At 37.4% G+C, this 70418-nt stretch overlaps 8 protein-coding genes and 1 long non-coding RNA gene across 18 annotated transcripts in view; 3 read left to right on the top strand and 6 right to left on the bottom strand.

Moving 5' to 3' along the window:
• The first annotated feature begins 12368 nt into the window (after positions 1-12368).
• LOC6583641 (nuclear hormone receptor FTZ-F1) lies at positions 12369-23987 on the top strand. Of its 2 annotated transcripts, none has more exons than XM_044009493.1 (8): positions 12369-13516; positions 19791-20008; positions 20081-20433; positions 21394-21450; positions 21534-21732; positions 22651-22909; positions 22959-23074; positions 23193-23987. In XM_044009493.1, the coding sequence occupies exons 1-8, from the start codon at positions 12568-12570 to the stop codon at positions 23340-23342; spliced, it is 2301 nt and encodes a 766-aa protein (XP_043865428.1). In that variant the 5' UTR covers positions 12369-12567; the 3' UTR covers positions 23343-23987. The 2 variants fall into 2 exon arrangements, with proteins under 2 accessions (XP_043865428.1, XP_032586784.1); XM_032730893.2 differs by having other exon boundaries at positions 12540-13516; positions 22974-23074.
• Positions 23988-25691: 1704 nt separating this feature from the next.
• Positions 25692-27190, bottom strand: LOC6583642 (ubiquitin-like-conjugating enzyme ATG3). Its single transcript, XM_002009271.4, has 4 exons — positions 26999-27190; positions 26703-26838; positions 26451-26641; positions 25692-26398 (listed from the first exon to the last, which is right to left on the bottom strand). The coding sequence occupies exons 1-4, from the start codon at positions 27068-27070 to the stop codon at positions 25793-25795; spliced, it is 1005 nt and encodes a 334-aa protein (XP_002009307.1). The 5' UTR covers positions 27071-27190; the 3' UTR covers positions 25692-25792.
• Positions 27191-30449: 3259 nt separating this feature from the next.
• LOC6583643 (nuclear fragile X mental retardation-interacting protein 1) lies at positions 30450-32178 on the top strand. 2 transcript variants are annotated; one of them, XM_044009986.1, is made up of 4 exons: positions 30450-30644; positions 30812-30880; positions 30940-31211; positions 31263-32178. In XM_044009986.1, exons 2-4 carry the CDS (start codon positions 30821-30823, stop codon positions 32122-32124), a joined length of 1194 nt encoding a protein of 397 aa, XP_043865921.1. In that variant the 5' UTR covers positions 30450-30644; positions 30812-30820; the 3' UTR covers positions 32125-32178. The 2 variants fall into 2 exon arrangements, with proteins under 2 accessions (XP_043865921.1, XP_002009308.2); XM_002009272.4 differs by having other exon boundaries at positions 30642-30880.
• Positions 32179-32184: 6 nt separating this feature from the next.
• Positions 32185-33006, bottom strand: LOC6583644 (mediator of RNA polymerase II transcription subunit 11). The gene is made up of 2 exons (XM_002009273.4): positions 32775-33006; positions 32185-32718 (listed from the first exon to the last, which is right to left on the bottom strand). The coding sequence occupies exons 1-2, from the start codon at positions 32845-32847 to the stop codon at positions 32246-32248; spliced, it is 546 nt and encodes a 181-aa protein (XP_002009309.1). The 5' UTR covers positions 32848-33006; the 3' UTR covers positions 32185-32245.
• Positions 33007-33111: 105 nt separating this feature from the next.
• On the bottom strand, positions 33112-34803 carry LOC6583645 (protein terminus). The gene has a single exon (XM_002009274.4). It carries the CDS (start codon positions 34254-34256, stop codon positions 33147-33149), a length of 1110 nt encoding a protein of 369 aa, XP_002009310.1. The 5' UTR covers positions 34257-34803; the 3' UTR covers positions 33112-33146.
• Positions 34804-41234: 6431 nt separating this feature from the next.
• LOC122757555 lies at positions 41235-42013 on the bottom strand. Its single transcript, XR_006357625.1, has 2 exons — positions 41622-42013; positions 41235-41527 (listed from the first exon to the last, which is right to left on the bottom strand). It is a non-coding gene; the product is annotated as an uncharacterized LOC122757555 (long non-coding RNA).
• A 2417-nt stretch (positions 42014-44430) lies between these two features.
• On the bottom strand, positions 44431-45776 carry LOC6583646 (mitochondrial dicarboxylate carrier). Of its 4 annotated transcripts, XM_015162998.3 has the most exons (5): positions 45451-45776; positions 45137-45383; positions 44930-45062; positions 44852-44858; positions 44431-44756 (listed from the first exon to the last, which is right to left on the bottom strand). In XM_015162998.3, exons 1-5 carry the CDS (start codon positions 45512-45514, stop codon positions 44749-44751), a joined length of 459 nt encoding a protein of 152 aa, XP_015018484.1. In that variant the 5' UTR covers positions 45515-45776; the 3' UTR covers positions 44431-44748. The 4 variants fall into 4 exon arrangements, with proteins under 4 accessions (XP_015018484.1, XP_015018483.1, XP_002009311.1 ...); XM_015162997.3 differs by lacking the exon at positions 44852-44858; XM_002009275.4 differs by having other exon boundaries at positions 44431-44858.
• Positions 45777-46213: 437 nt separating this feature from the next.
• Positions 46214-48376, top strand: LOC26527377 (mitochondrial dicarboxylate carrier). Of its 3 annotated transcripts, XM_044009987.1 has the most exons (5): positions 46214-46527; positions 46611-46708; positions 46753-46922; positions 47581-47951; positions 48003-48376. In XM_044009987.1, the coding sequence occupies exons 2-5, from the start codon at positions 46641-46643 to the stop codon at positions 48312-48314; spliced, it is 921 nt and encodes a 306-aa protein (XP_043865922.1). In that variant the 5' UTR covers positions 46214-46527; positions 46611-46640; the 3' UTR covers positions 48315-48376. The 3 variants fall into 3 exon arrangements, with proteins under 3 accessions (XP_043865922.1, XP_043865923.1, XP_032587391.1); XM_044009988.1 differs by having other exon boundaries at positions 46221-46708; positions 47581-47941; positions 48003-48096; XM_032731500.2 differs by having other exon boundaries at positions 46226-46708; positions 46774-46922.
• Positions 48377-66941: 18565 nt separating this feature from the next.
• The window catches only part of LOC6583647 (gram-negative bacteria-binding protein 2), a 19728-nt gene continuing 16251 nt past the window's right edge, over positions 66942-70418 (bottom strand). For all 3 annotated transcript variants that reach the window (XM_032731497.2, XM_032731498.2, XM_015163002.3), the window contains 3 exons: positions 67618-70020; positions 67386-67544; positions 66942-67328 (listed from right to left, as the gene is read on the bottom strand). In XM_032731497.2, coding sequence (XP_032587388.1) covers positions 67125-67328; positions 67386-67544; positions 67618-70020 — 2766 coding nt within the window. In that variant the 3' untranslated portion in view covers positions 66942-67124. The remainder of the gene's footprint in view (positions 67329-67385; positions 67545-67617; positions 70021-70418) is intronic.

Genomic DNA, 70418 nt, shown 5'->3' on the forward strand with positions numbered 1-70418 from the left:
TCGAAATGGGTTTTAATCGATAAAAAATAACGGGATGAGTTATTCATTTTTATACCCTGAACCCATTGAAAATGGGAAATCAGGGTATAATAGCTTTGTTACAATGTATGTAACAGGCAGAAGGAGGCGTGGAAGACCCCACAAAGTATATATATTCTTGATCAGGGCGACGAGCTAAGTTGATTTGGCCCTGCTGTCTGTCTGTCCGTCAGTCCGTAGAGACTTGACCGTATATACAGCGCGGATGTTGAGTTTGCTTTTAAAATTCGATAAATCATCCCGTTATGTTTTTATCGAATAAAGAAAGACATTCAAGTTCAAGTCAGATGCCAGTGTAGCTAATTGTGAATGAATTTTCATTTTAAATTTGTCAAATATTCATATTCAGAATATGTAGATAATTTTCTGAAAGTTTCATTAAATTCCGTTAGGTCAATCGACGTTAAAAAATAATAAAATATTTGGCCAATTAACAAACGCACGTGCAGCAGCTACAAAAGTCTTCGTATACTTCTTCTAAAACATTCTTAGAATCTGCTAGATGGCGCTGCAGCAGAAAACCTATTTCAGTGCTGCCAATGGATCTTCGAAAAGTGAGGGGGCATAGTGAGTAATTAATTTTTTCATTGTTTCAAAATATTTATATATTTAATTATATAAGTTTTTTATTTCATTTATAATATTTTTAAATACACCGAAATTGAAATTTTAGCCATACTAAATGTAAATTTTTATTAGTTTGGTTCAGGGTGGTATCTAGTTGAGAACTCTCGACTAGAGTTTTCATACTTGTTGGTTATAAGTTCGATATCCGCGATATATATACAGACAATTACAAAAAAAGTTTCTAGCTCTTATATCTTCTGAAATCGACGCGTTCATACATACGGACCGACGGACAGACAGACGGCAGGGCCAAATCGACTCAGCTCGTCGCCCTGATCTAGAATATATACATTGTGGGGTCTTCCACGCCTCCTTCTGTTATACATACATTTCAACAAAACCATTATTCCCTGATTTCCCATTTTCAATGGGTTCAGGGTATAACAAACTATCTGCAGGTACGATCGTAACGAGCTGATAATACCAATCGAATATTTGTTGCGATAATATGTAGATGTGGACAGGTACTTGGTATCTTGAAGTCGGGCACTCACGACTTATTGTCGTTGTCGTTGCTTCTGAACGCAGCGCAGAATATTGAAATACGCGTGCGCTTTTGATAGATGGTGACCTACTTTGCCGTTTGCATGGCCCACTGAACTTGGCCAAGTTTTTGTCTCACTCTAGCAGCTGTCAGGCTCGAACGAAACAGTAAAGCGAGCACTAAAACAAAACAGATAAAAGCCAAAATTTATAATAATTTTAAGACGTTTCATTTTGTTTGCATAGTCGATAGGCGATGTCTAACTCATACTCTGAAATGAATTATTTGCACAACATGTAATTAGTTTGAAAATTTAGATCATGGTTGCCATTAAACTATTGTAATAAACTTAAGCATAATCACATAAATACGCGCATCAGCTCACACAAACATATACATGTATGTTTCCCGATTTGTCACGCCCCTAGTGGGCTGACCGGGAAATACTTTATAAATCCAAATTTCAAGTCTCTATCTTCAAAAGCGGCGAAAAAATTGCGTTAATACGGACGAACAAACATACGGACGGACAGCGAGACGTCCGTATTGCACAATACCAATCTACTCATTTCGCTTTCGTGAACGAGTATATTTAGAAATGCGAATGTTAATAATGTGGACTTTGCCTTTTCACCTTTTGCAGATTCTCAATAAAGTTTTAATATCATTGTATGGCTCTGCTTGTATAGGTTATAACAACTTAATAGAAAATATACATATCAAATGAGGAGAAAGGATTAAAATAGGTTATGGATATACGACATTTAAATGTTCTTATGGGAGACAAATATTGTATAACTATATCATCGCATTCCCGCGAAATGATCGTATGTCGAAAAATGTTCACTTGTTATTTTTTACAAGCTGTGAGGCAGACGTTTTCTAACCGGTCTGCATTAAAATCTCAATTTCGCAAAAAATCAACATACTATCATTTCACGGGAATGCGACGATATATGTATATTAGAATGCTATTATTATTATTATTATTATTAATTTGTGTATGTGGAAGTGAAAATTTCCATAAATTTTCACAACTATTAAAAAAATCTAATTTCAACTAAAGAGACTAGGCTGGCTTTTATAAGTACATATAACAGTACTTTATTAGTTTATTGAAAAATAACATCCAAAAATATTACGCACAATGAGGCGTTCGAGCTAAAGGCAGATAGAGTGCGGTAGGTTGGAAGCAAAGCACTGTAAAGCGACATAACAATGTGCGAGAGCTTTTGTCAAGATGGTGTACATAAAAGCATTTTCTGTGTATTTTGTTGGGTTAGGTTCATAAAATTTGTGTGTATATCTATTTTTATACCCTGAACCCATTGAAAATGGGACTATATGGTATAATGGTTTTGTCATATTCTATGTAACAGACAACAACAATAAAATTATTTTAAATGGGAGGAGTTTTCAAAATTACATAGTGTACAGGCCGCTTCGTTCATACGAATATTATTATATTATATATATATATTAGCCGTGTTTGGAATCGCTTGCTGTGGTTTGCGTGTTTCTCAAGGCAAAGCCACTAAACAACTAGAAAAGATATCTTGGTTATGTCGTAGTTGAAATACCCTTATATTAAATATTTGTTTATAAATATCAGTTCAATGTATATGAAATTGATAACTAATGGAAATGATCGATAATAGGAATCATATAACTTCTATTATAACAATAGGAATCATATAACTTCTATTATAACAATTATTTAAAGCACTATCTATAATAGAAAATTAAATTAAAAATATTTCGCATGCTTCCTAAATTTGGATACACTTTGCTTTAAGAGTATCAAAAGCTTTTTTTACCTGTACAAACACATATATGTACAGACATACATATGTATATACATATGAAGAGCTCACGAGTGAAAGAGGTAGAGAGACATTTGTAAGTCTGTAGCTTTTTCGTTTTTGTTTTCATTATTTCGTTGTGTTTTTTTTCTGTGTCGATTGCGTTGTTGAATATTTCCACTTTGTTTATATAATTTAAAAAAAAAAAAATAAAGAAACCCAGAGCAATTTATATATATATATATACATTTGTATATTTATTTGCGTGTATGTGTGTGTGTGTCTGTACGAAAAAAAGCTTTAACGTTTTGAAAAAAGTGGGTTAGTGGGTCACCATATCTAACAACGAGGTAGCAACAACAACTATGCCAACGTCGGCAGCGACGTGAGCGTCAACGTCAGCGTTGTCGGCGACAAGACGAAGCAAATTTGTTATTTATTGGTTTATTTGTTTATTTTTATTTTACTTACATCATATTTGTTATTTATTTTTTCTGGAGATTTTTCTGAGTTGATTTAGCTATATTTTCTTATCTGGAGAATGTATCTTAAGTATGTCTTTGTCTAATATTACACCCATATGTAAGTCAAAATTATAGACTTTATATACTCATTTAAAATATTATATGGAATATATTGGTTTTGATCGTCTGTCTGCTCGTCATTTCTGCTTTAATAAAACTCGTGTACCGAGTAAACATTATGTGGATATCCTATACTAATTTTGCCATCTGCGAACTCGGGCCATGTCGGATGGGAAAATTCACGTTTTAATTTTTTACGTATACATGTCAATCATGCTTACCCAATGGGAACATTGATTATTGACATGACATTATAATGAACGATTAAGTTAAACCTGAAATTCAAAGTAATTTAACTGTGTCACTTAACTCCAAATAAGAAGTATCAAATTTATTGGGGAGATTCACAGAAATCAATCCGTAAAAATTTTTAATTTGTATCTGTAAAACTATAGAAAGTTCTTTATCTCGATTAGTCATGCCCCGCATATATTATGTGCCCATATATAATATTAATTTAAGTACTAGTGATTGACAATTGACAAATCCTTATACATATATTCACATACTTTTAAAACAGTTTATTTCAGTTATTTCCATATTTCTTTCAATATATAAACTAACTAAACTCAAAATCAATATTATTAGCAATATTATTAATATAATTAATAGTCGCAGTTGGAAGTGACCTCATGTTCATCTAACTAACTTCTCTTCTCGCGATCCCTCAAACCCTCCCAAGTTTGCTAGCTTGCTTGCTTGACACAAACACACTGGTCCACCCTCGTAGCTACCCATCTACCCAAACCCCACATTGTAAGTCTCCCCGCGTGCTCTTCTCACTAAAGCGCGCATTGCATTTTAAGCAGCCAGTGTCGCGGCGGCCCCCTGAAGCCGCCTCTTCCTCTCTCGCAATACAGCCACAACGCCAACGCTGCTGCAATTGTTTTTGTGGCCTCGTGACCTAGTTTTCTGCCTCGTCAACTGCAGCGATGCCGCGTCACAGCGCAGCTGACGCTGACGTAGCAGCGCTTTTCCTCCGTCTCTGCTAGCAAACGCAACACCGCTTAAATGGATTGCAGCACAAAAGTTGTGTGAGTGATTCGCAAAAGTAGAGCTAATTTTTGATTAATTGAGATTCAGATTAGACTCATGAATATAAGAATACATTGAGCCCTAAACAGGATACAATTGATTGGGATTCAATTCGTAATTATGTTCCACACAATGTCGTATTTGGTGTTTTCCCTTACTCTCAAGGCTGTATTACCAAAATTACAGGACGTCAGAAGCAAAAAAATGTGTACAGTTATAATAGAAATTCTATGTAATTCTTATTTTTTATTTGCGCTAAAGAATCCAATTTTGGACTAATCCATAATAATATATATGTACAATGGATAAAAAGGAATGTGATATATATGTAGCAGTGTTGTCAAATCAGCTTTTTTCCTGTCAAATCAGGCTTTTTTGAAAATACAATTGAGAGAAAAATTCCAAAGCAGCGGGCAGCAGGAATATATATACTTTATGGGGTCTGCCGCGCCTCCTTTTGCCTGTTACATACATTTAACAAAACCATTATACCCTGATTTCCCATTTTCAATGGGTTCAGGGTATAAAAATAGGTATGCAAAGGATTTGATTGCATATAGTACAAAATTTTATATTTTAACGAAATATGAATGTTGAACGCCAATATAAAAATATGTATCTAATAGTGGAATATACTGAAGACTACACCTGTTGTTATTATGGCGAAGATTGTGATATCGAACTATTGATATATATATGAATATGCATGTAGATATTTGATTATTAAATGAGTTGTGTCCATTTACGATTTTCTTATTATATTATATATATATATTATGGGTGACCCCAATATACAAATATAAATATATTTGTGCATGATGTGTATAGAAATGTAAATATTGTATAATTTATTATAATTAATTTAATTAGCTACAACAAAATAAATTCGCGTGGGACTTTAGACAAACGAGGAGAGGGAAAGACCAAATGCACTTTTTACGCATCACTCAGAATTCCACTCTGTATGCACACATACACGCTCACACTCGTACGCAATTACACAAACATACTTGTTAAACTGACCTCCTAGCAAAGGCAACAACAACGAAGGCGACAGCGAATTGCGGTCGAAACCGTCCCTGGGCGAGTATCTCTCGCTGTATACATGCATGCATGTATGTGTGCGCGCGCGAACAAAAGTGTGTCAAGGTTTTTTGAATAATATGTTGTGCAGCGTTAACGTTTACGAACAGAAGCGACGCCAGCGTCGACAGCGCAAGCACCAGCACAGTTCCCACCTCCCCCCGCCTACAGGCAGTATATATCAAGCTTTTGATTTGTTGCTGTTGTAATCACATAGCGCTGTTTGGTACGCTCTCTTTTGTCCGAAGCTTCAGCGCTCTTTGTGTTTGTGCGTGCCGTACAACTCATTTAAAGTCGTGTCATCGCTTAATAAAATAAAATATGCCTTATTTATACGAATGTATAAAATACCCTGCAAGAGAGCAGCTATAAATAATCAATATGCCTCAATCACACATTTCAAATCGAATTTTATTTATTGAAATGTTTTGGTGTAGCCATCCCATTTTTCATTCTTCATTACATTGCCGCCGTAAGCAGGGTATTGCTTAGTCGTGTACAGCTGATAACAGTGTTTCTTTTCGCTTATGTTTTGTTTTTTACTTAGACATAAAAAAAATCAAAGCACTCAGCACTAATTTTCTTATTTTTAAAAATAGTTGTAAGACTTGATTTTGAATTTAATTTTGTCATTGGTTTAATTATTAAGTGAGATAGAGTGAGGTCGGTCCGAATCGTATCAAATTGTGGATGTTTAATCCATAAATATTTGTAAGATTCATATACCTAGGATTAAAATCATATAGACACGACATCCTTAACCTTTCCAAAAGATCTATTAGCAAAAGCAGAGGCAACAGAACACTCAACCAAACGGCTTACATAATATTATAGGAACGTTTGCAGGCCATATAAATACAGTGGAAATCAATCCTATCCTAATTATTTTTCTGTTGGCCCGCCAGCCAGCTCATAACTTGAATATTTGATTGTATTCAATTGCTGTGAGTCCAGCTTGTATATATATATATAGCATAAACCACTATATTTACCCTCTCTTCCGAGCTAAGCATAAAAACGTAATAAAACGAAATCGAAATTAATCTCTCTAACATAGACCTGAATAATATCTATATATTTACTTGTACAACAAAAATGTAGGTCAATTGAGATAGCGAGCGCTAGCATGAGGCAGCGATGCCACAAGCTCACTCACATGCATATAAGCACACATTCACGCTCATACACGCACATAGACACACATATATTTATACTGACGCACACACGCAGCGCTACACTTTCACTTATTACATTATTAAATGCTGCAGAGCAGTAAGAGCCGAGCAACGAACAACTGCAGCAGCGTGAGCGAGAGCGTTTGGCATGTTGTTATGCTGTCTCTTGCCGCGCTCCATTTCCGACAACGGGCGACGCCGAAGCATGTGGGCGAAAACTGGTTCGTGCGCTCTCATTTATTTCGCCACTGCGCTGCCACTGCGCTGCCACTGCTGCTGTTCCTGTCCATATCGTCGTCGTTGACGTCGTCGACGTCTGCGTCGTTGTTGGCGTCGACTGCTCTGTCGATTATTTCATATTGAAAGCAAAAGTGATCAACGTTCAACGTTGAGAGAGCATCCAAACCAACCAACGATTTGGCGGTCTCTGCTATGGCTTGTATTTGTGTTAGTTTGTATTGCTCACGATTGCAATCGTTGCCATTGCAGTGTCGCGCCAGTACATACATACATAAATGTATTTATACATACTTATGTACGCGCCCCGCTTCGTTGCTAACCAATGTATGTAAACCGGCACGTCAATTAAGCTTGAGAAGCAGCGCAGCAGCACCGTCGCCAAGCTAGGAAAAATGTTACAAGGTTTCGTTTCAGGTTAAGACGAGTTTTTGGTTTTTTAATGTTTTTGGGTTTTTTGTAGTCATTTGTTGCTTGTTGTTGCTGTTTGTTTTGTGGTCGGAGTTTTTAGCTCATTTGTACATGTATACGTACGTATACTGTTTCCACATGTATATGTGACTCTGTATGCATGAAACAGTTTGTGTTTTCTAAATTTAGCTGCCGCTTGTAATTTTACGTATTGCTGTCGGTGTAGCTGTGTGAGAACTTGGTTTGTATACCCACATTGAAATGGGGTAAATGGGGTGGCATGGATATATTTACACATATATACGTATGTGAGACAGAAGGCAATAGGAGGATTGTATCCTAAAAGATATACTTGTATATCATCAAACCGGAGGTGTAGTCCCCAACGTGTGTCCGATTTCACCATCTGCTTAAAATTAATCAAAACCGATTTTAAAATGTACCTTATGACTTTAAAAGCATATTCATTTCGTATACCTAGCTTCTGAATAATTATGTGTTGCTGAGATTTCCTCCCCAATCGTCTGCCGATGGAAATGGCTAACATCTCATTGTTTAAGGAGATCTGCACACGATGTCATATAAGTGACCTGCCTCAAAGCAGGGGAGAACGTTACTATACGTGTGTGTTTGCATTGGCACACGGACGAATAGAAAGACGGACATTGGACAAAATCGAGAATCTGTAAAGGGAAGCAAATAAAATCGTCGATCTCATCGTACTCAGGCCACTGATAATCATTATGCACTAACTGAATTTATTTATTAACGGGGATTAGATGTTTGATGTCTGTAATTGATAATGGAGGTTTAATTATTTTGCCACCTTAATTATTTTCGATTCGTTATCAATCGCTAGAAATATGATGACTTTTGGGCGATTGATAAGGTCTTAGGCGTGTGGTTCAGAACATATATTTATAAATATCCATTCAAGTCTTGTAAAGAATGTAATGAGAAAATCACAAAACAAACAAGAAATTTCTCTTTGCATTACGAACTGCACGAGTTTTTGGAACAATGTATTATTCATTGCAATGTGTAAATTTATAATAAGCGAAATATTGATTGGAATTATTGTGAATAAGATCAGATATTTGACTTAGCAATGTTCGAATTGTACCGATTTCGCAGTCGAGTAATTTTTATTTGTTACATAGAGAGGGCAAATGGAAAGAGATAGGGGGAACGAACAGAACTGGAAACCTAAAGAGCCTGCAGGCTTCAAGGGGTAGCCAAAGTTTCTTACAGCCGAAACTGGAAAACTGGTTTTTGATTTCTTAAAGCTAGCTCTATTGAGCACTATTATGCGCTCAGCCTTGGATATACCCGTTCATGAAGTAGGAGGTAAGGAAGTCTTAGTTAGGAGTGACCAACCATAGTTTGCATCTATGCAAATCACACGGGGCTACTATCTGTAGTTCAATTTAAGAACTTTTCTGAAATTTTGAGCTGGGCCTAATAGTCGATTAATACATACATTCTGTAAAACCCATTGAAACAGGCTACAAACTTCTTAAAAGTTTTTAAATTCCGACCGTCCGTCCGTACATTAGCATCATTGCATTGATTTCCGAACCTACAAGAACTATAGGCTTAAAAGAGCAAGTATATATATATATATATATATATATTTAGTTGTAGGTGGAGCATATTATTCGTGACGTTCAAGCCTGGTCTGGGTCTCTTCATCTTCGTTTTCGCCTTTGTCGTCCCTTAGTTTTATTTCGTTGGTTAAGGAATTGAGAAAACGAGTGAAAGTTTTTTTAATGCGGCTTTCAATATCTGTGCTAAATTATGAAGTTAACATTTTTGTAAACCCAGTAAAACCAATTTAAATCAAGGGAAAGGAATCCAAAGCATATGTTTTATATAAATTGTACATTATAATTATTGAAGCTATGTATCTGTCCAGTTTATTGAAATCGCCACATGATCTTGAAGTATTTATACTTTGGAGAGCACTTAGTGAATGTAGTCGCGTTGACCGTATGCAGCACAATTTAATCATGTCTATATTTTTATATGTCATTAGGTCTTATTTATATAGACATTACGAGTTTTGAATAAAGATAAAAGATCTTGGAACTACTAACCTATAAATTAATCTTAAAGTTTTTTAACCTTTTAAATATATATTCTAAATGGATTTCTTTGATCATAATATAATTTGTTCATATTCATAAATCAGTATTATATCCTTATGCGTAAGAATAGTGAAAAAAAAAACTTGTGTAAAGGGAAGTTTAATAATCTAAGAGGTCTAAGAGATTGATTAAGATTGATACTTGTATGTATATCTCTTATTATTTTGGTTCGACAGGTTTTTGGCATATCGAATTTCTAACTCAAGCATATGTATTTTCCACATTTTAACTTTCTAGCCTCTTAAGGCTCTTAACCCTATTGGGTTTCCCATATGCCGGAAATACCATTCCCGATTTGCCATGTAATCTGAAAACAGTATTAGACAAGGGTACACACGAGTACATATTTCAAATTTCATGTCTCTTAAATGGCTTCTGATCACATAGAAAGATGCATAGAAGGACATTGCTCAATGCGAATATACATATATATTTCGCTCTATGAATGAGCTTAAAAATAAAACAAGTAAGAAGGCTCTAGTCGAGACTGCTCTAGGAGATACCCTGAACCCTCTAAGGTGATATTCTACTCATTCTGCACTTCTTTTATGCACACATGCATACACACGCAACCACACGCACGCGCTGTGCTGACTGAGCAGTTAGCAGCGACTGCGCTGCAGTGTGGGCTATATTATGAGAATTTAATTGTTGATTAGTTTCTTTTGTAGATGGACTATCTTATGGTAAATTACAAAATCTTCGTATCGATCAACTGTATATACACAGTAAATCTGAAGTCTCTAAGTCAAAATGTGTTCAAATTAGGCTGAAAAAAACAAAATCAAAATCAAAATCAATAAAAGTTGTCGGATGAGTTATCAAAAAAATATGATAAGCTTGTACTGCGTATGGTACATACGAGTATGCATGCTAAATTTCAGCTCTCTAGCTCTTGTAACTTCTGAGATCGACGCACTCATACAGACGGACGGACGGACTGCGATGATTCCTTCTGCCCGTTACATACTTTTTCACAAAACCATTATACCCAAAGTCAGCGTGCCGATATAAAGATCTATCTATATTAAAATTCGCAATTGTGTCCAGTTAGAAAAATTAAGTAAAAAGTCGGCAACAATTACAAAAGTGAAGCACTTTTAAGCAAAGCTTTGCGGTTTTATAATATGTGCAGCTTTAGCATTGCTGTATGTCAAAGAATGATTCGACGTTGTCCACAGTGGCCTAAAAGCTATGTTAAATAGTTTCACTTTCGCTTTCAGAGCAGTTTGAATTTTAACGCAGTAGTATTAACAACAACATCCATAGCAACAATAGCAGTAACAGCAACAACAATAAAAAACAAAAACACAAAACGCAAAAAAAAAAAAGCAGCAAAAAGGGGGGCACTAAGTCAAACCAAGCGAAGCAAAGTAAGAGAGCGAGCACAGAAATGAGAACGTGAGCGAGCGTATTGAAAGTGAAACTGGCTCCCACATGTTCACATATACATTTATATACACAAGACATACACAAGTGGCGCATACGTAATACCACAATGTGGATGATGAGAGCGAGAGTAAAGCGCTGTCTGCGCCAACTACGCTGTCGCTGTTGGCGTCAACTGAGCGGCAGCAGTGGCAACAGTGGCAGTAGCAGCAGCAACTCTCTAGTGTATGGCGAGTATCCTCGCCGTATGCTTGGGTTTAGTCAATCGAGATACGTTGTTGATGTTGGTCGTGTTTTTCGCATAGCAAAATAACCTTCATACAAACAAAATAATATACATAGATACACAAATATATATACAGTATATATATACAATATATATAATATAGTATAGGTTACATATGCCATACAACAACAAGAAATGTGAAACAAATATGTGTGTGTATTCGCGCCCGTGTGTGTGTGTCGACTGAAAGCTAGAAAATTATTGCGCTTCTATTTGACCTAGATGACAGCACAACATTGAATCCATCAATTTTCAACCCATCAATATATCAACACAATAATAATAATAATAATAAATAAATATAATAATTTATAATAAAACGAAACACGAAAATATTGCATACTCTCCTTTACCACTTTCTATGACATTTTACTACACCGACAGTGGGAACAGCCCAAGGATTATGTTCTCTCTGCTCTGGTGTGTTGTGTCCTGTTCGCTAAGAAAGTAAAGTAGCTGTGAGAGCAATGCAAAAATTTTTCTTTCTAACAAATGGAATGCAAAAGTGTAGAAAAAAAGTACAGAAATGGGTATAACGGCGTTGCCCAAACAACTTAGTGTTCCCTGAAAAGCTGGAAAAAATACTGCAAAATACACAACAACAAAAAAATAAAATAAAAAATCAGCACATCAACAAATTACTATATGAGAAAGCCCTACCTCCAAACTTGGCAAATAAAAATTATATATGCATGCAATTTTATGGATCTGTGCTTAAGTGCATATATGTGTATATATCTATATATATGCATACTCGCCTCGTGACAGTACCTTTATGTGTTAAAACACGTTAATTAAAATTAATTATTAGGAGCCCCACAAAATATACAGACCTCGAGATCTATTTAAAAATTTGAATAATCATCGATTACACCAAAAGAAAATAAAAAATGTACCACTTGATTCAAAATTGTTAAAAATTAAAAAAAAAAAAAAAAAAAAAAAAGTTTAAAGTGAAAATAAAATTTAGTGAAATATAAATTTTAAAAGGATACAATAATAATAAAAATAAATATTTAAAATATAAAAATGAATCACGTGTTAAATGCAAGGCCTAGACCACCGAATGTTAGCTGCAATAACAAAAACAATATTATCAATATACAAATTAAATATAAATAATACAAATCCAACTTAATGTCTTTTCTGATAATGTGAGAAAAGAGATCGTTAATCCAGAGATCGTAACATAGCAAAATACTTTTGTTTGTTATAGCCGTCCAAACGAGTTTGAGCAACAGCTCGGTTCAAAACTGAAAATTAATGAAATGTTATTAGAAATGGATCCCCAACAGGCGACAGTACAGTTCATATCATCGCTGAATCTGTCCCCGTTTAGCATGCAGCTTGATCAGCAGCCGGCGAGTCCCGTGCAGAGCAACACTAACAACAATAACAGCAGCAGCAGCGGCAACAATAATAATATTAATAATAGAAACAACGATAACGATACAAATCCGTTAAGCAATTCCGATAACGATTACAGCGCCTATACGCTGCAGTTGGGCAATCATCAGCAGCAGCATCCACAGCAGCAGCAACAGCAGCACCTTAATGCGCATCATCAGCAACAGCAACAACAACAGTATCAACAGCAACAACAGAATATTGCCAGCAACAATGCGAATAGTGCAGCGAACCAATTCAATGCCTCCTCTTATTCGTATATATACAATTTCGATTCACAGTATATATTTCCGACAGGCTATCAGGAAACCAATTCGTCTCATTCGCAGCAAAGCGGTAACGGCACCGGCGGAACATCTGGCAACTCTGGCCAGCTGTTGAACGGTGGCAGCAACAGCTCTGCCGCCAATGGCTATATGTTGCTGCCACCTGGTGGCACCTCAGCTGTACACATGACCGGCAATGTCGGTGGCACCGGAGCAGCAGGTGGAGGTGGTAGTGCCGCCTCCACAGGTGGTGTTGGCGGTGGCCATCATGGAGGAACTAGCGCCACCTCTGGCGGAGGAGAAGCCATCGACTTCAAGCACTTGTTCGAGGAACTATGCCCTGTCTGCGGCGATAAGGTGAGCGGCTATCACTATGGCCTGCTCACCTGCGAGTCCTGCAAGGGCTTCTTCAAGCGGACCGTGCAAAATAAAAAGGTGTACACATGCGTCGCGGAACGCTCCTGTCACATCGACAAAACACAACGCAAGCGCTGTCCATACTGTCGATTCCAAAAGTGTCTCGAAGTGGGCATGAAACTTGAAGGTAAGCGAATACAATACAATTCAATTTTATTTCGGAGAATCCCTTATCACACCATCGTAAATTTAATATTGTAGCTATATAACTATGGTAGTTAGGTTAGTTACAAATGTTTCACAATCCGAATCCATGGAGCTATAAAGGCCAATTCGAAATTTTTTGAATTGCAGAATACAGATTGCTTGTACCCTATCCTATCCTTGCATGTACCCTTAAATGATTATCAAATAAATTTCATAATCTACGAAGTCTGATTAGAAAACAGGATTGAAATTAATAAATAAGTATGGCAAAGTATTATATCCTTCGGAATAATAAATATTTTATGAAAATAAATTGTAATATTTTCGACAATCTTTACGATCAAAAAGTATCTACATTTCTGAAATAATTGAATAGTTGTTTTGAAAATCAACAGTTGAATTAATATAATATTTTTGTTTAATTTATTTAGCTGAGCTCATCATTTTATTGGGCCTCATTTATAATTATTACACAATTGGAATTACAAATATTATGATGCAACAGTATTGACAACAGTATTTTATATCGTTTCAAAGTCTTCGTGTTGTTTTTAGTTCCTTGAATACAAATATTAAACATTTAAGCAATCAATAAAATGGCCAAGCGAATAGCAGTTGGACATACGACAAGTTGAAAAGAAAAACAATTTACAGTTGCCAACAAATGTTATATAAAGCATAACATAGTATTGTGTGGAAAACTATATGTGAGCTTAATAAAATGGCATAGGCATAGAGAGGCACTGAATTGTTTTAATTAATTTTATTATTTATATCAATCTATTTTTAAATCTATCGGCTTATAGTAATTTTATTGTACTGAAGCATTGTGCATGCTTACATAGTATTGTACAAATGAAGTAAAAACCACTTTTCATTATAATAGTCAATAATAGTCAATTAGGTTGCGCAGAGAAGACTATGCATAAAAATAATATATATATATATATTATATAAAATAATATATTATTATATATTATTTTTATGTATTGTAACAAATTTATATATATAGACTCATTCATTTATTTTATTTTTATTATTATTTTCTTAAGTTAAAAGTTGGTTTTGTTTTCAGATTGCCCTCTCTGCTTGAAATAACAAAGAGTCTGAGAGGCAGAGAAAAAGGCGCGCTCGCTCTCACACATACATATAGCTAATAAGTTTATTTGTAAAGTGTATATGTATGTAGTTAGTCATATCGCCATCTCATTCGCGCGCTGGTGCTTTTGGGTTATAGTGCCATCTCTTGCGCTCATGACCTAGATTCCGGAGCGAGTATGTGTGCGTGCACGTGATATATATAAACTTGTATTTGTGTTTGTGCAATCAATGCAACATGTAGAGAGCGCTGCGCTGCAGTGCGCTGCTCCACATTGTATTTCGCGCTGGCGTCGCTGCCAACGCTGCGCATGTTTCATGTTTTTATATTCATTCAGGATGTGTTGGCTTTGTGCAAAGTCCGTCTTGTTCATTTCGCCGCTATTAAACTAGAGAGTGCAAATTCGTAATATATATAGTCGAGGATATACTTGTAATATTTGTGTTTAGATTCTTACGATACACTTGACATTTAGAATAAATACTTGTGTTGACAAGCCGAAATCAAACGGATATAGGAGATACATTTAACCTGATTATATATAACAATGTATTGCAGTTATAACGGCTTTTTCACTGCGGAGTACTCGCTGACACCTTCCACACCGTAAATGAGTACTTTGCTGTGATTATAATTTTCATATGGCTCGTACGGTCCCCTGAACACGTCTAGACGCTGGTATCGACGCTGTCTTCGTAATGACGAATCTGTCGTAATCTAGTGACACTTTTGTCAACAGCTGTAGTGGTATTGAGTACCTTCGCTTTGCTCTACGTCAAGCTCAACGCTTTTATAATTACGGCACTTTTGACCGCATTTGATATCTGCTAGCTTGGTTTGATTTTTAGCCTCGACACCAGCAGTGCGTACCTTTTGCCAAAAATCGTCATGAATGTGCTACTGCTGTAAGCGAATGGGTATGACTCACATGCCCACGTCTTTTACTGTTTTTTTTTTTATACCCTGAACCCATTGAAAATGGGAAATCAGGGTATAATGGTTTTGTTAAAAGTATGTAACAGGCAGAAGGAGGCGTGGCAGACCCCACAAAGTATATATATTCTTGATCAGGGCGACGAGCTAAGTCGATTTGGCCCTGTCCGTCTGTCTGTCCGTCCGTCCGTCCGTCCGTCCGTATGTATGAACGCGTCGATTTCAGAAGATATAAGAGCTAGAGACTTGAAATTTTTTTTCCTAGGTCCGTGTATATCACGCGCATATCAAGTTTTTCTTTAAATATCGATAACTACTCCCGATATTTTATTATCGATCAAAAACCTTATCGAATGCTAGTTATTTAATTATATCTCCTACACCTTTAGAGCTAGAGCTTCCAAATTTTAAATGTAGACTTATATGTATTTTATATAATTTCGATTTTTGTTGTATCTTTCCCCCCACCCCTATATCCACCCCCTCACCCTCACCTTTGTAAAAGGCGTATTTCAAGTACTAGAGACTTGTGCTTTGGAATGTACATACATTTGAACATTATGATTATATTCTGGAATTTTCATTAAGATTGCACGTCTAGAAATTAAATTATTCAACAAATAAATTCCTATAATGTTGCCCACACAGCGCCCAAGCGCAGTCGCTGCTTACTGCGCAGTTAGCAGAGCGCGTTCTAATACGTGCGTGTGTATGTATGTGTGCCGAAAAGAAGTGCAGAGTGAAATCAGATTAGAGGGTTTAGGGTATCTCCTAGTCGAGCAGTCTCGACTAGAGTCCTCTTACTTGTTTTTACATTTGTTTTTGCTTTAGTCTAGAATTAATATAGTGCATATCTTCACAGTTATGTACCTTATACATCTTTTGGTTTCGTTCAATATACGCGAAGACTGATAAATGAGTGGAAGTAAATGACTTAGTTGCAAAATGAATGAAATGTAGTTGCATAAATAGTATACATTTTTTAAATATGTACATATGTATGTGATGTAGTAATAAATGTTAATATTCAAATCACTTCTATACACCTAATCGTGTTAGTTGCGTATACACTATATTCGTGTTGCCTGTTATAATCTATTGATATTAATCCATTTTGGGTCCAGAGCTTATCTGGAGCCGACTTTGCACAGAAATCGCTGTAAGATTAACATCATATCTACTTGGAACATACAATGCTTCATTTTTGTAAATATTTTTGATTGTTTATGTCGCTTGTTAGTAATAATGCTTCATTTGAAAATAAAATGAGATTCCTTATTACGAATTACCACGAAGGTATTATCAGTCAAAAAATGGCATATTATATAGAAATTTAATTTTTATGATTAAAATACACTTAACGGAAACACGTACATAATTTATTATACATATATATTTGTATGTATTAAGACTATGAACGCAAGCACATAAACGAATTGATGTATAGACCTATATATTATTAAGCAAAATACATTCAGTGCTGGTGTAATCTCAACGTAAATTCGCTTACCCTAAGATGGGTCGGCCTCTGTAAACACGCGTCCACAAATAAAAATACAAGCTCACACACACATCCAATAAATTCAACGAGCAATGGCAGTGATGGTATAAGTGAGAGCCATAAATAGGAATAGGGAGAAGAGAGAGTAAGAGTTTCAATCGACAACGGCAACAACAACGCGCATGTTGCCCCAGTTTCACAAAACTGTCCTTGACCTACTCCATTCAGCAAAATTGTCTATTGCGGTAGCGGCCTGAGTGCCAGTGGCTATGTCTGTGTATTTATATGTATGTGCGTGTGAAAGACTTGGCGAGTAAATGCCGTAATAGAAAGCTTTTCAAGTTGTCATGTTATGGCGGGCCTTAGCAGCCTATGAGCGCACAAATAGGTACTCTCGAGCGCTCGGTGTTTATGGCCATGTGACGTTGTGCTGTGCTCTGCTCTCTCGTCTGTGACGCCAGCGTTGGCGGCGACGTTGACGTTAAAGAGCGTCAATTTGTTATGCATTCGTTTTTGCCTCAACATACATATATATATATATATATATATATATATATATATGTGTGTGTGTGTGTATGCATATGTTACGTATACACACGCGCGTTGATTATTTGTAAACAATACGCTTGACCTGAATTACAGTTACTTGTTTTGAGGAGAAATAAAAACTGCAATTTTGTTTTACAGCACTGCATTTGAAATGCATGTGCATATATGTACATATGCGAGTCCGCGCTTATGCTTATAAGAGGGAATGAATAAAACAAGAATCGGATATTAAAATAAAGAAGATTTCAGCTCAATCGAAAATTTTTGTAAGAGCTTTCCTGTTGTTTTTATAGCCTGAACCCATTGAAAATGGGAAATCAGGGTATGATGGTTTTGTTAAAAGTATGTAACAGGCAGAAAGAGGCGTGACAGACCTTACAAAGTATATATATTCTTGATCAGGGCGACGAGCTGAGTCGATTTGGTCCTGCCCGTCTGTATAAGAGCTAGATACTTGAGTCCGTGTATATCACGCGCATATCGAGCTTTTCTCTAAATTACTCCCGATATTTTATTATCGACTAAAAACCTTATATCTCCTACTCCTTTTATATGTATTTTATATAATTTCGATTTCAGTTGTAATTTATCCCCCACCTCGTCACCTTTGTAAAAGGCGTATTTCAAATACTAGGGACTTGTGCTTTGGCGATTGCATGCATATCTATGTTATAATCATAATCTGAAAGTTTCATGAAGATAGTCAATCGATAAGAAAAGTTATCAAACAATTGATTTCCTATAGTAAGCCACCACTGCAGCCCATGCGTGATTATGCGTGCATGCCTATTTGTGTCTGTAGTGTGTGTGGGCATGTGCCAAGGGTTCAGGGGCAGTCGGGCAGTCTCGACTAGAGATTTCTTACTTGTATTTATTTTTTCTTTAAACATTCTCAATGTAAGTTACATAGGCATAGATAGTACATATAATAATATTTTGTATGTCTCAAGTAATGCATTTATTTATTTTTCTTTGGCATTTACACGCACTTTAATGTTATATTAACGACCTGAAAGTTTCATGAACATAGTTCATCAACAAGAAAAGTTATTAAATAATTAAACTTCCATAGTAAGCCCACACTGCTGCCAATGCGTGTTTATGCTTGCTATGTTTTTCTGTGTGTGTGTTTCTTGTGTAGGCAGAAAAACTCGGAGAATTATTGTGAAATATCAATTCTTCGAGGGGTACATCGTAATCGAGCAGTCTCGACTAGAGCTTTCTTACTTGTTTAATTAACATTTTATTATTTTCAACTATAAATAATGAATAATACATACGCGTATTAGCGTATCGATGCAGCGACATTATATTAGCGATCTGTAAAGCAGGCGAAGAATAATCATTCCGTTATATATGGATGTTTTGAATACAGTTGAAGGCAAAACTGTATAAGAAATAGTATATTGATTAAGTATACTTCCAATATCAAGGATATACTAAATGTAAGTTTTTTTTTCATCCGAGAACCGAGAAAACTAATGAATGAAAATTCACTAATTTGTATACAACTTTACTATTTAAGCTGTTGCATACCGACTTAGAAAAATAGTCCTTCATCCAGACCAACTTGAAAAATAAATATAAAAAATTCAAATATTAAGTAAAAACTCTAGAGACTTAAAATTTTTTTAAATGTCCGTATATATAGGGCGGATATCAAGTTTATCACCAAAAATCGATAAATCATATATCAATTATATCTCCTACATCTTTAAAAAATTTCATCTGTATACTAAAATGAATTTTATACAATTTCGGTTGAAAATTACCCCCTACCTCTATATACAGACCCTCACCCACATATGTGTAAAAAGCGTATTTCAAATACTAGAGACTTGTGCCTTGGCAAAAGCATGCATATCATGCATATGTTATAATCATAATCAGAAAGTTTCATGAAGAAAGTACATACAGAAAAGTTATGAAACAATTAAGTTCCCATAGTAAACCACCACTGCAGCCAATGCGTGTTTATGCGTGCGTGCGTATGGCTGTGTATGTCCGTGTCTGTGTGCATGTGCGAATCATTATTGACATATCAGTTGCTGGAAAGGTTCAGGGGATCTCGTAGTCGAGCAGTCTCGACTGGAGCTTTCTTATTTGTTTCGGTATTACTGTTTAAATTATCAGATATTATTCACCTCATTTTTTGTACTCGAATCTTTGTAGCGGTTCGAGCAGATCGTATGCGTGGAGGCCGTAACAAATTTGGGCCCATGTACAAAAGGGATCGCGCGCGTAAGCTTCAGGTGATGCGACAACGGCAACTGGCCCTGCAAGCGTTGCGGAGTTCTATAGGTCCAGATATAAAGCCAACGCCACTCTCCCCTGGCTATCAGCAAGCATATCCAAATATGAATATTAAGCAAGAAATACAAATACCTCAGGTGAGTGATTACAGGTGATTACAGTGTATTTGTCGACAGAATGTAATACGCCCATTGTATCCTCACCCCTAGGTATCCTCACTCACGCAATCGCCGGACTCATCACCCAGTCCCATAGCCATTGCCTTAGGACAGGTAAATGCTGGCGCTGGCGGTGTGATAGCCACGCCCCTGAATGTTGGCAATTTAAGTGGCAGCAGTTCGCTAGGCAATGGCAACAGCAATACCAACAACAATAGTGCAGGAAGTGCTGGGGGGGGCATTGGGGGTGGCAACAATGCTGGCAGCGGAAGCGGCTCCAGCAACAGCAACAACATCCCCGATGGCCTGCAACGTAACGGAAACAGTGGCAATAGCAACAGTAACAGCAGCTGCCATGAAGCCGGGAATGGATCTCTGCAGAATACAGCTGAATCGAAATTGTGGTATTTATTTCGCATTAGCAGCCTTTTTTTAACTTACAAGCCTCCCTCAAATACTTACCCTACTAGTTAATTCCTTGCAAAACATATGTTAAAACTCATATTAAATTCTCTGAAGTATTTTTCGACGAATTATTTTCACCAATATATATTTTTACATATAGATATCACTGAAAACTAATGAAGATTTATCAATTTTTCTGTAGATTTTTCACTAAATATCTCTAAAAATAGAATTTAATAGTTTAGAACAAACTGGCTTAGAATCAGTGAACTCTCGGCGACATTTATTTATATTTTTATACCTTTAACGCATTTTTCATTGAAAATCAGGCAGAGCTGAGTCGATTCGGCCATAGCCGCCTGTCTGTCTGTCCGTCCGTCCTTCCGTATGCATTAACGCGTCGACCTCAGAAGGTATCGGTTAAAACCCATACCGAAAATAATTTATAAAAACTATATCTCCTACATCTTTACAGCTAGAGTCGTCAAATACTAAATGTCAATTCATATGTATTATATGTATTTTCGATTGCTGTTATTCACCACACCCATATATACAACCCCTTACCCCTAAATTTGTAAAAAGTTTATTTCAAATAGTAAAGACTTCTGTGAAATTCATGAAGGTAGTCCATCGACGAGAAAAGTTATTGATAAATTAAGTACACTGCAGCCCGTGTATATTTATGCGTGCGTGCCTGTATGTGTGTTTTTTTGTGTAAGTAGCAAAGCGCGAAAAATTATTGAAATATCAGTTCTTCGAAGGGTTCAGGGGATATCGTAGTTTATTATTTATTATATATTATTTATTATTTATTGAACTAAATTTCAAATCCACAAAAAATGTAAAAAACACTCCAGCTAAGAAATCCAAAAAAAAAAAAAAAAAAAACCTTTTTCTAGGAATCTAACAAGTATCAACAATGCAATGCAATAATTCTCTCTATTTATAAATTAAAGCTTTGATTCTGGCACACATCCATCGAGCACGGGGGACGCAGTTATTGAACCCCTGAGGTGAGCGGAAACTGAAGCGAAAGCTGATTTTATATCACCTTCTGTAACTATCCTGTTGTTCGCATATTCTTCCATTTTTTCAGGGTCTCGCCAATGATCCGAGAGTTTGTGCAATCGATCGATGACCGGGAATGGCAGACTCAGCTTTTTGCGCTATTGCAAAAGCAGACATATAACCAAGTTGAAGTTGATCTCTTTGAGTTGATGTGCAAAGTGCTGGATCAAAACCTTTTCTCACAAGTGGATTGGGCAAGGAACACAGTCTTCTTTAAGGACTTAAAGGTACTTCTCGCACAATAATCTAGGTTTTATCTACATTGATTTACTTCCAACCAAAAAACTCGCCAGTCTCTCCAGCCATTAATGGTTACAACCAGTTTTTAAACTAGGGGCCAAGTCTGTGGAGTGTTATGTAAAACCAAAAAAGCACAAAAACAAATAAAAAGAAAAAAAAAGAAAAAACTCAACAGCGGCAACAACAGACTTAGAGACAGAGGTGGAGGTAGAAGAAGAGGTAGAGGTAGAGGTAGAGGTAGAGGTAGAGGTAGAGGTAGAGGTAGAGGTAGAGGTAGAGGTAGAGGTAGAGGTAGAGGTAGAGGTAGAGGCAGCGGTCCGACTGCAGCTGCGATGTCGTGTACCTAAATCTGCATTGAATTTCGATTTCATTCGGCGTCTGACCTACTTAGCAACCAAAGCTGAACCAGTCAAAAACTCAACGTCGACGATGCTTGTCGGTGACGAAACTAAGCGTCGACACTCTCACACAACAGCAAAGAGCAGAGAGTAGACAGCGAGTAAGTAAGAGAAGAAGAGAAAGCGAGAGCAAAAGAATTGAGCGCGGTTTGAAACCAAGTTTTGTTTGGTTAAAAAAAAGTCTGTGTAATTCACCATATTAGCGGTCCCAGTAGGTATATATATATATACAAATATATATATACAGTGTCTGACATTAATATTCGGTTTTTTTAGTTGAAATTAAAAAATTTTAAATGATAAATTGTAGATTGAAAAATTACCTTTCTGATATAGTATATTTAATATAACTAACAAAATTTTTACATGATCCGAAGAAACTCCAAATTTGGCGTTACTTTAATATTGGGTTTTTTCTTATATATATATATATAGTTTTATATATAGTTTTATTGGATTGATTTTGCTCATCATATACTTCATTTGAATTCGCTTAACTTTTTACAGGTGGACGATCAGATGAAGCTGCTCCAGCATTCTTGGTCGGACATGCTTGTACTAGATCATCTGCACCATCGCATACACAACGGTTTGCCGGATGAAACGCAACTTAATAACGGACAGGTGTTTAACTTAATGAGCCTTGGTCTACTGGGAGTGCCGCAGTTGGGCGACTACTTTAATGAGTTGCAAAACAAGTTGCAGGACCTGAAGTTTGATATGGGCGACTATGTGTGTATGAAATTCCTAATACTTTTAAATCCAGGTGATTATTTGTCAGAAACCCGTGTTGCATGTAAGATAATTAAATACAGGAATATTATTTGCAGATGTACGTGGAATTGTGAACAAAAAGACCGTTGTGGAGGGACACGAGAATGTTCAGGCAGCTTTGCTAGATTATACACTTACGTGTTACCCTTCAGTAAATGTAAGTAAACTCAAGAGCCTCAGAATAAGGCAAAAGAGGTTTTATTAATATAAATTAGGAATAAGATCTTTAAAGTCTGATTTTTTCAATGCGGTTTAATTTTGTTTAAACTAAACAGGACAAATTTAGGAGGCTTTTGAATATACTACCGGAAATTCACGCCATGGCCGCGCGCGGCGAAGAACATCTATACTCTAAGCATTGTGCGGGCAGCGCACCAACGCAGACACTGCTCATGGAGATGCTGCATGCTAAACGAAAAGGGTGAACTCAAAACATGCAATGGATGCATGAAAAACAAAATAAATAAATGTAAAAAATATACTTAAATAATTTCTGAAAACAAATGTGTATATAACAGAAACTAAGACAAGCGCAAAGTTGCAAAGATCGGGAAAAAAGGGTTATATTGATTGCTATGCGAAAAAATCATCATCACTACCACAAACTGCAACATACACACTAACTGTTAAATATTATTATTTGTATGACTAGTTTTAACCTTATTTTAGTTAATTAATTAATGTCTTTATTTAAGTTGTGCTTATTTTTAGTCATGTATACTAAAAACAGATATCATCAGCAACATTATGGAAGTGCAAATATACCTTTATTTGAAAGGTAAACGGCGCATTGATGTTATTTTACATGTATATATACATATATATATATATACGTCTTTAAATGTTTTTTTATGTAATTATTCGCGCCAATTGTCTTATAAAGTATTTGCATATATGTTAAACAAAATTCTAACAAATAATGTAATAAAAACAAATAAGTATATTTTTTCATAGGTTTAAAGTTTAAGAAACTATGCAAACAACTACCTGCAGCACAGGAAAAAAAAATCTGAAAAAAATATAATAATAATAATAAATAAAAACCAGAGCATGAACTCTCTTTAAAAAATCAACATTGATTATAAATTATATATAATTAAACCATACTTTAAATAAGTTTATATACAATTTTTTAATTATAATTTTATTGTTTTATTGTTAAACGTTTAAATCTGCGTATATTTAAATTCACTCGGAAATCTTTTGTATTTGATTATTTTTGTGAAACAAAAAGGGAATGTTTCAAACAAATATTTTTCCTATGCAGCTAAACCGATAGACGATGCACTTTTACATTTTGTATAAAATTATCCTGAATGCAAATCCGACTAAATTGGAAAATATAACTTTGTGCATTTGAAAATTATTGGTGGCAACTATAATTGAAATGGTTATTTTCTTTCAATGCATTGCAGTCCGTGATACAAATTTTAGAACATTCTCACTCAACGGTATTTGAAACTCTTGAAAGGATTTAAATTATAAAAAAATTAAATTGCAAGTCAATGTAAACTGTAGGCACAGCCAGTACCGGATAATTTCAGTAGGCAGGTAGATACAAATTGCTAGTTGCCTAGAGTTGTAGCAACTGTAGCGAAATAAACGATAAATACATAGTAATATTTTTTGTTGAACCGTATAAAATTTTTTTATTTTTTTAATTTTATTTATATGTGTATATATATATATTGAAAGAGGCAACATTCTGCATCAACAATTTGTTATTTATCCTACCTACTTTATTTTTATCAAGAGGCCTGCCTTATGACTTGATATTGCGCTTAAACTAAATGTACCTTATAAAATTAACAAAACATACCCTGACACGAAACCCTAAATTGCAGTACATATACAATTTTATATTTTTAGGGCAGCATGTAATTACAAATTGTTGAAAAACTTATATTCGCAGGAACTGAAGGCAAATGGAAAAAATTATGTAACAAATTGTGGTAGGCCTATATATACTAACCTCTTAAATAAATATTTACGTTTTAGATTATGTAAAATTTCATTATTTATTGTGAAGTCGATAAATCTAAATGAAAAAAAGAATGGAAAATAACATATGTAACAGTAATTAAATGGGTAAAGTTTGATGAATAATAATTTTTAGGGACCCTATTGATGGCGTTTAAATCCTATTATACATATGTATGTATCTGCATTGGCGTTTACTGTAAGTGGCGGCAACAGGCTTTTTAAATTGAAGCATTAATTAATCAAATTAACATCTATGTATATTTCAAGTATGGGGCATACTATGAGTTTCTGCATGAAGTAAAAATGTGTAATGTCTTATTATATAGGCAGTTGCATTAGGCATGTTTATTGTGAATTTAATTACGATGTGAACCTGTTATTGCAAATGAAAAGTGATTTTAATTTGTAAGATATATATTATAAAATAAAAAGATAGAAATATATATAAATTAATAAGAGGGTTGGGAGTAATAAAGAAATATGAAAGAAATACCATATATAAATCAATCATTAAAGCTTAACAAGTATATTACAGCTTCACATACACACACCCACAATTGTTGTAAGTTTAATATACGTTGAAATTAGTAAACAGCGTAAAGCAAATCATTTAACTAAACCGAAAAACAAAAAACCTAAAACGAAACTGTATAATAATTATGTTTATAACTATGTTAATATAAAAATGTCATCTCAGAAATATTTCAAAATGAGCAACCAACAAACAAAAATGTAATAAATCGTAAATATAAAAACAATTTGAACTCTCTATTTGCAATGAGCCATAATAATTGGGGTAAGCTGTATCAGATTTTATTTGTATACGCGTTTTAATATATAATTAATGCTTAAGTTTTATATTGCTGTCTGATTAAACTTCTAAGCGAACTGTTTAGGACATATTAAAATTTTGCGTAAAGTCATATTCAATAGTTGGTATGACGGTTTGCACAAATTTCAGAAATATAATTAAATATAAATGCACCCCAAGCTGGCCACCGCCTTCCTCTACAGTCTGAATGATCTTCTTCATAATATCTGCGTGCCGGCAAGGATGCACCGATGCCATATTGGGTCCAGGTAAATGGGGATGCGATTCCATTGTAACAGTCTTTTTAGCATGATCCTGTGAAACATCCTCGTACATTTGCTCGACGGTTAGCGGCTTACGCTGCTCATCGTAGCCGACCACCCATAGCCTTGGAGTTTGATAGTATTTATCATATGTGATGTGCAGATCGTAGGTACGTGTGCGCAATACGGAATCTCCGCTACTGGCAGTCTCGCTTGCATTCTTGACTGAAGCCGATTTACTAGGATTAGTTTCGGTATCCTGTTTGCGAGTGGTAGTGGCTACAGCAGGATCGACAAGTTCAAGCATGCCACTTTCCTCAAATGTATCCATGTCAATGGCCTCATCGTCGTCTTCATTATCATCATCATTGCCTACCACGGTTAATAGCGATCTTTTACTATTTTCGGGTGTGTACATTTCGTCCTAATGGATGAATAAATGTATTCAACTTTTACTATTAGCAATATAGTCAAACCTTGCTCTCATCTAGCGTCAGTTCGCATATTTTCTCATCGAGTTGATTTGTGCCGTCATCGTTTAATTGATGTGTCTCTACCCAGCCACCGTCACCAGACTCTTCCTCAACCAGTGTCTCCTCTCCTACATATTCCATTTGCTTGCAACGGCGATAGCATGCCACATTGCGTGTAATCAGAAATTGTTTATCTGTATTTCAATTAGCTGTAAGTGTTTTAGCATAATCTAATACGCATACTCGTTTACCCACCCTTTGGCAAATATGTTTTTGTTTTGCTTTCATCGCCAGCCGCCCACTGCCAAGTAGGGCAATGGTGAACTAAGTGATCACCTGCTGCAACGAATTCCTCTGGAGTTAATACGCCAGTTTCTCGAAATTTTGACTCCTGATCAGAAATCAATTAAAGTATATGTCGTGTTAATGGTAATATATATTATGTATTCGTTATAATGTTCACCAAAATAGTTGTAAAAAATTCACTTATGTTTAAATCAACTCATAGGTGTGTATGTTTTAACTTTAAGGAGCTTGAGTCAGGTACTTGCCTTTAAAATTGGCGTTAAATATTCTGCCACATTTAGCGCTGTTCCCTTTACTGTGTTAAGTACGCTTTGCATTTTTATTTATTAATTTGTCTTTAGAAGATTTGCTTAATGTTAATGCGATGTATTTATGAGTAATTGCCTAATTGCCACTTTCGTTTTGGTTTTAATGCTTGCACGCTGTGCAACACTGCAATGTAGTGCTGGGCGCAACATCGATACATCGATGTTTCAAATTAAACGAGAAATATCGATGTTTTTTTGTTCGATGTTCGATGCTCTGTAAAAATGTTACCTCCACCACCAGGGTGACCGAATATGGTATTTTAAATACTTTTTGGTATTTTATCAGCTCCGATTTTGCTCAAAAGTATTTTAATGGTATATAGGTATTTAGTAGCATTTTTCTTCGATTTTATGGTATTATATGGTATTTTCGGTTTGGTCACTCTTTAAGTCTTAATGAATCGAATGCTTAATGCTTAAGACTTGCTTAATTTTAAAACAAATAAATAGAAAACATGAGCAATAAGCAAAAATATAGGGCTGAGTGGGAGACTATGCCGGAAAATGAAAAATGGCTGGGAAGGAGCGCTAATAATATGGATGCGCACTGCAAAGCGTGCCAGACTAACATTTTGAGTAGGCTGGCGTCACTTAAGCAGCATGCGGCTACACAAAAACAAAGATTTAATCATTTTGCCCGTTTTTAATCCGTCGTGTGAACGCATATTCTCTCAAATTAATTTAATCAAAACGAAAAATTGAAACCGCTTTAAAAATGTAAATATATCACATATATTACATGTACAACAATCATTGCGCGAAAATGGGTACAATAATTTTAAGCCCAGTGAACAAATGTTATGTAAAGATTTCAACAAATTGAATTTAAGCTGCTCTGACGAAGAAGGCTAGTAAATATAATTAAATGATCTTAAGAGAAACTGAGAAACTGAACAAAGAAGTTCCTTTATTATTTTATTTTAAGAAAATGTTACAAAATGAATTTTAAGCATTTAATTAATTTTAAGACTTTAAATATATATTGGAATATGGAATTGAATACGAATGCATATGTTCTAGTTTTATGTTAGACTGAAATATTATTAATTTTTTAAAATGAAATAAACAACAAACATTTTTTGCAATAGGAAAACCCTTATTTTTATTATACCCTGAACCCATTGAAAATGGGAAATCAGGGTATAATGGTTTTGTTAAAAGTATGTAACAGACAGAAGGAGGCGTGGCAGACCCCACAAAGTATATATATTCTTGATCAGGGCGACGAGCTAAGTCGATTTGGCCCTGTCCGTCTGTCTGTCTGTCCGTCCGTCCGTCCGTCCGTATGTATGAACGCTTCGATTTCAGAAGAGCTAGAGACTTGAAATTTTTTTTCCTAGGTCCGTGTATATTACGCGCATATCAAGTTTTTCTTTTTATATCGATAACTACTCCCGATAATTTATTATCGATCAAAAACCTTATCGAAATCTAGTTATTTAATTATACCTCCTACACCTTTAGAGCTAGAGCTTCCAAATTTTATATGTAGACTTATATGCATTTTATATAATTTCGATTTTGGTTCTATTTTACCCCCCACCCCTATATCTACCCCCCCTATATCTACAAGTACTAGAGACTTGTGCTTTGGAATGTACATACATTTGAATATTATGATTATGTTCTGAAAGTTTCATTAAGATTGTACGTCTATAAATTAAAATATTCAACAAATAAATCCTTATAATGTTGCCCACACTGCAGCGCAGCACAAGCGCAGTCGCTGCTTACTGCGCAGTTAGCAGAGCGCGTTCTAATACGTGGATGTGTATGTACGTGTGCCGAAAAGAAGTGCAGAGTGATTAGAATATCAGCTTGGAGGGTTCAGGGTATCTCCTAGTCGAGCAATCTCGACTAGAGTCTTCTTACTTGTTTCTATATATAATGAGTCAGTTATTATTTTATTATAATTTGAATTTCCAGACGATTTATTTGTTATGGTATTTATAGTAGTATTTTGTAAAATATGAAATAGTATTTTATAGTATAATTTTGAGACCAAATTGGTATTTTTCGTTTGGTCCGGCGCGGTCACCCTGCTAGATATGTAGAACAAACTTTTTCAACACCGAAAAAATGCGCTGAAGAGACCGGTCAACTTCGTATTTGGTCGGCTCGGTCTTCTGAGGCTCAAGCAGTGAAAATAAGGCACGACAAAATCTGCCACGAAATGCACGCATTACCAAATGAAGCACGACTATGCGCTCGTTTTTCCTTACTCACTCTCTCCCTCTCTTTATGCTCTCTCTCTATGGTCTCTCGAATAGCAGCAGCGCACAAAAATTGAAAATTGTTTGCGACGATCTCAGCTCGTTCCTTTTGAGTGAAGGCTTACAATTGCATGAGTTTTATGATATCTAACAGATGCACCCGACCAAATACGAAGTTGACCGGTCGCTTCAGCGCATTTTTTCGGTGTTGAAAAAGTTTGTTCTACATGTCTAGTCTATGGGTTCTCTGGTTGGTGTGTATATGTATGTATTCTTTAAAAAAATTATTCGATTGAAATCCATTCATTTTATAATTTTAATGCTTAAAAATAAGAAAAGAAACAAAAACAAAATTAAATAGTAAATAAAAAATATATGTATCACTCATCAGTCTTAACTGTTAATAACCGTTAGCTTCTTTATAATACTCGTATTTTAAGATATGCAATTAAATTGTTATTAATATCATTATTTAAAATTAATCTAAGTATGGGAAACTCCATCCAACATTCTAGCAACATTTTTGGATTTTTGCGAGCTTCGTTTTTCGCTAACACGATGTCCAGCTTTGTTGAACATCCGCTCACTCTCAGTAGTAGTGCTGTAAAACTATCGATCGAACTATCGATATATCGAATATTTATATTTCTGCGTCCATATCGATTGTTTTTTATACTATCGATAGAGATGATATCGTGCGTTGCACATAATTACCAAAGTGCAACTTCGCAAGTCGGCGGCTCTTTTTGGTAAGAAATACATTTATAAGAAGCAATTAAGTATTTATTTGTAGGTAAATTTTCGTTGGTGTTGGTGGCTGGACAGATTATCACGGAACGACGAGCTGCCTTAAAAGCTAAGCATGTGGACATGCTTGTCTTTCTTGGATCTTGGCAGAAGAATAAAAGCCATGCATTTAATTTTAATTTTATCTAAACTTTTTTTTTGTTATAGTCCATGAAGGATCTCATTATTGTTTATTAAAATTTTTATTTTTATTTTTAAATATGCACTTATTTTTTGTTTTTGAACTTGAAAATATTTTCGATAGTACTATCGATGCTATTGAATAATTGTTGTAAAACCATCGAAATTATTGAATGTTGCAACCATCGATAGTTTTACAGCTCTACTCAGTAGAGGTTGCTGACACGCATATGTACATATTATTTAGCACTTTTAGCTCACTGCTCGTTTTTTGCTTAATTCAGCTCATTGTGATGTATAGAAATACGTCTACATATTAAACCAATAAATTTAGTGGTGGGAACATTTTTACAAAACATCGAACAAAAAACATCTATGTATTTCATTTTATTTGAAACATCAATGTATCGATGTTACATCGATGTTGCGCCCAGCACTAACAAGTATGTATATTGTTTACTGACCACGTGAACTGCAAAGATTAATTGTAATGGAACAGAAATTCCTGTTGCCTTCCCCAAATTTTAATAAAACTTTTAATAAACCAAACAAGACTAATTTGCATTATCTAACACCATCTGGCATGACGCTACTTTCACGTGAAAAACAGCCACCTCCGATGTATGGAGCGCACGGAAGTACAGTGGCTCCAAAGTATTTCCAAGTAGGGAAGCAACAAGTAATGCAAATATGTTAACATGAATTAGGAATATAAACATATATTTTAATTTTTTAAAGAATATTAGTGTCACAAAAAAATCATCAAATTACTCTCCATCTCGGACTGAATACTGTGGAAACTGTAAGATGGAACTGGCCACATCGCAAGATATGCGTCGTCATTTCAACCAGCATCAAAGTTGTCCCGCTGAAGAATGCAGTTTTACAGCTCTATCATTTGTTATGGAGCGACATATTGAGGCAAACCACATAACGGGTTTGTACAAAACTGTAAAAAAAGTTTGGACACCTCAGAATATTGCTGCCTGGCGCGCTGAGCGATGCAAGAGGTTTGTAAAGACATTTAAATAAGTTACAATCATTGAGATTTGATTTTACAGATTTCCAACGGCAGCTAGCGTAAAAATAGCCAAACTGGCTAAGGAACAGCGCTTAAAACGAGGCGAACGCCTTGAGGCATCTAAAATGCGCTTTGGCATGCTGGATGACAGACGAAACATGCGTTTGCACTCATACACAAAGAAACAGAAATCTATGAAGGAAATTAAAAAACTTAGATGTATGAATACTTCGGAACGACAATCAGACCGTCAGAAAGGGCCAAAGAAAGTAATGGAAAACACTACTTTAGAAGATCCAAGCAATTCATGTTTAATTGATGTGCCTATTTTTCGTGGGACTAGTAAAATGATTGATTACAAGCATATAAGGCTTAATTCCAGAAACAAGGTTGATAATGCATTAAGCAACATGTTCCGAATTTATGATACGGACACTGAGAGCGAAAATGAAGCATCAGATAATAATAATCATGATGTAAGAGATTTGGCTCACTTTACTTTTGTAGAACCCAAGATTACTGTAGATGACTATGATGACAATTCAGATGATACCAAGCTTAAATATCCAGTCACGCCTTTAACAGAAAATATTACCAAATATGAATTCACGATAGGTTCAAGCTCTTCCGATGAAGGACCTGATGATGTACCCATTGAACGAAACAAAGATCCCATTTCTAGCGCACAACAGGATCAATTACGACCGAAAGTCATCAAAGCCTTTAAATCAAATCCTTTTCAAAAAAAAAAAAGTTCTGGTTTGAATTACATGCGTGCGCGTCAATTAAATAATCTAAACACAATGCTATCTAAGCTGTTAGAGAGCGAAATACGACACGAGCGAAATGTTCTTTTGCAGTGTGTGCGTTACGTGTGTGAAAAAAACTTTTTTGATTTGTAAAAAGTTTTCGACTCGGGAAAAAAAAAATGAAAAGCATTGAATGACGAAAACAAACAAAAATAAAATGTAATTTAATTTTATTGCATTTATAAAATATTATTAGCAGAGCTTAAATTTGCAATTAGCTTGCGGGCATACTACCGCCGGCATCAGTGGCTATTCCACTAACACTGGAAGTATTGCCAATGCCTACACCACTGCCGTCTGTAGATCCTGAACCACCAGCTGCGACTGCCGTCTGCTGCTGTTGCTGAGCTGCGGCTGCTGCCGCCTGTTGTTGCTGTGCAGCTGCGTGTTCTTGTTGGCGCTTTTGTTGTTGTTGTCTAGCCGCATGCGAGTGTTTGGCCTTGGTCTCTTCCAGTTCACGTACTCGAGAGCGCGCATGTTGAATGCGATGCCAAGCCATTTGCAAAACTTTAGCGGATGCATATCCCGATCCCTCGTGTGGTTGACCGGTGGAAACTTGTGTGAGATAGTTTATTTGCTCAGAGAGTTTGGACTCAACACTAGACAAACTCTTCAAAAATTGCTGAGACTGTGTCTCGGCACTTTTTTGAGAAGTCTTCTCCTTACCCAGCTCTTGCAACGCCTGACCTACGTGTTTCTTATTATTGTTGACTGCAGTAACAAATGGCCATAAGAACGCTTACCTGCACTCTGCATGCAGAGTATTATATCTTTTTCAATCTCATCTAGTGCATGTATTTTGTCCAGCGGATTCATGCTTTCTTTTCTTAGGGGATCCTGACTTAAAGCGTTTTTAATTTGATATATTTAAAAAAAAATTAAGTAACTGCTTTTTCTAGATTCCTTGTTTGTTTATTAGACATTCACCAAAGAATTATGTTTGGGTTGCTATCGTCTATTTATAATAGTTGTCATCGAAGCTATCGATATATTATAACAATGATATTCTGTTAATTTTTTTTATATATGTATTTAGATAACATAAAATTAAAACTAATTTAAATTTAAACAATTAAAACGATAATGAATGAATAATTAATTAATCGGTAGCTAAATTAATGTCCAATACCAAACCAAGCAAATTTAAAATACTGTCTTGGCAAAAGCAAACAATTTTCATATAGTTCCGATGATTCTTGCTCCATATGCCAAACTATAAACCCAGCTCCACAGTTTATTTGCTTATGTAATGCGTACTGTGAACGATTTGAAAAATGTGACTTACACTGCCGACACTCAAATATATGGTCTTGTGAGTCAGTTTTAAGAAATCGTCGAACATCTCGTATTTCATGTAAGCCTGCAAGCTCTCCTGTAACATTTGTAAGTATGAGAAATGTTGGCGTTTTCTCCACATCCTCGCTTCTGAGCAGATAGGGGACCGCAAAAATTTCCTTGGTGCTAGAGCATGTTCGTATGCAATATAAGTTAACCTTCAGGGATGTTGGAAAGTTTCCGACACTTTGTTCATAACAGCCAGCAAGACTTTTATGGAGGAGCGTAATGTTTACTTTTGTACCTCTGGTGTGCTTGCTGTGTAAATAATTTGTATTGGCTTTAACGCGATATTGTAAAGGTATTTGTGGCTTTCCAAACATTTGACGCATGACCATAACTTTTATGCGTTTTATAGCACATGCCTCTAGCGGGACGCGATGATTTACCATTACAAAGCTGGTTATCTTCTCTAGCAATATCGAGAATAGCATATCCACGGTTTCCTTTATATCCAAATGATTGCCTATTATAACAGGGGTGCTCTCGTAATACATACGCTTCCCTAGCACTGTCACATAAAACCCAATCGTTACCTCTAACCGATTGGCCCCATAGTTCAGGAAACGGAGTAGTTGAGGAACCGCTTCGATACCGGCTTCCAATAAAAATTCATTAGTACGACTCCGTGCGCTTTCATCACACAGAACAAATGTTTGAATGCGTTGTAATTCGATGAGCTTGAGCAACTTCTTCTCTTCCAAGCTTAATTTGATGTGTTGATTATCGGAAACATTTAGCCAGTGATGACTGTAGGGCTCATTTCTTCCGACGAAATTGTGACACGTCTGGCATTCAAAAATCTGGCTATTGATGCAACTTTGGTGTCGAAAGGTTCTTGTATTTCCTACAGTTTCAAATAAATAGCGCGAGCTAACACGACGAGACATTATGAATTCTTTAAGACGACTGTTATAGCATTTCAGGGTGGAGTTAGGTTATATAGAAATGTTTTATTGAATAAGCCTAAGCTACTTTATTGTATTTAGAGCTAGCTACCTGTGTCAGCATAATATTCGTCGGCCATGTAATATTTGCAGCTGCTTTTGAGAAAAAGGGATTTATTTTATGACTTAAACTATATAAATATAAAGGCATATAGGACGAAAAGAAAAAAAAAAGTAGGATGGCAAAAGAAAATCTATCTAGCAAATCTGTCTAAACATATGTTTGTATATTACGAACTGTTAGTTCGAACATTGTTTTTCTGGAATTCATGCAGCACTCTAGTATATATGTACATACATACATGTATATATTACAAAAAGAAATGGCATGAGTTAGTTGCTCTCACTAGTTACAATTGGGAAAATTAATAGTTTTGAAACAATTAATAAAATAAACATAAATTGCGCGCTCTGTAGTCGAACCCGAGACTTCTCGATCGAGCGTCGCGCTGCTAGTCACAGCGCCATTTCCCTTTTCGAAGGTCCGATGGCAAAACTGAAATATATTCACTGCTGCAGCGCCATCTAGCAATGCTAGCACTTCATTCGCAATGTAATTTAAATAAAAATAAGAATAAGTTTTAATGTATGTGTGCACACGTATAGGAAAGCTGTTGTGGCTGCTGCACGTGCGTTGGTAATTGGCCAAACATTTTGTTAATTTATTAACGTGGATTGACTTTAAGGATTTTAATGAAACTTTCAGCATATGATCTATATATTGAGTATTTGACATTTAAAAAAGAGCCAAATCATTCACAATTAGCTGTACTGGCTTCTGACCTTCACTGGGGATTCTGCTGACTTTGGAGCCGGTATCCAAAATATAACAAAAATCGAAATTGTATAAAAATCATCTGAATATATATTTAAAATTTGGAGACTATATTCTTGATCGGCGACGAGCTGAGTCGATTTAGCCCGGTCCGTCCGTATGTATGAAATGAAATGTAATGTAATGTAATAATAAATTATTAAGCAATTAAGTTCCAATAGTAGGCACACACTGCAGCCAATGCGTCTTTATCCGTGCGTGCGTATGTGTATGTATGAATGTGTTGTTTCTTGTGTAAGCAGAAAGACGCGAAGAATTATTGAAATATCAGTCTCGGCTAGAGATTTCTTACTTATTATGAATTATATTTTTATTCGAAAATTAACATACGATTATAGAGCTCAATAAAATCAATTTTCTCCTCGGCAGTGTACGAATCGTTTGTGCCAATAATATTCAAGAACTTTGGAGGCACTTTAAAAATTACTGATTTGATTTTAAAACAAGTAAGAAAGCTCTAGTCGAGACTGCTCGACTACGAGATCCCCTGAACCCTTCGAGCAATAGCTATTTCAATCATTTTTCGCGTCTTTCTGCTACACAAGAAACACGCGCACACACACACACGCACGCACACACAGGCATACATACACACACACGCATACACACACACACACACACACACACACATACACACACACACACATACACAAACACAAGCATCCACGCATAAACGCGCATGGGCTGCAGTGTTGGCTTACTATGAGAACTTAATTGTTTAATAACTTTTTTTGTGGACATACGATCTTCATAAAACTTTGAGATTATGATTACAACATGAATATGCATATATTAAATACGCTTTTTACAAAGGTGAGGGTGAGGGGGTGGATATAGGGGTGGGGGTAAATTTTAACAAAACCCGAAATTGCATAAATTGCATATAAGCATACATAAAAAAATGGAGACTCTAGCAATAAAGGTGTAGGAGATATAATTTTATAACTGGTTTTCGATAAGGTTTTTTATCGATAAAAAAATCGGGATGAGTTATCGATTTTTAAACTAAACTAAACTTGATATCCGCGCTGTTATTAGGGACATTTTAAAAAAAATTTGAAGTCTCTAGCTCTTATATCTTCTGAAATCGACGCGTTCATACATACGGACAGACGGACGGACAGACAGACGGACAGGGCCAAATCAACTCAGCTCGTCGCCCTGATCAAGAATATATACTTTGTGGGGTCTGCCACGCCTCCTTCTGCCTGTTACATACATTTCAACAAAACCATTAAACCCTGATTTCCCATTGAAAATGGGTTCGGGGTATAAAAATCAGGTGCATTCCCTCTAACAGTTGTTAGTAGTGCTGGAAATTGCAGCGGACAATCAGCCGCTCACTAACTTTGGTGAATTGCAAAGTCTTAGCAAAGACAGCAACCTAACATCTGGAGTGAAGTCGCAGTTATTAAAAGTAGTGCATACTTTCGGGCTCTTGTTGTAGTTAAGCTGAGTTTAAGTTACTGCGGTCTCTAAACTCAAATTATATTAATAGCCATTGCCCACTACAGGCTTCACGTCGTGGTAGTCGGAGCAAAAAATGGATGCCAGAATGGAGGACGAGCTGCAAGCTTTCGCGCGTCGTTCTTCGTTGCAGTGATCACCGCAGCAACAAAAGAGAGCGCAGCGAACCCAATGGCTCTACGGGCTGCAGCTTATAAATCAAAACAGGCAGGTCGACAGAGAAACGCGAACAGCTGGACGGTCGTTAAAGGACGCAAGCCTTTGCAAAAACGACCCCGAAGTGATGCAATCGCGATCTCAGGCGGACATGCTTCGCGTAGTCAAGAGCGACCCAAATCTAAAACATCTGAGCGGCGATGCTCAGGGCATTAGGAAGACAGCTAAGAGGGACCTTTTATTGCAATTGAGTAGGAAGCCACTGCACGAAGCTGTAGGCAAGGCCTTGGGTGACCGAGCGGTAGTTAAAACACTCACCGAATCGGCTGAGATTGAGATCCGTGATCTAGATGAGTTAGCTAGCAAGGAGATCTTGGAGGCAATCAGGGTTGAGTTGAAGGATAGCTCACTCCTCATTGAGGCCATCAAATCGCTACGGCCTGCGTTTGGTGTACAGCAAAGAGCTACGGTTGCTCTTTCAGTTGGGAAAGCCAAAACTCTGCTCGAGCTGTCCAAAATTAGAATAGGATGGGTAGTATGCCGTATCCGAGCCGTGGACCAGCCTAAACGCTGTTTGAAGTCCTCGATTATGGACATAAATGGACCTAAATGTAGCCTCTCGTCCGGAAAGGTGAGAAGCAGACGGACCACTCAGCAGACAGCTTTAAGTGGCCATCCTACCGTGAAGCTGCGCGTAACATGAAATGTTAAGGTTCCTCCAGCTTAACTTAAATCACTGTGTTGCTGTCCAAGATCTACTAGAGCAGGCCATAAGAGAAAAATGTAGAGACGTAGCCTTTCTCAGTGAGCCTCATCACTGTAGGACCACCTGCCATAGGACATGGTCAAAAGACGCCAATGGCAAAGCTGTGTTGTGGGTATGTGGCAACTCAACGAATGTACTTTCGAATATTAAGGTCCCCAGCATGCAGCTTAGTGAATTCACAACGGTGCTTGATGAGCTTGCCCAGGATGCTAGGGATCGGAAGGCCATTATAGCAGGAGATTTTAACTCAAGGGCGTTAGAATGGGGTAGCCACAGCAAATGCCAGAGGCCGTATCCTACTGGAGATCTTCGCGACACTTGATGTTGCACTGCTCAACACTGGTCACGAGTTCACCTTCAGTCGGGCTGGATACGGATCTGTTATTGACATTACTTTTGTCACTTCATCCCTCTTTCGGGAAGAAACATGGAGCCATTGCGATAGCTGTACGGGCAGCGATCATACGGCACTTCTGTTCACAATAGGTGAGCCACCTGCTAGGGCGTCAACCTTGCGGAGAGAATCGTATCGGCTGGATACTTTTGATCCCGCGGTCTTTTCAGAGGATATTCAGTCTCTGGGCACAATTGGTAATGCTGAGGCCAGAGCATGCCAAATGGTAGCCCAAAATTCAGAGTGCCCGCAATAGGAGCATGTTACGTCGCAAGCAGTTCACGCGACAACAAGAGCCTACGTATTGGTGGAATGCACAAATAGGTGACATTTGACGCAAATGCATCCAGGCGAGAAGAAGCTATCAACAGGCTCGTGGTAGGTCTACGTTTTTTGAGAAGAAAAAGGCCGTTCAGAAGAAGGCCATTCAGGCAAGCAAAAGAGAATGCTTTTTGAGTTGTGGAAGATCATACAAGATAGTAGTTAAAAAACTATACGCAGGTAAACAGGTGCAGCCTATGGATCGCTTGGAGCGTAAATCGATTGTGGAAACGCTCTTCCCAGAAAGATTAAGTTCCATTCATGCCCCTGAGTCCGAGTCTGCTGATTAGGGCTCAACGAGCACTCAAATTGTTTTAGTTACAGACGAAGAAATCTTAGTAGCTCTCAGAGGTTTTAAAGCTAACACAGCTCCAGGACCAGACGGGATCCCAAATCGTGCGCTAAAGCTAGCCCTCGCCTTGCACCCGTTTGCCGTTTGCAGTACGTTTGCCGAATTATACAACGAATGTTTAATTCAGGAGACGTTCCCTGCAGCCTGGAAAACCCAAAACTTGCTACCCAAGGCTGGCAAACCACCAGAGTAGCCATCTTCGTATAGACCAATCTGTCTCTTAGACAACATACTCATACAGTGTCAGCTGGAGTACCCCAAGGCTCAGTGCTGGGGCTTCTCCTATGGCATGACATGTACGATGGCATACTGCGCTTGGAACTACCAGTAGGTGCGCACACCATTGGCTTTGCTGATGATGTAGCTGTCGTCGCCATAGGCAAGGAGCTTAAAGATACAGAGGCTATGTGCAACGAAAGTATCAATCGCATACGAAACTGGTTGACAGGAGCTGGACTCGAGCTAGCGGCGGACAAAACGGAAGTCGTCCTAGTAAGCAGTCGCAAAAAAGAGGAAACTGCCAATATAAAGATCGGCCACGTCATCATCGCATCAAAGAGGGCGATAAACTATATTGGCGTCATGTTAGACACAAGATTAACTTTCCGCGAGCACTTAGAATATGTGCATAAATAGGCAGCTGATTCTTGTAGAGCTATTTCAAGAATTATGCTTAACACGCGGGGACCTAAACAGCAACGACGGCTTCTTCTGGTGAGCGTCATTAGGTCTGTCACCCTCTATACTGCGCCAATATGGTTAAGAGCGATGGGAACGACGAGCTACAGCCGGGGCAATCGCGCGACCTACAGACTAAGCGAAATCAGAGTCAGCTGCGCTTTCAGGACTGTCTCCGATGGCGTGGCGCTCGTCATAGCCGGCATGGTGCCACTGGAGGATTTTGTCGCCGAAGCCGTGGAGCGAAATTCACACGCGCCTGCGCGACATTACGCTATCAGGGCGAACAGCTTTGCACAATGGCAAAGAAGGTGGAATAGCTCAACTAAAGGGCGATGGACACACACGCTCATTCCGGAGCTTGAGCCATGGGTAAAACGCAAACACGGCGAGGTTAATTTCTATCTTTCACAGATCCTCTCGGGACATGGTCACGACGAAACTGATGAATGCCCCTGGTGCGGACGAGGGCATGTGGAAGACACATTTTTTTCGAATGTGGACGGAGGAGAGGCGTCGTCTAGAAGAGGCAGTGGGCCGCTCCATCAGGGCGGACAACATAGTCAATGTCATGCTGGAATCGGAGGTAGCTTGGGAACTAATAAGCACCTTCGCGGCCATAGTGTAGCAGGCTACTAGCCTATGTATACTGTAGCTGGTTACTAGCCTATGTTATATTAGATTTAAGTTAACAGCATTATTGTTATCCATCAATAGATACACATCTATCGATAGTTAACCATATCGGTGGCTGAGGAGGCTGTCGATATGGAACATGCCAATTTGAGTAATAAAAGGAGGAGGATCGATACATTTCAAGCTTGAGTGTGAACAATAGCAGACGTGTGTAAATCAAGAGATTAAGAAATAAAGAAATTAAATAAAAGGCCTACTACAATAGTCATCACGCATCTTGTAAAATAGCTATATAATTTTGTTAATAAGATACCCTGAACCCTCTAATCTGATATTCTAATCACTCTGCACTTCTTTTCGGCACACGCACGTATTAGAACGCGCTCTGCTAACTGCGCAGTATGCAGCGACGTACAATCTTATTGAAACTTTCAGAGCGTAATCATATGGTGAAAATGTATGTACATCCAAAAGCACTTGAATTACGCCTTTTACAAAGGTGAGGGTGAGGGGGTGGATATAGTGGTGGGGGATAAATTACAAAAAAAACCGAAATTATATAAAATACATATAAGTCTACATTTAAAATTTGCAAGCCCTAGCTCTAAAGGTGTAGGAGATATAATTAAATAACTAGCTTTCGATAAGGTTTTTGATCGATAATATCGGGAGTAGTTATCGATATATAGAGAAAAACTCGATATGAGCGTGATATACACGGACCTAGGAAAAAATCTCAAGTCTCTAGCTCTTATATCTTCTGAGATCGACGCGTTCATACATACGGACGGACGAATGGACGGACAGACGGACAGAGCTAAATCGACTCAACTCGTCGCCCTGATCAAGAATATATATACTTTGGGGGGTCTTCGACGCCTCCTTCTGCCTGTTACATACATTTCACAAAACCGTTATACCCTGATTTCCCATTGAAAATGGGTTCAGAGTATATAAGAAGGTGGAAGATCTGATATTTCCAATATAGAGGTATTGCGAAATTATCTTCTCTTCCGGAATTATTTGAAAATATTATAATCAATTTGAATTTACTTCCCTTGTTAATGACAGTTTTTCTAAAAAAAAATGCTAAATGATGTTATTTATACTTACTTCAATTAAGCATTTGACTCAGTTCATCACCAAATACTAATTCTAATACTTGGACCCTTAGGTTTTTTCCATAAACTTGTGTATTGTATTTCATCCTATTTGAAGGGTAGAACCCAAAGAGTCTTGCTGAGAACACCTATTTCGAAACTTATTTTTGTGTCATCAACCTATCACCCGTAAATTTGTAAAAGACGTATTTCAAATACTAGTTGTGCCGTGGCACATATACGCACTTTAATGTTATTATCACGATTTAAAAGTTTTATGAAGAAAGCACATCCACAAAAAAGTTATCAAACAATTAAGTTCTCATAGTAATCCGACTACAACTTTCGTAATGACTTTCGTAATGATGACTTTCCTAGCTGTAAGTCTCATTCTACGATATTTATCTATGCAGAAGATGTAAAACTTTGCCTTCCAGTGCAAATGTGCACCTACATCTTAAGATGACCTTAATGCATTTAAACTTTGGTGTGTGGCAAACCAGTTGTACCTAAAAAAGTATACTTGGCTTTATTGAACATTGGTCTAAGGAATTTACAGATCCTTTTATTACCAAGCACGGTAATGTACGATTACTGTCTTACCATAGTAGGCTTCAGATTATTGATCTTCCATTGAATATCGGTAATATTGATTCGACCTCTTTGTTGATGCGTCTTAATTTTTCGGTTCCGTCCGCATAATTTACCTGCGTGCACTACGGATTATTCTTTGCATAGTACGTTTTATGTTCTATTTGTTAATTTTAATAAATATTATCACGTATTTTCCTTAGAGCTCTCTCTTCCTAAAATAAAATCCTTGCTATTAGCTTACCTTAGGGAAATCACTAGCAGTTCCCAGGCATAAGCACTAGTATACAAATCGTTGCCAATGTTGTGTAGTGATTTTTCAATCCTATCCTAGCTTTTATTATACCCTGAACCCATTTTTAATGGGAAATCAGTGTATAATGGTTTTGTTGAAATGTATGTAGCAGGCGGAAAGAGGCGTGGCAGACCCCCCAAAGTATATATATTCTTGATCAGGGCGACGAGCTAAGTCGATTTGGCCCTGTCCGTCTGTCTGTCCGTCTGTCCGTATGTATGAACGCGTTGATCTCAGAAGATATAAGAGCTAGAGACTTGAGATTTTTTTCCTAGGTCCGTGTATATCACGCTCATATCGAGATTTTCTCTATATATCGATAACTACTCCCGATTTTTTATTATCGATAAAAAACCTTATCGAAAGCTAGTTATTTAATTATATCTCCTACATCTTTAGAGCTAGAGCTTGCAAATTTTAAATGTAGACTTATATGTATTTTATATAGTTTCGGTTTTATTGTAATTTACCCCCACCACTATATCCACCCCCTCACCCTCACCTTTGTAAAAGGCGTAATTCAAGTGCTTTTGGATGTACATACATTTTCACCATGTGATTACGCTCTGAAAGCTTCATTAAGATTGTACGTCTAGAAATTAAATTATTCAACAAATAAACTCTCATAATATTGCGCACACTGCAGCGCAGTCGCTGCTTACTGCGCAGTCAGCAGAGCGCGTTCTAATACGTGCGTGTGTATGTATGTGTGCCGAAAAGAAGTGCAGAGTGATTAGTATATCAGATTAGAGGGTTCAGTGTATATCCTAGTCGAGCAGTCTCGACTAGAGTCTTCTTTCTTGTTTCTTACAAGTAATGCAAGATAGTAAGTAAAGATACTACCCTGAACCAAACTAAAATTTCAATTTCGATGTATTTAAAAATATAAATGAAATAGGAAACTCATTTAATGCAATATATAAATATTTTGAAACAATTAAAAACAAGTAAGAAAGCTGTAGTCGAGACTGCCACGCATTGGCTGCAGTGCACTGCAACAACACTTCAGTATTGGCTTACTATGCGAACTTAATTGCTTAATAACTTCTTCTAGATGGACTATCTTCATGAAACTTTCAGATTATGAATATAACATAGATATGCATGTATTTGCCGAAGCACAAGTCTGTAGTATTTGGGTGGTGGAGGTGGAGGGTAGATTTTTACAAAAACCGAAATTGTGTAAAATGCATATACATAAGTATACATACAAAATTTTGAAAAGCTTTAAAGATGTAGCAGATATAAATTTATTACTGGTTTTCGATAATGTTTTTAATCGATAACAAACTAACGGGGCAAGTTATCGATATTTAAAACAAAACTCGATATGCGCGTGCTACACACGGATCTAGGAAAAAAATTTCAAGTCTCTAACTCTAACTCTAACGACGCGTTCAAACATACGGACAGACGGACGGACAGACGGATAGAGCTAAATCGACTCAGCTCGTCGCCCTGATCAACAATATATATACTTTATGGGGTCTGCAAGATAGTAGCTTTTTATACCCTTTAAAGTACATAAAGAATTTCGATTTTTGTCAAAATTTACCCTCTACCCCAATATTCAACTCCTCACCCAGATATTTGTAAAAGGCGTATTTCAAATACTAGAGACTTGTGCTTTAGAAATACATGCATATCTATGTTATATTTATAACCTGCAACAAGCTTCATGAAGATATTCCATCCACACGAAAAGTTATTAAGCAATTTATTTCCCACTGCAGCCAATGCGTGTTTATGCATGCGTGCATATGTCTGTGTGTGTGCGTGTGTGTGTTCATGTGCGAATAATTATTGAAATATCAGTTGCTCGAAGAGTTCAGGACATCTCATAGTAGGGCAGTAGGGCAGTAGGGCACTAGAAAAGCTTTCTTACTTGTTTTTAAATGTCCGTATATATAGCGCGGATATTGAGTTTATCACAAAACATCGATAACTCATCCCATTATTTTATTATCGATTAAAAACCTTATCAGTTATAAAATTATATCTCCTACATCTTGAGCTAGAGTCCCAAATTCTAGCTTTTCAACTAATATGCTTTCTGGTATCTATCGATGATCCAAATAATTGTTACGCCTCTTTAGAGGCATGCTATATCGAAAAATACCCTGTAATGTTCACATTTGTTGAGCGTAGGCATTCAAATTTTGCAGTTAGGTTACCGGTAGCTCGTTCTAAATACGCCCAGTAGAGCCGTGGCAAATTAGGGAAAACTGAATTTTCTACAGTATTATAGCTAAACTTAGCTACTAAATTGCTGATGGGATGTGAATGAGTATACAGCAATTGGTAACGCCCGACTGCAATGTTCTTGCTTGTTAATTATAATTTTAGTACACTCTGTCAAAATTTTTAAATTAAAATACATATGTAAAGCTTTTCCATTAACATTAAATATAGAATTAATTTCATAGCTTATTTTTATACATTATTACATATTACTTTTCAAAAAAATAATTTTGATATTTAGGCCCGTTGTATATATTTTGATTAGTTAACAGTGCGTCAGAAATCTAAGTTTGGAATAACAAATTTATTTAAATTAGGTCAATAGGTGATAAACGTAAGGCTGACAACTTCTGTAAAAATTACAGGGGTAAAATTTACTACAATTTTTGAAATTATTTGGAGTCGAGCGGAATATAACCTAAATTAAGGCGCAACTGCTCATAAATTATAAACAATGATATTGTGGCTGGGGCCTTTCGAGCAATTGTGGGCACCAATCCACGGTAGAGCCCCAAATATCCAAAACGCATCATATATTTAATAGCATGGAAAACAGTCGGAAACTGTGTGGGTGGTGCATTCATCATTAAAGTCTTCAGCACGTCAAAGGGCTGCGAAATAATTGACTCAATAATTGACGTGATTAATGAACTCTTAAAATGTAAATGCACGTCGTCTTCTAACATGAAGCGATGATGAAGCTCACTTTTAACCTACTCTCCAGATCAAAAAGGATATATGTACACTAATACTATTACATATGAAGACAAAAATGAATAGTTACTTGGTCATAGACTGCTAGCTGGGCACTGTTTCCAATAGCTGCTTTAAGAACAGCAGCAATCCCGCCACTATATAGGGTCATCCACCCCTCCTCTTTGGGAATCCGGATCAGAGCATCCATAAAGCTCTTATAACTATGATAGTATGATAGTTTCGATAAAATTAAAGTGCGAATATGCAGTGAAGAATTTGAATAGCATATATGTACTTTCGTCTTAAGTTCTCAGCATATTTCATATCGTTTTGCATCCGCACATTTATCACATCCATTGGTAACCCAACTAATGCTCCAACTATGCCTGCAAAGCTGGCTACATAAACTTTGTCAAGAATGGAATTCGAGTTTTGCAATATTTCTAGGTGCTTGCCGTTCTCATACAGAGAGAATCGAAGACTTGTGCATGTCAACTGACGAAGTGCAGCCGCTGTAAAACCATCATAAAAACCTAAAAAGCCTACGATAGGATAATGATTGATAAAAACGTCTTAAGGTAAATGCAAATAAAATACGTGTTTAATCACCTCTTAATCGTATGATTTTGACAGTTGTTTTCAACATACTCTTCTTTTTTGTCTGTGTTTGCATATGCGTCTTGATTAAATCAAAAGGTGCTAATATACAAGCTACACATGTGGATGCCACTCCTCCAGACCACCATCGTGGTCGTCGCAATTCGCGATCGTCAGCCAGTACCTTGTGATGTGCCTATACCTATGACCCAAATTAAGCATTCCACCAATTCAGAAAGAAGTTAAAAATAACAATGTTCTCTAGCGAAAGTATAAATTTTCAAAACTAACTACCTACTATGGTAAATGCTTATCTAAATTAATATTTCAGTGACAGCCAAGCTTTAGGCTCTAAAAAGTCAGTCTCAATCATGACACATGACACGGAAGTTTAGCACGTAAAACCGCAATGGTCAATACTGCCCGATTAGGAGGTACACAATTTTTGAGACGACGTGTCTTACAGCGCTTCTGCCATTACCAACCACCTTTTCCCAGCTATCTAAAGTAGTGGCTAAATATTCAAACGCAATTATATCGTAATTAGATGTTTGAATGCAAAGCAAGAATGTAAGAGGACTCTAGTCGAGACAGCTCTACTACGAGACCCCCAAAATCCTTCGAGCAACTGATATTTTAATTTCCTCGCACGTATGACCTTAATACATATGGAAATACATCTGTTATAAATTAGGAAGGATCAAGGTCTGCCTGTTACATACATTTCCACAAAACCATTATACCCTGATTTCTCAATTTCCAATGGGTTCAGGGTATACAAAGATTTTAAAAACAGCAAAAGCATTTACTATCAATGTCATGATAACTTTTAAAAATAATTATAGCTTTCAAATAAAATTGGCAAACAAAATTTTAGTTCGAAATACTGCTTCCTTTTCTGATCTTTGATAAAATCTTGACTATTCCCATGATATGCTTAGGAGAAGGCCTGATTGAAGCATCGTTCGATTCTGCAAGACTATGACAAACCAGTTAACTACCAAGTTGGATACATATTCAATTTGAAAAACTACTTTTATATTAGTCATTTAGTAGTTTATTTTTATATAATTCGAGTATCCCCTAATGGTAGGAAGTTGACAATAATTAGACAGAAGATCATTTAGTATCACATAACTTCTAAGCGTCATTCTACTTTGCTCTGAAAATAGGAAAAAAAAAAAAACGTTCAAAACTAAATAATGTCACCTCAGGACATAAAATTGGCGAATTTTTTAGTAGCCAATAAGGTCTCGGATGACAACAAGAAGTGAGTGGCACGTGAAATAATTCATTTCTGTATATCCACAAAAGAATTCGGCGACTATCTTACAGAATCATACCACGCTGGTGGAGCGGTGGAATATCTGGTGCCTGTAGCCAATGTATAGTTGCACCTTTTGATCTACTGGAGACTCAAATGATTTTTCTTAGGAAAGACATGACAATGGTTGACTATGTTAAAATAGCAATAAAAAAACATGGTAAGCACTATCCAAATTCCCATATATAATATAATAATATAAATAATAACACGCACAGTGAAATATTGCTTTTGTGCAATTTCTATCTTACTGTCCGTCCGTTCGCTTGTCGCCGCTGTTGAAACTAGAGACTTGAAACTCGTAAAATATTCTAGGTTTATAATGTGTCAAGATATTCCCGATGAGCCCACGAGTGGCGTATCAAATCGCAAATTGCATTTTACGATATATCAAAAATATTAGTTGCAGAGCTATAAACTTGAAACTTGGAATGTATACTCGCGTTGACAACACAAGTTCAAAAAGTTATGACGGATATATCGATTCACAAATTCTAATATTCTTTTCAGTACTATTATATTTAAAGAATTGAAATGTTGGAATAAATAGTCGGGTTGGCAGTCCAAACCAAATTAGGTATTGTGGATGTGGAATCGTTTGGGCCGTGAATAAGTATTCTCCAATCGGTAACGCACACTTTCAAGTTCTTACTTGTTTATAAGTAGATATGGCGGATATATACGCCCATCCAGTTTCTAGCTCTAAAGCTATAGAAAAGATAGGTTTCCCGAGATACCATGCTGCCAATTGATTAATTTTAATTCATACATATTTGTATATTTGGACAAATTGATGTAGTTAATTATTAATATTTCAGGATTTTTATCACTGTATGACGGTCTGAGCGCCCAACTTTTACGACAGCTATCTTATACGACATTACGATTCCATCTGTACCAAGTGGGAAAACGATACGTCGATGAATACAATTTTCTACACAAGGTTTGTGTGGCGAGCCTATCTGGCTTAGTGGCTGGGATTGTCGGAATACCTTGTGAACTGGTTAACACTCGCATGCATGTGGATCGGTTGCTAAAAGTGAAATATAGGCGAAATTATAAAAATGTCTTTGATGGTCTGCATAGAATATGGCGGGATGAGGGTTTTAGGGCGCTTTATACGGGAGGCTTATGTTCTTTCACTCGTGCCACAATTATTAATATTGGACAGAATGCGATGTATGATCAGGTCAGAAACTATTTTGATTTTATTACTAGTATCTGTATATGACATTTGCAGAGCAAAATGATGTATACGCATTACTATGCGTGGAACGAAGATAGTAAAATCCTGCATATAACAAGCTCACTCACTGCAGCCGTTTTGTGTGTTCCCTTGGTTCAGCCCATCGAGATACTTAAAACGATGCAAATGAACAGAACGACCGGTTATTTAACCACAACCTCAGAAAAGATTACGTATATGATGCGTTTCGGTATCAGAGGTTTATTTCGTGGCATTATGCCAAATTTGTTACGCATGATTCCGCAGACAATTATTATGTTTCTTTTGTATGAGCAGTTACGATTTCAATTTGGCTATTATGAATAATATATGCATACAATTTTCTTATACTAAGTTTTTAGAAAATAAAAAAACTCTTTTAAACTTAATTGTATATGTGATTTAGTCGTGCCACTAGTGAGGAAGACTTTATGTTTTTTTTATATATTAAAAATAAGTGTTTAAGGTCTTATAATTGGGTATTAACAGTATGTTCTCAAGGAAAATGGATTATCGCCTCTATCGAGCTGTTAATTGCAAATCCGAAACTTCATTTGTAGGTGTTATCTATCTGAATTCCCTCTCTATGTGTGCAACACAAACACAAAACAGAATGAACTTTTTGCACCATGTTAAATTTGAGCTCAAAGTCTCACTGTACTGGATTTTGTATACCCTACGGTCATGATCTGAACGTTCTGTGAAGATATGTCGTTAAATTACAAGTAGATTTCTTTAACAAATAAATTCATAGTAAACTAAGCACATCGCGTGGCTCTGTGCGTATGGATTGCTTACTTGCGTATGTGCATATATATCCTCCTCTCCTAGTCATCATGCCGCCTTGACTAAAGCACATTTACTTATTTTCTTTGCTCTTTAAAAAAAATCATAATATATAACAAGTAAGAAAGCTCTAGTCGAGACTGCTCGACTACGAGATCCCCTGAACCCTTGGAGCAATAGATATTTCAATACTTTTTCGCGACTTTCAGCTTACACAAGAAACACACACACACACACACACACACGCACGTACGCACACACAGGTAAACATACACACACACGCATATAGACACACACACGCATACAGACACAAACGCATACACACACACACATACACATACAAGCAACCACGCATAAACACGCATGGGCTGCAGTGTGCGCTTACTATGAGAACTTAATTGTTTAATAACTTTTTTTATGGACGTACGATCTTCATGAAACTTTTAGATTATGATTATAACATGAATATGCATGTACTTGCCAAAGCACAAGTCTCTAGTATTTGAAATACGCTTTTTACAAAAGTGAGGGTGAGGGGGTGAATTTAGAGGTGGGGGGTAAATTTTAACAAAAACCGAAATTGTATAAATTGCATATAAGCATACATTAAAAATTTGGAGACTCTAGCAATAAAGGTGTAGAAGATATAATTTTATGACTGGGTTTCGATAAGGTTTTTTATCGATAAAAAAGATCGGGATGAGTTATCGATTTTTAATGATAAACTTGATATGCGCGCTGTAATTACGGACATTTTAAAAAAATTTGAAGTCTCTAGCTCTTATATCTTCTGAAATCGACGCGTTCATACATACGGACAGACGGACAGAGGGACAGACGGACAGACAGACGGACAGGGCCAAATCAACTCAGCTCGTCACCCTGATCAAGAATATATATACTTTGTGGGGTCTGCCACGCCTCCTTCTCCCTGTTACATACATTTCAACAAAACCATTATACCCTGATTTCCCATTGAAAATGGGTTCAGGGTATAAAAATCATAATATATAATATAATATAATATAAATGAAAGCCGAAGTTATTACTGTTGATTATTATACCCTGAACCCATTGAAAATGGGAAATCAGGGTATAATGGTTTTATTAAAGGTATGTAACAGGCAGAAGGAGGCGTGGCAGACACAAAGTATATATATTCTTGATCAGGGCGACGAGCTGAGTCGATTTGGCCCTGTCCGTCCGTCTGTCCGTATGTATGAACGCGTCGATTTCAGAAGATATAAGAGCCAGAGACTTGAAATTTTTTTCCAAGGTCCGTGTATATCACGCGCATATCAAGTTTTTCTTTATATATCGATAACTACTCCCGATATTTTATTATCGATCAAAAACCTTATCGAAAGCTAGTTATTTAATTATATCTCCTACACCTTTAGAGCTAGAGCTTGCAAATTTTAAATGTAGACTTATTTCTGTTTTCTATAATTTCGATTTTTGTTGTAATTTACCCCCCACCCCTATATACACTCCCTTATCCTCACCTTTGTAAAAGGCGTATTTCAAGTACTAGACACTTGTGCTTTAGAATGTACATACACATATTACCCTATGATTACGCTCTGAAAGTTGCATTAAGATTGTACGTCTAGAAATGAAATTATTCAACAAATAAATTCTTATAACGTTGCCCACACCACAGCGCAGCCCACGCGCAGTCGCTGCTTACTGCGCAGTAAGCAGAGCGCATTCTAATATGTACGTGTGTGTCGAAAAGAATTGCAGACTGATTATAATATCAGATTAGAGGGTTCAGGGTATCTCCTAGTCGAGCAGTCTCGACTAGAGTCTTCTTACTTGTTTATTTTCGACTCGTTTGAATCGCTGGAGTAACAATCTAAAACTAAAGCTTAAAGTAACATAAACGGCAGACCGCTGAGTCGACGCTTCCTATCAACGATCAGGCCACTTAGGCGTGGTAGTGTCAGGTTCGCGATTCTTTCACACGGTATCTAGCCCACCTAGGCGTGGTGGTGTCAAGTTCTGTTTGCGATTCTTTCGCAACGGCATCCGGTGCAATTGCTCCATCAGCAACTCCGGCCGTGCGCGTGTTAACTCCTCCTCGGGTAGGCTGAAACCCGTCCTCGGGTAGGCTGAAACCCGTCCTCGGGTTTCTCTTTGATTATTTTCGGCGGTATAGTTTCCATACGCTTAAGAGAAGGAGGAGAAGAGCAATGAGGATTAGGCAGCCAAATGACCTTGATGATATGCCTGATTTGAGATCTCCGATGTGACGGAGATTTCTACGGCTGAGATCGTGCAAGAATGGGAGGCTTAAATGTTCCCTGAAAAGGGTGATGTTTACTATGGCCGACGTTGAAACGGCAGGTTTCTTTTTATACCCTGAACCCATTGAAAATAGGAAATCAGGGTATAATGGTTTTGTGAAAAGTATGTAACAGGCAGAAGGAATCATCGCAGACCCCATAAAGTATATATATTCTTGATCAGCACGACGAGCTGAGTCGATATAGCCCTGTCCGTCTGTCCGTCCGTCCGTCTGTCCGTCCGTCCGTCCGTCTGTCCGTCCGTCCGTCCGTCTGTCCGTCCGTCCGTCTGTCCGTCCGTCCGTCCGTATGAGCAAAAGAATCTCAGAAGATATAAGAGCTAGAGAGCTGAAATTTGGCATGCATACTCGTGTATACCATAGGCAGTACAAGTTTGCTTTATTTTTTCGATTACTCGTCCGATAACTTTTTTATCGAGAATAATCGAAAATTCGACTTGGTTTTTTCAGCATAATTTTAACACTTTTAGACCTGGAGACTTGAAATTTGGGTTGTATATAAAGTTAATGGATACAAAGATTTTGTAATTTACAGATTTTGGATACCACGCCCCCTTCGCCCCCAATTTGTAAAAAACGCATTTCAAGTACTAGAGACTTGTGCTTTGGAATGTACACATATTTTACCCATATGATTACGCTTTAAAAGTTTCATTAAGATCGTATGTCTACAAAAGAAATTATTCAACAAATAAATTCTCATAATATTGCCCACACTAAAGTGCAGCCCAAGCGCAGTCGCTGCTAACTGCGCAGTCAGCAGAGCACGTGCTTATAAGTGCATGTGTATGTGTGCATAAAAGAAGTCCAGACTGATTAGAATATCAGCTTGGAGGGTTCAGGGTATCTCCTAGTCGAGCAGTCTCGACTGGAGCCTTCTTACTTGTTTATGATGCCTCGATGATTATCATGCCGTTCAGCGGGATGTAATCGTCAAAATTGGCCAGGAAAGCTCCCGTAACTTGTTGGCTGCTTCCAGTATTGTCCACCACATTTACTGTTACGCTGTTGATGATAATGATGCCATCCTCAATCGTTGTTATGGGCTCTAAATTCCCGGGGCGTGTGGCGCATTGTGCGACGGTTCCTGATACCAGTTGCTGGGCACACGATGCTTTCCGTAGTCTTTTACAGAAGGTGGTGCTCACAGTATTATCGCAGTTGCCCACAGCGAAGGTCTTTGGTCCGCAATCGGCCACCATGTTACCCTCTTCTTGATCTATTATTACATTATCGTGCTGAACGGGAAAAATGTCTATTTTCTTACAATATTGAACTTAGGTTGGGGATATCTTAGAGGGAAATATAAAAGTTCAAAATTTTGAAATGCGTTACCTCTAAAAGGTCTACTACACTAATATTTCTAAGATGCTCCTTTAAAAACTCTTTAATGTCAATGTTGTCCAAGATAAGTGGGCTAATCAAATTTATTTTGGCAAGTGTTACGGATAGAATTAGATCTTCAAGATTAGTAATTATCATTCTGTTCTTCGCTAGAATTGTTGAATAGAGATGCTCAACTTCCGCATCAGGTTTTAGAATTGCATTAAGTGCCTTCGAAACTTCATTAAGTCGTACTTGAAATTTATTGTTGATTTCGATTTGCCTATTTTCTGAATCTATTAACTGCTCCCAGTCGTAAAAATATGGGGTTCCTGCAATTGCCTTAAGGGCACTACCTATCAAGTTTATACTGCGAGACTACCTATGGTGAACATTTAAAGTTGCAATTAATGTGGCTATATTTTGAATGTCGGTCTTCAGTGCCTGTTTTTTTTGGTCTTTGAATAGGTTGTCTATTAGTTGTCTTGTCTCGTCAACGTAAGTTTCGAATGATGTTAAGTTCGTCGTGTGTCCCAAGTACCTGTATTTGTCCCAGATTGTCACGTCTCCGTCAACTATGGGTATGTAGTCCGCGTGGGTATGTGTAGTCATTAAGTCTTAGTTTCGCTTCAGTCACAGTCAGTGAACTAATACACTTGACTATGATGGTGTTTACTTGCGTATTGATCTTTATTCTTCTGAGCCTGGGCTTATATACCCAGACTCATGCATAATTTCAACCCTTAAATCTAGTGCGTCTATTGCTGCGTGTGTAAGGCTCAGCATTGGTCTATTATATATTCTTATCTTATCGCAGAGTTTGTAAGGCTCCGCGTGGGTCTATTAGCTATTCTTAACCTATCGCTGAGGTTGTAAGGCTCAGCGTTCGTCTCTTACATATCGGACTCTGGGGTTGCAAGGGTTGGTGTCCATTTGTCTATTTATACAGTCCGTACATGTGACCCTTATCTTTTCCCAGCGCACTACCTGCTAGTCGTAGAGTGCGTCGGAGGCATGTATACGATCTTCGTATATTCATATGTTCATGCGTGAACATTCTGCGGGGGCCAAAGTGTGTAACGTCCAGAACTGCTATCTGTGGATTTCTTAACAATATACAGGACAAATACAAATTTAATAATTGTTAGTATTCTTGACGAAATGATCATGCTTGCAATCCTTATGTTCGTGCCTGAACATTCTGCAGGGCCCAGAGAATGTGACATCCAGATAAACCGAGTATGCCACCACCACCTTGGTCTTTTGCTCAGGTGGCGGTTCCAATGCCAAGTGAAGTCGTGCCTCTTTAAAGAACTTCTGCGGCTTATAGGTGTCATCGTTTGTTGCATTAATACAGCTGATTGCATCTGTTGAGGATGTTGTCGATCGCTTCATTATTGGTGAGGCCAAAGCCTCCAAGTGATAGACGTCCTTCTGTTGATTCTGATGCCTTATTGTGCCTATTGTTTCGTTTGTAGTGGTTATTGTTGTTTCCTTTAATATGTTGCTGCTACTTCCAATTGACTCCTTTTCTGATGTAATTGTACTTGCAGCTTTAGTTTCCATTGTTGGTGGCGCTGCTGTGGTCATCACTGAAGAGTTTGAGTCGGTATTGTCACTTTTCTCTTCAGCTACACTTCCAGTCGCTGTTGCAGTCTCCGCAGAAGTTTGCTCTTCCGTCGTGCTGCCAACTGTGGAAATATCATCCATTGGTCGAACTTCCAATTGGATATCTGTTGATGAATCTTCAGTGATACTCAACGTTGATGTCGAAGTTGTGGCAGAAATTCCATTCTCGTCCGCATCTTCTATGTGCTCCGGATCCTTTGTCGGAGTTGGTGGAGCCCAGATCTTTTTTATCGATCTCTTGTCTTCACCTATATTTGGTTTTGTTGTTACCACTTGAACCTTATTACGTTGTTCAGTAGCTTTATTTATATTTCCTCCCACGTGGAGGGTTGCCGGCGGGTTTTTAATCCCACTTTTTGAACACTATTGCATCCAAAGCAGCCTGATATGCGGTCATCTCATCATAACGTTGTCACTGTTATCAGAGGTGCTCACGCAATTGCGGATACTGCCTTCATCGTTATCCTTCAGCAGTTCCATGTCCACAGGCAAATAACGTTTGTAGCGTTTGCATAAATAGTCCCACGCTGATTCGTAGTTACCCACTCCAATTGAGAAATGGCTTATAACTCGTTGACCCTCTCCTTTGAGATACATTTTGAGATATATCAGTTTCGTCTTGTCGCTGATATCCTTTCTGTTGTGAATTATTTTGGTGAACTGCTCGAAGAACGTTGGCCACGCCTTAGGACTTCCATTAAAGTATGGAAGTGTCGGTTTCGGTCGCTTTGGAGTGTCTTCTTTTACGATTTGCAGTGCACTTATTTTCCTTTCCAGTTTTTTCGACACTGTGTACACTTTGAGTTCCAGTTCGTCTATGTACTCGATTTCGAAGGCAGGCCTTTCATATTTTACCTCCAAATCTTTCAGTGTTGACTGGACTTTCTTCCAGAGGAAATCTAGCGTATCTTTGTAGCTAACGATTTCATCCTGGTTGCTGAGCTCAATGTTGGCCAGCACCTCTTCAATGTGCAGCCGTACTCTTTGAGCTCTTTCGTCCACAAGGCTTACCAACTTCTCTATTGGGCTCGACCAACCAAATGAAAACATCTCTTGCTTTGATGTTTCTGGTCTCGTTTCCCAACTATAAAGTTGTTTTGTGTCTATGGCGTGGTCGGCAGCTTCGACTTTCATGAACTCTTTATTGGTTCTGATTTCTGCCATTATGCCACCATATTTCTCTTTAAATATTGATGGTTGACGACACAGTTGTTTGTTTATTGTAGATCCATTGGCTTATCCCGTTGGAGGTTTTTTTGTTTTGATCACCAGGTTGATCTTGCTGTGCCTCGACTCACAGCTTGGGTTGGAAAGCCAATGCACAAATCTATAATACTAGCACTTCACTTTGTACTAATCACAAACATTTTCCCTTGTGGATGAATTTGAAGTATTAAAAATACTTCATCCGGTTTGAAGGACCATGAACGAATACACTTGACTATGTTGGTGTTTAGTTTCGTATTAAATCTTTATTCTGCTGGGCCCGGGTTTTTATACCCAGACTCATGTATAATTTTAACCATTAAATCTAGTGCTTCTATTGCTGAGTGTGTAAGGCTCAGAATTGGTCTATTACATATTATTAACTTATCGCGTAGTTTGTAAGACTCCGCATTGGTTTATTAGCTATTATTATGCTATCGCTGAGTTTGTAATGCTCAGCGCTCGCCTCTTACGTATTCTAATCGCCAAGGGTCAGGGTCATAATTTATGCCCAGTTTGACAGTTCACACTTGAAACATGTGTTATTTATTTTATGCTAGCTGTCGAGTGCATAGCGCGTACGTTCCCCTACTTATCATATTTTTATGTTCATGCATGTGCATGAACAACGAAATATGTATGAAAAAAAAAAAAAAAAAAAACATCGAAGAGGTTCGAACCTCCCCTACTCTAACATAATTTGATTCGCCCTTATCACCCGCGCCACTGCTTTGCTTGATCAGATAGTTGCTAAAATAGAATAGCTTAATAAGAGAGTGTCATCAGACAAAACTACAGTAACGGCTAGAAAGTCCAGAAATCAATCGAAATTCTAAGAATGTGAGAAAAGGCGTGCTTCTGTCTGTATGCATAGAATAGATACAGGAAAATCGCGCTGATCTGCTGCTAGCTTGAAGCCGGTATCCAATATATGGATATAAATCTATATATATAAAAGAGAGTTGTGTAAAAGTGTACCGAGACTTATAACTTGATATGTGCTGGACCAATTTTCATGGTTTTTATACCCTGAGCCCATTTTCAATGGGAAATCAGGGTATAATGGTTTTGTTGAAATGTATGTAACAGGCAGAAGGAGGCGTGGCAGACCCCAAAATATATATATTCTTGATCAGGGCGACGAGCTGAGTCGATTTGGCCCTGTCCGTCTGTCTGTCCGTCCGTCCGTCTTTCCGTCTGTCCGTATGTTTGAACGCGTCGATTTCCGAAGATATAAGAGCTAGAGACTTCAATTTTTTTTTAAATGACCGTATATACAGCGCAGACGTCGAGTTTGCTTTTAAGATTCGATAAATCATCCCGTTATGTTTTTATCGAGTAAAAACATTCAAGTTCAAGTCAGATGCCACTATAGCTAATTGTGAATGATTTTTCATTTTTTTAAATTTCACAAATATTCAATGTAATATGTAGATCATATGCTGAAAGTTTCATTAAATTCCGTTTAGTCAAAAATTAATAAAAAAATAATCAAATATTTGGCCAATTAACAAACGCACGTGCAGCAGCTACAACAGCATCGTATGCGTGTGCACACATACATTCAAACTTCTTCTATAAACATTCGTTGAATCACATCAGCTGTTAGTTTCGTTTAGTTTTGGTAGATGGCGCTGCAGCAGTGAATCTATTTGAGTTTTGCCAGCGCCACTTGCAGAAGTGAGATGGCGTAGTTTGTTAGCTGCATGACGCTTGATCGAGAATTCGCGGTTCGAATCCCGATCGGTGCAGCTGATGTTAATTTTTTTTAATTGTTTCAAAATATTTTTATATTTTCATAAATGAGCTTTCTATTTAATTTATATTTTTATACCCTGAACCCATTTTCAATGGGAAATCAGGGTATAATGGTTTTGTTGAAATGTATTGAACAGGCAGAAGGAGGCGTGGCAGACCCCACAAAGTATATATATTCTTGATCAGGGTGACGAGCTGAGTCGATATAGCCCTGTCCGTCTGTCTGTCTGTCCGTCTGTCCGTCCGTCCGTCTGTCCGTCTGTCCGTATGTTTGAACGCATCGATTTCAGAAGATATAAGCTCTAGCTCTCTCTAGCTCAGAGACTTCAAATTTTTTTTAAAATGTCCGTAATTACAGCGCGGATATCGAGTTTATCATTAAAAATCGATAAATCATGCCGATCTTTTTTATCGATAAAAAACCTTATCGAAAACCAGTTATAAAATTATATCTTCTACACCTTTATTGCTAGAGGCTCCAAATTTTTAATGTATGCTTATATGCAATTTATACAATTTCGTTTTTTGTTAAAATTTACCCCATACCCCTATATTCACCCCCTCACCATAACTTTTGTAAAAGGCGTATTTCAAATTCTAGAGGCTTGTGCTTTAGCAAATACATGCATATCCATGTTATAATCAAAATCTAAAAGTTTCATGAAGATCGTATGTCCACAAAAGTTATTAAACAATTAAGTTGTCATAGTAAGCGCACACTGCGCCCATGCATATTTATGCTTGTGTGTGTATGTGTGTATAAATGTTTGTGTATGTGTATGTGTGTGTGTGTGTGTGTGTGTGTGTGTGTTTCTTGTGTAAGCTGAAAGACGCGAAAAATTATTGAAATAGCTATTACTCCAAGGGTTCAGGGGATCTCGTAGTCGAGCAGTCTCGACTAGAGCTTTCTTACTTGTTAAATACACCGAAATTGAAATTTTAACCATACTTAATGTGCGTTTTTAATAGTTTGCTTATTCTAGCAGATTCTTAGAATCACATCAGCAGTTAGTTTCGTTTAGTTTTGGTAGATGGCGCTGCAGCAGTGAATCTATTTGAGTTTTGCCAGCGCCACTTGGCGAAGTGAGGTGGCGTAGTGTGTTAGCTGCATGACGATCGATCGAGAAGTCCCGGTTCGAATCCCGATCGAAGCAATTGATGTTAATTTTTTTAATTGTTTCAAAATCTGTATCTATAAAAGAGAGTTGTGTAAAAGTGTTCCGAGACTTATAACTTGATATGTGCTGGACCAATTTTCATGGTTTTTGATTTGTTGGATTTGTCTCCTCCACGAGTAAGATAGTAGATCTTAAAAATACTGAAAAAATTTGACGAATACTTGAAAAACGCGGTTTTTTCCCTAAAGATTCAAATTTCCATTGATACTCAGTAGGCTTGATAACAGTGACAGCTTTCGGTCCTGCTCTCATATTATACAATAGTATAATAAACATAAATTTGTGTAAATTATTATATATTTATATTTATATTTCTCGATTGTTATACCCTGAACCCGTTTTCAATGGGAAATCATGGTATAATGGTTTTGTTGAAATGTATGTAACAGGCAGAAGGAGGCGTGGCAGACCCCACAAAGTATATATATTATTGATCAGGGTGACGAGCTGAGTCGATTTGGCCCTGTCCGTCCGTCTGTCCGTATGTATGAACGCGTCGATTTCAGAAGATATAAGAGCTAGAGACTTCAAATTTTTTTTAAATGCCCGTATTTACAGCGTGGATATCGAGTTTATCATTAAAAATCGATAACTCATCCCGATCTTTTTTATCGATAAAAAACCTTATCGAAAACCAGTAATAAAATTATATCTTCTACACCTTTATTGCTAGACTCTCCAAATTTTCAATGTATGCTTATATGCAATTTATACAATTTCGGTTTTTGTTAAAATTTACCCCCCACCTCTATATCCACCCCTCACCCTCACTTCTGAGTTATCGATTTTTAATGATAAACTTGATATGCGCGCTGTAATTATGGACATTTAAAAAAAAAATTTTAAGTCTCTAGCTCTTATATCTTCTTAAATCGACGCGTTCATACATACGGACAGACGGACAGGGCCAAATCAACTTAGCTCGTCGCCCTGATCAAGAATTTATATACTTTGTGGGGTCTGCCACGCCTCCTTCTGCCTGTTACATACATTTCAACAAAACCATTATACCCTGATTTCCCATTGAAAATGGGTTCAGGGTATAAAAAAATTCCGAAAAACTTCATCGTACATTTTTAAAAAATTAAATAACCAAAAAAAAACTACATTTTGCTGAACAAAATTATTGGCACACTTAGTATTTTTTGGGTTTTTTTTTTAACAATTTGACCGATTGTGCAAAGTCATTTTGCATTTCACTATATTTTATGTTTCTTTATTTAAAGCTTCGCAAACTTGAATTTATTCGATTCAGAGGTTTATTAGAGACTAAAACATACAAATGAATATATGCTGCAGCGCAGGCAGCCGAAAATGAACTTAAAGCATACACGAATGAATCTCCGTTACAATTAACAGAACTTAACATGAGAATAATGTTAGACAAAGAAATAGACACAGCGGTGCTTACATACATAATTTTAACACTCCTTCTCAACGCGATGTCTATTTTACAAAAATGTTTCATTTTAAACCTAACATTTCAGTAAATTTCTCATGTTTGACTTTACATAAATTCTTCGTCAATACATCTGCTTTCATTTCATCTGTGGGAATGTACTTTATATCATTTCCCTTACAAAATGGTATTTTATTTCAATATGCTTGCTACGTGAATGATATTTTGCATCTTTAGCAAGGCATTGTGCGCTCTGATTATCACTATAAATCAGAACCTTTGTCATCGGCCCGAGTCCCATTTCGTTGACCAGTTTTCTAACGTATACCGCCTCCTTAGCTGCTGTAGAAAGTGCCACGTACTCGGCCTCTGTGCTACTGAGGGCGACCAAATTCTGCTTCTTTGACTCCCAAGAGACTGCTGCTCGAGCAAGGTAGAATGACCAACCCGTAAACGACTTCCGATCGTTACTGTCGCCAGCCCAGTCCGCATCAACAAAACAGTGTATAGGCACACCCGTTTTGTTATAGTGTAGTCTCAACTCTGAGGTACCTTTTAGATATCTCAACACCCGCTTGGCAGCAACCTCATGCTCCTTGTGTGGATCTGCATTTCTCTGCGCCAGCTTAGCCACAGAGTGTATTATATCTGGCCGTGTAGTCAACGCCAAATACAATAACGATCCAATGAGCGATTGATAGCGTGTTTTATCCACCTGGCCGCAGTCAACATCATCGCACTTCGTCTGGAACCCAGTTTCCAACGGAGTCGCGCTTGGCTTGCAGTCTTGCATGCCGTAATCCTTCAGCAGATCTTCAATGTACTGCCTATGGCCTATGGAGAGACTACCAGTCTTGCCATCTCGCTCAATCTCCATCCCCAGAAAGTAGTGTAGCTCACCACCATCGACCACGTCGAATTTGCTTGATATGAGCTGCTTAATGTGGGCCACATCTTCTTCTCTGGTACATGCAAGTATAAAATCGTCAACATATACAACAATAATATTCAAATACCCTTTGATCTTGCTTGTATAAATGCACGGTTCACTTGCACATGGGACGAAACCAATATCCAATAGAGTGCTCTCCAGCTTTTGGTTCCACTCCCGACCGCTCTGTTTCAAGCCGTACAACGACTTCTTCAGCTTCAGTACGCGCTTGGGATGAGTAACGTCGACAAAGCCCTCTGGTTGTCGCATATACACGTCATCGTGTAGCTCACTGTTCAGGTATGCTGCAGAAACATCCATCTGATGCAGATGCATCTCGTGCTCGACAGCCAACGCAATCACCAATCTGATTGAGGAGTAACGTGCCACTGGAGAGAACGTTTCCATGTAGTTAACTCCGTATTGCTGTCCGCACCCTTTTGCGACCAATCTAGCTTTAAATCGCTGAACGTTGCCATACTCATCACGCTTGGTGGTAAAAACCCATTTACAACCAATAGCCTTTTCGCCTGCTGGAAGATCGACCAGACTCCATGTCTCAGTGTTCTTCAGGCTATCATACTCCTTCTGCATCGCCGATCTCCAGTTTTCAGATTGCTCTGACTGAAATGCATCCCTAACACATGTGGGAACAACAACATTTCGAGCATCCAGTACATTCAGAACATTGTACTCTTTTCGTGGACGACCTGTATGCCCAGTGCGAACAATTCGTGGTCTCCCTGGACCTCTTTTACCTGTCACCTGCTCATCCTCAGCAACTTCTTCGTCACCACTTTGACACTGCCCATCAACTGTTGGACTTTGCTGCTGCTCATCAGGATCGTGACTTTCTTCATCTTGCTCGCAATCAACTTTTTCATCTGGCTCAAGGATTAGCACATCTGACTTACGTGATGATCCTTGATCGTGCTCCAATCCCGTCCTGAACTTGTGCTCTAAAAACACAACGTCTCGGGATAACACAACGCTTCTTTTGACAGGGTTGTACAGACGATAAGCTTTGGCAGTCTCAGAATAACCTACCAGCATATGCTGCTCGCCTTTTGCTGAAAACTTGTTTTTATGCTTTTTATTTAAAACAATAGCCTCCATACCAAATACTTTTAAATGGGATACGCTCGGTTTTTTCCCATACCAATCCTCATATGGAGTTTTGCCAATCAAAGCTGCAGTTTCAGCCCTATTGCGAAGATACGCAGCCGTCATTATCGCCTCGCCCCAAAAAGATTCACTAACTCCAGCATGCACCATCATACTTCGCGCCATTTCCACCAGTGTTCTGTTGGCGCGCTCCGCCACACCATTTTGTTGTGGAGTGTGGGGAACAGTTAGTTGTCTTTTTATACCATGGCTCGATAAGAACTTTTCAAATGTACCGCTCAGGTACTCACGCCCGTTGTCGCTTCTTATAGCCTTTATGCGTTTGCCAGTCTGATTTTCAGCCAACTTCTTAAAGTCTTTGAATTTCTCAAATACATCACTTTTATTCTTTAACATGTACACTGACATATAGCGCGATTTATCGTCAATAAACGTTGCAAAATAGCGCGCTCCACCTTGTGATGCCGTACGCATGGGTCCACATATGTCTGTATGAACTAACGCTAGTAATTCTTTTGAGCGATTTTCTGATACTTTGGGAAACCTTTTCACGCAAATCTTACTTTTTGCACACGTTTCGCACACAAAGTCATTTGTATTACACACACTAGCCGGAAGTCCATGAACCATGCCCTGTTTGATCATTTTATTTAGGCTATCAAAATTCAGATGCCCGAACCGATCATGCCATTTCACCAATTGATTCACATTTGCATTTACATTAGCTGCAACTACTGTGTTCATGCTACTTTCAAACAAAAACAAATCATTATGTTTTTCTGCAACTAGCCAGTTTTCATTGTTACTGTCTTTAACAAACACTTTGTTTTTCACAAAAATTACTTTTAACCCCTTTTCAGTTGCCTTTGACACAGATATAAAGTTGCATTGTAAGTCTCTTGCATATAAAACGTCGCGCAATTCGATCGTATTATTTCTCCACTTAAGCAACACTGTCCCGCAACACTCGGTTTCTATGTAATTATCGCCTGCTAGTTTTATTTTCTCTTTGTGCTCACGCATATGTATAAACATTGATTTGTCCGCGCACAAATGAGCTGTAGCAGCACTGTCCACGCACCAGACAGTTTTTGTCAACTGGATTTTTCCAGAAAAAGAGAACACCGAAAAAGCCTTTTTACCGCTCTTTTCGATCGCTTTTTCGCTCTCGTTGTGTTTAACACCCTTTTTCTCTTTTAAACTGCACTTCGCCGCGAAATGCCCGTTTTGCCCGCAAAGCCAACACTTCATGTCTTTCGGGTCTTTCTTTGTCTTGTTTCGTTTACCGTTTGTTGGACGCGACGAAAAAATTGTATTCTCACTTTTTTCACCCTCGTCGCTTACGTTACGCCTCTCTCCTTCTTCCATCAATTTGATTTTTAGAGCGTTAAATGTAGGCAATGCGTCTCGTGTCTCGATAGCGACTACGAAATTGTCCAACCCTTCATGTAAACTTGCTAGTAATATTATTACAAGCATTTCATCAGCCACCTGCACTTGTATCTCTCTTAATTTTTCTACGACATTAGAAAAATTAGCCAAATGCTCACGAACACTGTCTGTAGCTGACATTTTCATATACAACAGTTGCTTGAACAACTGTACTTTACGCGCGGGTCCCGACGGCATATAAACCTCGGATAACTTTGTCCACGCTTCTCTCGCGGTTCCACAGTGCTTTATATAGTTTATTTCCGACGCTTTTACAGATAACAAAATGCTAGCTAGAGCCTTCTCATCTTTGCTATCAAACGACGCTTTCTGTTCCACGGTATCGTTCTCATTTTTCAATAACCGTCCACATGTCACCGACCACAAGTCAGAGTGAATTAATAGACTTTTCATCTGCACTGACCACGAACTATAGTTTTCACTATCTAGTTTCTCAATTGCAAACATTGAACTCATTTTGCACACATTAGTTTGGCACACGCTTTAACTAATAAATCGAGTCTCGTAATTGATTTTTTCAATCACCAGCACAGCTTTCACTTTCCGCTGCCTGGGCCCATAACCTATTCGATTCAGAGGTTTATTAGAGACTAAAACATACAAATGAATATATGCTGCAGCGCAGGCAGCCGAAAATGAACTTAAAGCATACACGAATGAATCTCCGTTACAATTAACAGAACTTAACATGAGAATAATGTTAGACAAAGAAATAGACACAGCGGTGCTTACATACATAATTTTAACAGAATTTAAATATAGAAAATTTTGTAAGAATTGGGCATATTTTATTACTTTTCTTAATAATGTCACCTAAGCTAAAAGAGACATCGATAGCTCAGAGGAAAATGATCCTGCATTTGGATGATCAAGGCAAATTTTATGCATAAACTAGAGAGATAATAGAAAGAAACCGATTTCCTATTCGAAGCTATGTGCAGCGCTCCAAGGGAGCCCGCAATCTGCTAAGTTCATAAACATACAGGTCGCCTTAAGTTGTTGAACAGCCATGAATGCTGGAAAATCGTTCGAAAGGTGCATGTGAATCTTAAAATACCATCTACACAGATTGCTGCTGAAGTTACAAAAGAAATGGGGAAGGATATGCACCCGATTTCGATACGAAGAGTACTGCACAAGGCCAAATACAAAGTACGTGTGGCTAGACGAAAACCGTGCATCAAAGGTGCTTATAAAAAGAAGCGTTTGGACTACGCTAAGAAAAATTTTAGCAAGCCATCTGATTATTGAAGTCAAGTCTTCTTCAATATATTTCGATCGGATGGGCGTTAAACTGCTTAAAGAATGCTAAATACTTCGTTTCACAAAAACAATATTACGCCAAGCGTTAAGCATGGTGGTTGTGGGGTGATGGTCTGGGGTTGCATATCTGCTGCAGCCTGCAGGTGTGCCCGAGTTGGTATTTGTAGACGGTATAATGGACAAACATTTGTATCTAAATATTTTGAGTGATAACCCTTAAAAAGATTCTGAAAAGCTATAACTACCAAGCTCGTTCACATTTCAACATGACAATGACCACAAGCATTCTGCCCATATCGTCAAAATATGGCTACCGCCCATGTGTTACCGCACTCACCACTATCTCCAGACCTATATAGAATTGAACGCTTGTGGAATGAATTGGATAGGCGCATCTCAAATCGGGTAATAACAAAACAAGCCGACCTAAAACAAGGTCTTATTGAGGAATGGCAAAAAATTAGTGAAGACGTCACTCAAAAATAATTTCGATGCCAAACCAATTATTAGCCATTATAAAAGTTTAAAGGATACATACCCAATGTTAATTATAGTTATTATCAAATTTTTTTCATAACATTTTAATGTTTTTTAATTTTTTGTTTTTAGTGTGCCAATAATTTTGTTCAGCAAAATCGAGGTTTATTTTTGGTTCTTGAATTTTTAAAAATAGTACGTTGAAGTTTTTCGCAATATTTTTACTGTATAATTTAATAAATACCCAATTCTATTTAGTAAATTTTTTGTTTCACTAAAAAAACGTTAAAAAAAACAATTACAAAATTGCTTTAAAGTTTAAAAAGCTTGCTGTGCCAATAATTTAGTTCGTCACTGTATATGTATATATATGTAAGTTTGCACGCATAGCATCAAGCATTCCAGCCTTATACACGCGCTCATTTGAATGTGTGTATGTATGTACACATAAATGCGTGCTCTAGCATATTCTAAGAATCTCAGTTGCGATTGATTTTTTTTCATTGCATTGTTTTTGAATTTCCAGCCGCCACACTGGCTTTTCTTTGCTAAATGGCGTCATAACAATTTCGTTTAAACTATTGTTGTTCAAGTCGACGCGGTGATGCTGTAGGCAGAAGCGCAGGCGATCTTTATTTTAGCTCTTTTGACAAACATGCTATTTGACTTGGGTGCGAGTTCAAATCCCGTGGAAAACTCGTTTTTGTAAATTGCAAATTTTTGTTATTTTAGCTTCTTTTATATTTTTTAAATTTCATAAAAATGTTTCATTCCGTATTATGACTATCTATTAAGCTTATTTATATGTACAAATACATAAAGAGATGGCTGATGCATATAAATGCCGCAATATGGGCACTATAAATGCCGATTGCCACGCCCCTAGAGGCCGTAGACCTCATTTTTGGCCAGTTCTTAGAACGAGCAACCGGTAACCTAAATGCAAAATTTGAATTATTACGCCTAAAATCTGGGAAAATGACAGGGTATTTTTTGATATTCCACGCCCCTAAAGAGGCTTAAATATTTTTTATTTATTATTTTGGGGCATCGATAAAGGGGCTACCAGTAACTAAACTATCTAAATTTGATAGAGCTTTTAGCTCTTAAACTGTAGGAGATATAAACTTTTGCGGTTTGCCATGCCCCCTATGGGCGGACATATATCTATAATAGCTCGTTGGACATGGGTGGTCAACCCGCATATATATAACAAATATCAGATCTGTATCATCAATAGGGCCTAAAATATAGAAGAATTCGAAAAATCACTATATCTTTAGGTCCAATTTGCCACGCCTATAGTAAGCGTAGATATATAATTTTTTCACCCATCTTTGTAGAATAAAAACATCAGCTTACGTCAAAAATTTTAGCATTCTAGGTTTATAACTTTAGACGATACAGTTTTATCCGATTTGCTACGCCCCCAATGGGCGGAGATATATCCGCCATAGCTCGTGATCTAGGGTGATCGACGCGGACCTACATACCAAATTTCAGCTTTCTGGCTCTTCAACAAACATGATTTCTGGTATATCGGAAAATGCATTGTCCGATTTGCCACGCCCTTAGTGGGCGGATCGCGAAATTTTTAACATTTTATAAATCTGAGATATACACGAGTATGTGTTCCAAATTTCATTTGTCTCTAGCTTCAATAGCGCCGAAATAGATTGCGTTCATACGGACAGACGGACGGACAGCAAGACGTACATTGCTCAAAACCAATATACTCACTTCACTTTCGTGAATGAGTCTAAAAACGGATAGTGGCTCAGCCTTTAAACTTAGGGCCATGAAAAATAGATGTTGGCCGATTCTCAGACCTAGCCGACCTGTACACAAAACTTCCGCAACAAACACCGTGACACGAGAATTTTATATATAAGATATATATTCGATTTTATTATTTTCAGCTTTAAATGACAACAGATAATATATACATATGTATATCTAAACTGTTTGCATTTTTTAGAAAAATATACATTTTTTTCGTTTCAGTACTATAATTAATATGGAGTTTATTTACTCCGTTTCTCGTTTAAGGCATAGTGTGTTTACAATTTCGGTGCTCGTTATTTTTTTATAATTTTATCTAAATGGAAAATATAATTAATTAATTTTATAATTTTAACTAAATGGAAATCTAATTAATGAATGCAAAATTTATAAAGCAATTATCAGTACGACAGGAGAATCAAAACTGGTAAATAATAAGAATTTCTTCATATAAACAAAGTTCTATACTGGATTTATTTTTGCTCGAGCAGGTTTTTTGCAAACTAGGATTCCGTTTGGGTCAACGCCTTAAAATATTAGAAGGCCGGGGTAATCCACTGCGTTTTATTTGTGTAGGTTGCCGAAGAGCTGACGGCTTCGGAATGCCTCTTGTACCAGATGTCACTTGCCCCAGCCCTGCGCTTAGTGCTACTGCTTCAAACGCATCAGCTTGTTTTGCATCCTTATCATACAGACTGCCGCGAGAAGATGCAGAAGAGAGACTCTGCGACGTAATATATAATATAAGTTAAGTTACATATTTATTGAAGTTTCAATGTACCTCAGGTGTTTCAGGATCACCAACTCCTCTCATAGTCAAACTATAATAGCCGGAAGAGGGTCGAGCCAGTCCCACAACTCGCTTGATTGGGCCTCCGGTATTACTCGGCGCACGCAAGGCACCAACTAACTTGGGCACTTTAAATACGGAAGTTTCATCCTAATGAATACATTTTATTGTACTTCTCATCTCATAATAAATAATTTTTGTATTTTATTTTTGCACTACATACCTCATTCTGTTGTGCTGCTCGAAACACACTTGACAGCTTGCTAGCTTGGTTGCTGGGTATTTTCAGGGCGTCACCTAAGCTCTGTCGAGGTGACACTACCTCACCACCAGCACCCATGGAGCTGCAAATGTTCGAGGACAAGTTATGAAATGACTTTGACTTAATGCCCATCGGACTTTTTACTCCATCCCCAGGTTTTGGAGCTGTTTCTCTCGATGTTGCCCTTGAAATTGATGATGAAGATGATACAGCATTCAGACCACCGCCAGCAGATGTTGCTTTGCTCACAGTACCTAGCTTTTGTAAGCCACTAATGTAACGTGGTCGAGATAGCGAACGTGGCTGAGATCGCGCATTCTGTCCACATGCAAGCGTCGGGGGTTGCGTTTGGGGCTGTTTTTGCATCAACAAATTTTTGTCTCTTGGTTTTTTGTAGGTCAAGTAATTTTTGCCGACAACGGCATTGTTTTCTGAACCATTAATGTTTCCAATAGATTTTTTATCAAGCCGCGAAAGTCGATTTTGTGGCGATTGTGGTCGATCTTCTATTTTAGCTGAACTCAATGGCTGAGACTGGGGATCTTCATCGTCAATACAGGGTACAACAATGTATCCCAGCTTCTCGTCAGTAGCGTGCATTTCGCTAGTTATTTTAATAGTTTTAAAACGTTCTCGATCTCTAGTGCGGCGCTCAGCCATCTTATAGTTCAGTGATTCAGAGTCTATGGTCGTCTGGTTTTGTTCAGTTTCCATGTCCCCCGTGTGCTTTTCAGTCTCAAATAGTTGTATGCATGTCCCCGATGTATTTGATGGCTCATCTTCCCTTCGATGAACTAAAAAAGATGTTGAATTGCAACTGGCGGTACCGGCTACATTGTCGTGCATTGCAGTCAACTTAACATCGTCATAGAGGCGACTACGTCGGCTAAGTAAACGTTCACTACTATTAGATGATTGGCTCATACTTTGATTTAGACTATTTATTAAATGCGACTTCGACGAAGGCGGCGTGTCATGCGCCAAATCCACCTGTGGTTGCTGCTCAGATCGAGAAGGATGCTCATCTTTCTGAAAGCGACGCTTAATACTATCCAATGACTTTTGCATTTTTATCTGCTCCGCATTGAGTGTATTTACTCTGCCAAGCTCAGCGAGCATATGCTCAAACTGCTCTTCATCACCCTGATGAGCAAGCAGCTCTACTTCTGCCTCGGCTAAATCTAGGACGCACTGCATCTGCAAATATTCATCAGACTTGTCGTATGTTGCATCTGTGGCTGGTTGTTCAATCTGTTCAAGCAAGTGCATTGTATCATGCACAACTTTTTGGCCATCAAAACACTCAGGCGCCCCTCTAATTTGAAGATTCTTTAATGTTTCCGTTGGTGGTTCATAGGTATGATTTAACTCTTGTCGGCAGCTGTAGCTTTTGTGGGGCGTTATACTGCTCACAATGGGAGATATGTTTACTATTTCTTCGTGACTTGTCTGTGTCGGCGTGTAGATAGGCACCTTATTGTTGTTATTATTATAATTATTTTTATTGTTGTTGTTATAGTTGTATGGACAACGGCTGTTTAAAGTCGTCAGTGGCGTAGATTGCATCTGAATTAAGGACAATTTCGTCTCAATATTTTCAGGTGTATCGCAACGAGCTGCTTCGGGCGTATGGCACCCTTCGGTAAAAGTACTGTTCACCTGTCGCCCCGCAAGCAGCTGTGTTTCGTTTAGCACCGCGATTGGTCGTTTAAACAAGACGTTTGCATCCCCTTCACTTTGAGATTCTGTTGTTGTACGTGAAGTCAGACTATCCACCAGATTAAATGTAGTATCACCAATCAACTCCTCACTCAACACCATCGTTGTACACAACTGAGGTTCAGCGTGCCCCTGGTTATGGACGTGTGATTGTTGCAGTAAATGCATTTCATTTGGCGTGGAGACACTGTCAGTGCTATTATCCATGGTGCTGCAACCGGATGCTGTTTTGCTTGGTGGCATTAATGAAATATCATCAATTTGGCCAATATGTGAATCCTTAATTAGTGTGCCATCACCGGACATGCTAAGTGATTCGAGAACTTTGCGATCCCTAATCATATCGCTCAGATTGTAGCCTACGTCATTCAATAGCGTTGTCATTGTGGACATGTGATCTCTTGTTGAAGTCGTATTATTTGTTTCCAAACTATGGATCGATTGTAAAAAGTTGAGATTCGTAAAGTCAGCTGAGCTGATAAGCGAACTATTCATACAGCCGTTGTTTATTGATGTACATATGGACGATGGTGGCGACGTGTCCTGCAGTAAAGATTTGTGCAAATTTGTCACAAGTCCTCCAATTTCCAGACTCAGCATCGGGGATACTAAATTTGTTGCTGATGTAACATTTGTAGTTTGTGTCTACATAAAGAATTTTAACTGATTAGTTAATGTATATATCAGGGACCGCAAATAAGAGTTACGCATTTAAAAAAATTGAGGGTCAAAAGAACTCCCAAGAAGAGAGAGGAAATCACACATAAGGATTTCTGTTATGGCAAATTCAAAAAAAGGATAAACTTTTATTTGTAATTTTTTATTAAAAAATTATATTTAATTATTAAAATTGATTTTTATGATAAAAATAAAAAATAATTATTACAGAACAATTTTTATATAAAAATCAAATCATAACTCTTATCTTTGATTTTTATAATAAAAATCAAAAATAAGAATTATGATTTGATTTTTATTATAAAAATTGAAAATAAAAATTGAATTGAAATATCTCTTGAACTAAAAGAGCTAGATCATATATT

Source organism: Drosophila mojavensis, unplaced genomic scaffold, assembly GCF_018153725.1.
Source record: "Drosophila mojavensis isolate 15081-1352.22 unplaced genomic scaffold, ASM1815372v1 contig_74, whole genome shotgun sequence".
Lineage (NCBI taxonomy): Eukaryota > Metazoa > Arthropoda > Insecta > Diptera > Drosophilidae > Drosophila > Drosophila mojavensis.

Excerpts from the sequence above, each read along its gene's own strand:
- LOC6583641 (XM_044009493.1), top strand. The coding sequence starts at position 12,568 with ATGTTATTAGAAATGGATCCCCAACAGGCGACAGTACAGTTCATATCA. Across the intron at positions 20,009-20,080 it reads AAGAAATACAAATACCTCAG|GTATCCTCACTCACGCAATC; the intron begins GTGAGTGATTAC and ends CCTCACCCCTAG. Across the intron at positions 20,434-21,393 it reads ACAGCTGAATCGAAATTGTG|CTTTGATTCTGGCACACATC; the intron begins GTATTTATTTCG and ends TATAAATTAAAG.
- LOC6583642 (XM_002009271.4), bottom strand. The coding sequence starts at position 27,070 with ATGCAAAGCGTACTTAACACAGTAAAGGGAACAGCGCTAAATGTGGCA. Across the intron at positions 26,839-26,998 it reads ATTTAACGCCAATTTTAAAG|GAGTCAAAATTTCGAGAAAC; the intron begins GCAAGTACCTGA and ends ATTTCTGATCAG. Across the intron at positions 26,399-26,450 it reads TGACGCTAGATGAGAGCAAG|GACGAAATGTACACACCCGA; the intron begins GTTTGACTATAT and ends TTCATCCATTAG.
- LOC6583643 (XM_002009272.4), top strand. The coding sequence starts at position 30,692 with ATGGAACAGAAATTCCTGTTGCCTTCCCCAAATTTTAATAAAACTTTT. Across the intron at positions 30,881-30,939 it reads TCCAAGTAGGGAAGCAACAA|AATATTAGTGTCACAAAAAA; the intron begins GTAATGCAAATA and ends AATTTTTTAAAG. Across the intron at positions 31,212-31,262 it reads CGCGCTGAGCGATGCAAGAG|ATTTCCAACGGCAGCTAGCG; the intron begins GTTTGTAAAGAC and ends TTGATTTTACAG.
- LOC6583644 (XM_002009273.4), bottom strand. The coding sequence starts at position 32,847 with ATGAATCCGCTGGACAAAATACATGCACTAGATGAGATTGAAAAAGAT. Across the intron at positions 32,719-32,774 it reads ACTCTGCATGCAGAGTGCAG|GTCAGGCGTTGCAAGAGCTG; the intron begins GTAAGCGTTCTT and ends AGAAACACGTAG.
- LOC6583645 (XM_002009274.4), bottom strand. The coding sequence starts at position 34,256 with ATGTCTCGTCGTGTTAGCTCGCGCTATTTATTTGAAACTGTAGGAAAT.
- LOC6583646 (XM_002009275.4), bottom strand. The coding sequence starts at position 45,514 with ATGCAAACACAGACAAAAAAGAAGAGTATGTTGAAAACAACTGTCAAA. Across the intron at positions 45,063-45,136 it reads GCTGAGAACTTAAGACGAAA|TTATAAGAGCTTTATGGATG; the intron begins GTACATATATGC and ends ATACTATCATAG. Across the intron at positions 44,859-44,929 it reads AGCTAGCAGTCTATGACCAA|GTTAAAAGTGAGCTTCATCA; the intron begins GTAACTATTCAT and ends TCTGGAGAGTAG.
- LOC26527377 (XM_044009987.1), top strand. The coding sequence starts at position 46,641 with ATGTCACCTCAGGACATAAAATTGGCGAATTTTTTAGTAGCCAATAAG. Across the intron at positions 46,709-46,752 it reads GTCTCGGATGACAACAAGAA|AATTCGGCGACTATCTTACA; the intron begins GTGAGTGGCACG and ends TATCCACAAAAG. Across the intron at positions 47,952-48,002 it reads AGAATGCGATGTATGATCAG|AGCAAAATGATGTATACGCA; the intron begins GTCAGAAACTAT and ends TGACATTTGCAG.